This window comes from Mustelus asterias, chromosome 21 (assembly GCF_964213995.1).
Source record: "Mustelus asterias chromosome 21, sMusAst1.hap1.1, whole genome shotgun sequence".
Classification (NCBI taxonomy): Eukaryota; Metazoa; Chordata; class Chondrichthyes; order Carcharhiniformes; family Triakidae; genus Mustelus; species Mustelus asterias.
Genome location: NC_135821.1, coordinates 13,726,927 through 13,798,544, shown reverse-complemented (window position 1 = coordinate 13,798,544; position 71,618 = coordinate 13,726,927). Strand labels below are relative to the sequence as shown.

At 47.5% G+C, this 71,618-nt stretch overlaps 2 protein-coding genes across 2 annotated transcripts; both read left to right on the top strand.

The window, feature by feature from the left end:
- The first annotated feature begins 11,016 nt into the window (after window positions 1-11,016).
- Window positions 11,017-26,999, top strand: cimip4 (ciliary microtubule inner protein 4). The gene is made up of 6 exons (XM_078237140.1): window positions 11,017-11,128; window positions 12,573-12,674; window positions 15,403-15,842; window positions 18,474-18,618; window positions 25,374-25,484; window positions 26,893-26,999. Exons 3-6 carry the CDS (start codon window positions 15,663-15,665, stop codon window positions 26,973-26,975), a joined length of 519 nt encoding a protein of 172 aa, XP_078093266.1. The 5' UTR covers window positions 11,017-11,128; window positions 12,573-12,674; window positions 15,403-15,662; the 3' UTR covers window positions 26,976-26,999.
- Window positions 27,000-37,365: 10,366 nt separating this feature from the next.
- LOC144509083 (BTB/POZ domain-containing protein KCTD5-like) lies at window positions 37,366-68,572 on the top strand. The gene is made up of 6 exons (XM_078237419.1): window positions 37,366-38,104; window positions 50,810-50,918; window positions 56,859-56,950; window positions 59,566-59,661; window positions 61,037-61,162; window positions 67,689-68,572. The coding sequence occupies exons 1-6, from the start codon at window positions 37,955-37,957 to the stop codon at window positions 67,716-67,718; spliced, it is 603 nt and encodes a 200-aa protein (XP_078093545.1). The 5' UTR covers window positions 37,366-37,954; the 3' UTR covers window positions 67,719-68,572.
- Window positions 68,573-71,618: the final 3,046 nt, after the last annotated feature.

Here is a 71,618-nt window from a genome sequence, read left to right as displayed (position 1 = left end):
GGGAAGTTGGGTAGAAATGTTTCCGTAGGAAGTGTATTAAGAGTTGGTGAAAACATTCTGCTCAACATTAGCTCTTTGGCTACGCACCCAAGCCTCATCCTATATAAACCACAGCTGCCAAATAGGAATCAGTTCCTACGCATCTGTCAGCTCTGCCCTCAGTCCCCTATGTCTCAAATTAAAATGTTCACACTCCTGCTTAAATGCATTCATGGTCTCCTCTATCTATCTCTCTCTGATCTCCAGTCCTTCGAATACCCCAACTCCTCTGAATTTATCATTCCTCTGATTATGATCTATTTTGAGCATCCCTCACCCTTTGCCCTATCACCACTGTGGTTAGCGCCTCAGCGCCAGGGATCCAGGTTCGATTCCCAGCTTGGGTCACTATCTGTGCAGAGTCTGCACGTTCTCCCCGTGTCTGTGTGGGTTTCCTCCAGGTGCTCCAGTTACCTCCCACAGTACAGTAAGAAGTCTCACAACACCAGGTTAAAGTCCAACAGGTTTATTTGGTAGCACGAGCTTTCGGAGTGCTGCCCCTTTATCAGGTGAGTGAAGAGTTGGGTTCACAAACCGGGCATATATAAACACAAACTCAATTACAAGATAGTGGTTGGAATGTAACAGGTAATCAAGTCTTTACAGGTGCAGACAATGCGAGTGGACTTTAACCTGGTGTTGTGAGACTTCTTATCGTGCCTACCCCAGTCCAAAGCCGGCATCTCCACATCATGGCTCCCACAGTCCGAAAGACATGCTGGTTAGGTGCATTGGCCGTGCTAAATTCTCCCTCAGTGCACCCGAACAGGCGCCGGAGTGTGGCGACTAGACATTTTCACACTGTGACTACATTGCAGTGTTAATGTAAGCCTACTTGTGACACTAAATTAAAGACTTGGGGTTGTGTCTTTATCTGTCGAGGGTCCAAGCTGTGGGATACTCTCTTTACTTCTTCCTTACCACCTCTATTTGAAGACCCTTTCTTAAAATAACTCAGTTGTGTTTCCTTTGGCTGGGTGTCCTTTTTTTTTCTGTGTCCAGAGACATGTTTAAAGACACTAAATGCGGATTGTTGTGGAACAGCTTGAGGGGGAAGTCCTTTAAAGTAATCTGTCTGAATGGGATGTGCTTTTGGAGACAGTGGTTAGCACTGCTGCCTCACAGCGCCAGGGACCCAGGTTCAATTCCCGGCTTGGGTCACTGTCTGTGTGGAGTTTGCATGTTCTCCCCGTGTGTCTGCGTGGGTTTCCTCCGGGTGTTCCTGTTTCCTCCCACAGTCCAGAGATGTGCGGGTTAGGTTGGTTGGCCATGCTAAAATTGCCCCTAGTGTCAGGGGGATTAGCTGGGTAAATATGTGGGGTTACGGGAATAGGGCCTGGGTGGGATTATGGTTGGTGCAGACTCGATGGGCCGAATGTCCTCCTTCTGCACTGTCGGGATTCTATGATTTGAAGAACGTGGGATGATGAAGAATAGCTGAGCAAATGGGGCGTGCAAGCTTGTGCTGTTAGCTGGTTGGTACTGAATGAAGGGCGCTGTGGTAGGCCAGGTAATGGGGTACAAGTTTGATCAGGATTTCAGCTTCCTGCTACCTTCACCTCAATGTGGTATGTGGTGATTATTGGATGTTGATTGCAAGTGAACTGGATTCAGCTGCTGTGCACCAAATGGTGACGAAGGGTCATCCAAACTCGAAACGTTGGTTCAATTCTCTCTCCACAGATGCTGTCTGACCTGCTGAGACTTTCCAACATTTTCTGTTTTTGTTTCAGATTCCAGCATCCGCGGTATTTTGCTTTTATCAAATGCTACTGTTGGTAATGGCCACTGCAAAGAAGTTCCCTATGTCATAGAGTCATCGAGATTTACAGCATGGAAACAGGCCCTTCAGCTCAACTTGTCCATGCCGTCCCTTTTTTTTAACCACTAAGGGGCGGCACGGTGGCACAGTGGTTAGCACTGCTGCCTCACAGTGCCAGGGACCTGGGTTCGATTCTGGCCTCGGGTCACTGTCTGTGTGGAGTTTGCACGTTCTCCCCGTGTCTGCGTGGGTTTCTTCCGGGTGCTCCGGTTTCCTCCCACAGTCCAAAGATGTGTGGATAAAGTTGACTGGCCATGCTAAATTGCCCCTTGGTGTCAGGGGGACTAGCTAGGGTAAATGCATGGGGTTATGGGGATAGGGCCTGGGTGCGATTGTGGTCGGTGCAGACTCGATGGGCCGAATGGCCTCCTTCTGCACTGTAGGGATTCTATGATTCTAAGCTAGTCCCAATTGCCTGCATTTGGCCCATATCCCTATATACCCATCTTACCCATGTAACTGTCTAAATGCTTTTTAAAAGACAAAATTGTACCTGCCTCTACTACTACCTCTGGCAGCTCGTTCCAGACACTCACCACCCTCTGTGTGAAAGAATTGCCCCTCTGGACCCTTTTGTATCTCTCCCCTCTCACCTTAAACCTATGCCCTCTAGTTTTAGACTCCCCTACCTTTGGGAAAAGATATTGACTAGCTGATCTATGCCTGTCATTATTTTATAGACCTCTGTAAGATCACCCCTAAGCCTCCTATGCTCCAGGAGAAAAAGTCCCACTCTATCCAGCCTCTCCTGAGAACTTAAGCCATCAAGTCCTTGCGGTAGCATCCTAGTAAATCTTTTCTGCACTATGCCAGTTAAGAAACATTGCCCAGTACAAGGTCTAGCTTTTGGGAATGGAGAAATTTAATTAAGGGGGTAGGGCAGAATCAGGCAAGTTTTTTTTTTGGAGGTAAACCTTGATCTGTGTGGATCACCCTGAGCCTAAAAGTCTTGTTACTAATGAAGATAGGAACGCGAGAAGGCCATTCAGTTTCTCCAGCCTTTTCCATTAGATCATGGCTGATCTCTCTCTTAACATCATGGTCCCATAACTCATCTATCAATCTCAATTCTGTAATTGAGCCCAGGCTGAACAGGTTTTTCTTTGGTCAGGAAGTGAATTGGGAAGGGGAGAGGATCTGTGTCTCTGGTTTTCTCAACCCTTAGTGTGGAAAGAGTGCAAGGATATGTCCTCTTTGTCCTGGACTTCCTCTACTGGGAGAAATCCTTTCTACCCTGTCATTTTCTTTCCCTTCACAGCACCTTAAATAAGACGCGCACTTAATCTTCTGTAGTCAGGGCGTGCAAGCCTGGTCTGGGCCACCTGACCTAATTTAATCCTAGTATCATTCTGGTTAATCTATTCTGCGCCATGAATATATCCTACCCCGAGGTGTGACGAGATCTCTGTAGATTAGGCCCTCTGCCGTGACTTGCATTATTTTGTGGATTCAATTTGATTTATTATTATCACATTTATTGGTATACAGTGAAAAGCATTGTTTCTTGCACGCTATACAGATAAAGCATCCCCCTAAGCCTAAAAGTCTTGTTACTAATGAAGATAGGAACACGAGAAGGCCATTCAGTTTCTCCAGCTTGTTCCATTAGGCCATGGCTGATCTCTCTTAACACCATGGTCCCATAACACGGTGCTGCCCATCTCCAAAAGCACGTCCCATTCAGACAGATTACTTTAAGGACTTTCCCCTCAATCTGCCCCGCAACAATCCACGTTTAGTGTCTTTAAACATGTCCCAGGACACAGAAAAAGGACACCCAGCCAAAGGAAGAGTTTTTTTAAGAAAGAGTATTCGTAGAGTACATGGGAAGAAGGAGAGGCTGCAGAATGTAGTGTTACAATCATAGCTAGGGTGTAGAGAAAGATCAGCTTAATATATATAGTAGGTCCATTCGAAAGTCTGATGGCAGCAGGGAAGAAGCTGTTCTTGAGTTGATTGCTAGGTGATCTGAGAGTTTTGTATCTTTTTCCCCAATGGAGGAATGTGGAAGAGAGAATATCCGGGGTGTGTGGAGTCCTTGGTTATGCTGGCTGCTTTTCTGAGGTAGCGGGAAGTGTAGATGGAGTCAATGGATGGGAAGCTGGTTTGTTTGATGGACTGATTTCATAGAATCATAGAAACCCTACAGTGCAGAAACAGGCCATTTGGCCCTTCGAGTCTGCACTGACCACAATCCCACCCAGGCCCTACTCCCATATCCCTACATATTTACCCATTAATCCCTCTAACCTATGCATCTCATGACACTAAGGGGCAATTTTAGCATGGCCAATCAACCTAAGCCGCACATCTTTGGTTTGATTTTGATTCAATTTATTATTGTCACATGTATTAGTATACAGTGAAAAGTATTGTTTCTTGCACGCTATACAGACAAAGCATACCATTCATAGTGAAGGAAAGGAGAGAATGCAGAATGTAGTGTTTTAGTCATAGCTAGGATGTAGAGAAAGATCAACTTAGTGCTAGGTAGGTCCATTCAAAAGTCTGAAGGCAGCAGGGAAGAAGCTGATCTTGAGTCGGTTGGTACAGAAGGTGGCCATTCAGCCCAGCAAATCTACACTGACCACAATCCCACCCAGGCCCTATCCCCATACATTTACCCTAATTAGTCTCCCTGACACTAAGGGGCAATTTAGCATAGCCGATCCACCTAACCCGCACATCTTTGGAGGAAACCCACGCGGACACTGGGAGAATCTGCAAACTCCACACACAGTGACCCAAGCTGGGAATCGAACCCGGGTCTCTGGCGCTGTGAAGCAGCAGTGCTAACCACTGTGCTGCTGTTGAGCTAAAGACATCAAGGGATAGGAGGGTGGGTGGTGGAAATCAGGATATCGAATTTGATGAGCAGCCATGATCAAAATGATTGGCGGAACAGGCTTGAAGGACCGAATGGCCTACTCCTCCTATTTTCTATGTTTTATCACAGGGAGTAATTGAGGTGGATAGCAGAGACACATATGAAAGTTATTCTGCTCAGGTGAAATGAAAAGGGTTGGGCAGAGGCTTGTGTAGAACATAAGCATCAGTCAGGCTGGCTGACCTGTTTCTGTGTTGTGCTGTATATTCGATATAAATCTGTGAAACTTGCATTAATTTTCTCCTGTTTTAAAAGCATGCTTTTCACTTATTTTTTGGAAACCAACAGCAAATCGTAAAAAAGTAACATCTAGTGTACTTTAGAAGTTTTTTAAAATATGGGTAGGCTTGTTTGTATGTGGTGGAAATATAGCCTTTGAATGAGTTGGAGACAGAGAAGGTTGTAGCTGCTACATTTATTGGTAATTAATGTAATGAGAATAAACAAAAGTTGTTCTGCAACATTTATCATAGAAACCCTACAGTACGGAAAGAGGCCATTCGGCCCATTGAGTCTGCACCGACCACAATCCCACCCAGGCCCTACCCCCACATCCCTACATATTTTACCCGCTAATCCCTCTAATCTACGCATCCTAGGACACTAAGGGGCAATTTTAGCATGGGCAATTTTAGCATGGCCAATCAACCTAACCCGCACATCTTTGGACTGGACGACACGGTGGCGCAGTGGTTAGCACTGCCGCCTCACAGCGTCAGGGACCCGGGTTCGAAACCCAGCTTGGGTCACTGTCTGTGCAGAGTCTGCACGTTCTCCCCGTATCTGCGTGGGTTTCCTCCGGGTACTCCGGTTTCCTCCCACAGTGCGAAGGAGGTGCTGGTTAGGGTGCATTGGCCGTGCTAAATTCTCCCTCAGTGTACCCGAACAGGCGCCGGAGTGTGACGACTAGGGGATTTTCACAGTAACTTCATTGCAGTGTTTATGTAAACCTTACTTGTGACTCTAATAAATAAACTTCAAACTTTTTTAAAAAAGACTTTGGGCCGGGATTCTCCCAAAAAAGTTCGAAGTGTTGAATTTTCGGGAAAACGAGTAAATCACACTTTTTTTTCAGTGGGAGTTCAGACTAGAATGTCCCACACTCTGTGCAATGCAGAGGCCACCAGCGTGAATATCATTAGATTTCAGGCCAGCTCAATCGCTGGCCAGCCTGGGGCCCCCTGCAGTGCTGCCCCCCCCCCCATTCCCGGCCAGTTCCCAACACCCCCAGTGATCGCCAATAGGCCCCACCCCGCCCCCTTGGCACTGCCCCATGCCTGATGCGCAGTGCCAAGGTGCCCCCTAGGCATGGGCACTTTGCCCTTTGGGCACAGGCTGGCACTGCCAAGGTGCCCATGCCCAGGGGACACCACCCCCCCGCGCCGCCTGACCCCCTGGGAAGCCCCGATTGCCCCCCTTCCCTCCAGCGAGGTTGTCCCGCTAGTTCCCCAAAAGTGGGCAGCTAGTCTGAACCCCCTGTGGTAAACCACTGTTAGCTTATTACCTGTATATGTGACATGCCTGGACACATCCCTGCCGGCCCTACCCGAGACTCCTCCCCCCCCTGGTCCAGGTATAAAGGCGACTGCTCCCCACCCCCCTGCCTCAGTCTGGACCAGTTCATCGGCATGGGTGTGCTCCAAGTCTTTTGCTAATAAAAGCCTATTTGTTCTTGCATACAAACTAGTCTTTGCTCGATTGATGGCGCATCACCCCCCTGGAGTGAAATACTCCTGGCGGGGTGGGAGATACTATTGGGCCCAGAAACTTCAGTCGGGATTCTATGTACATCAGATATCCTGATCGATCTGGAGAGGCGGGGCCAGAGGAGGAGTGTCCGTGTAACCAGCTTTACAGAAGGGGCTGAGGGCGCGCTCTGAACTAAATCTTTCGAGAGCTGGTTATCGTGGTTAATCTCGACACGAAAGCTGGGCGTATTAATCTTGAAGGGGCACGTCGTACAAGTGTTTTCGAGGCCTCACCCCAGCCGGTAATGCCTTTTCATAGCTTCAGTCGCAGAGGTTCCGCTGAGGCTCGGAAACGTCTGAAAGCTATCTGAATGCAGTTTGCGCTGCTTTACCCTGCTACCCTGAGGGTGACATCTGATCATTAAGGCTGTTTGACAATCCTACTGAGGCTTTGATCTCTCACACATGGAACACCGCAAGTTCCCCTCCAAGCCACTCACCATCCTGACTGAGAAACATATCGGCCGTTCCCTCGCAGTCGCTGGGTCAAAATCCTGGAATTCCCTCCCCAATGGCATTGTGGGTCAACCCGCAGAACATGGACTGCAGCGATTCAAGAAGTGGAGATGCCGGCGTTGGACTGGGGTAAACACAGTAAGAAGTTTAACAACACCAGGTTAAAGTCCAACAGGTTTATTTGATAGCAAAAGCCACACAAGCTTTCGGAGCCCCAAGCCTCACCTGAAGAAGGGGCTTGGGGCTCCGAAAGCTTGTGTGGCTTTTGCTACCAAATAAACCTGTTGGACTTTAACCTGGTGTTGTTAAACTTCTTACTGCGATTCAAGAAGGCAGCTCACCACCACCTTCTCAAGGGGCAACTAGGGATGGGCAATAAATGCTAGCCTGGCCAGCAACGCCCATGCCCCACGAATGAATAAACAAAAAGCTCGGTGGGTGGCAATGATCACAGCTGGTGAGGAAAACCCCATAATGGTGATGCGTGGTTTGTTTCTGTATTTTTTGTTATCCAGGGGTCAAAAGATCTCTTATGGCAATAATCTGGAGTCCTAATCTGCAGTTGATCGCTAATCCTGGATTTATCGTTACACTGCTTTTTTGATTTTGTGATGTTATTTATCATGTTGACCGGAGTGATCTAGTGTATAAGCGCTGAGGTGAATTATCCTTTGAACACCAGGGACACCCATTTATTTACAATGGAATACATCCTGCAAGATGTTCCTTTAATTACTAAGAGACAGATTTGATCCTACTATATCCTCATTATGCCAGGGATACAAGGTGGCATGGAGGGAGGGGGGGGGGGGAGGGGTGCTACCTGCAGTGCTTCTGGACCCATGTCAAAATTGAATCCTAGTGGTTTTATGGGCAGCACGGTGGCACAGTGGTTAGCACTGCTGCCTCACGGTACCAGGGACCCGGATTCAATTCCCAGCCTGGATCACTGTCTGTGCGGAGTCTGCACATGGGTTTCCTCTGGGTGCTCCGGTTTCCTCCCACAGTCTGAAAGACGGGCTGGTTAGGGTGCATTGTCCGTGCTAAATTCTCCCTCAGTGTACCCGAACAGGCGCCGGAGTGTGGCGACTAGGGGATTTTCACAGTAACTTCACTGCAGTGTTAATGTAAGCATTACTTGTGATTAATAAATAAACTTTAATATCCTTAAAGAGCTTGAGTATGTTGGGGAGCCAGCTGGGGAAGTTATTTGGCACTAGGGATGTGCGATATTATCCATTTTGTTTCTTGTAATCCTTGCATTTATAAGAGTGGTTATGTGGTATGTGGTATCCTTTACCCTCAGAATCATAGAATCCCTCTTACTCTTAGAATCCGTGCAGAAGGAGGCCACTCGGCCCATCGCGTCTGCACTGACCACAATCCCACCCAGGCCCTATTTCCGTAACCCCTCATATTTACCCTGCTAATCCCAGGGTAAATATGAGGGGTTACGGAAATAGGGCCTGGGTGCTAATCCCCCTGACACTACGGTTAATTTACCATGGCCAATCAACCTAACCTGCACATCTTTGGACTGTAGGAGGAAACCGGAGCACCCGGGGGAAACCCACGCAGACACGGGGAGAATGTGCAAACTCCACACAGACGGTGACCCGAGGCCGGAATTGAACCCAGGTCCCTGGCGCTGTGAGGCAGCAGTGCTAACCACTGTGCCGCCATGTCATGGCTGACATGAGTAGTGCCACTCTAGGGAGGAGGGTGAGTGGTTTGGTTTAGAGGTTGCGATTATGGCCCGACGTGTCCTTACAGCTGGTGAGGGTAGGCCCCCCTATTGGTGATGCGTGGTTTGTTTCTGTATTTTTGTTATCCTGGGAGTCAAAGAATCTCTGATGGACTCCTGTAAAGGTGCAGACAGAGCAGATATCCTGGGAAAAGACCTTTTTTAGTGTCAGTGCAGCCCCTGATATAGCTGGCGATGGGGGAAGCATGCTTTGGCGCGTGCCCAAACGTGATGCGAGAATCTTTGGCTGAGCAGCCTTTTCTATACCTCTGTCAATATCCTTTAATTCTCCTTGGCTGAAGACGCAATAGCTGTAGCTACTTTTAAACCCCTGGAATCTAAGGTACATGGCTCTGTCTGTAGTATCCTGTAAGCGAGGGTGTGCCCTGTTATATGCCATGTACTCATGGCTTTATCTTGTTATCCTGTTTTCCGTCAATCTCTAAAATGACCTTTCATTGTTACCTTTGGAGACACCATTTGTAATACATGATTCGAACCAACTGCGTTGGTGCTATCGTCCCCTTCTATCTGTATATGCGGGGAAATGTTTATGCTGCACTGTACCATTCCTTGAGGGTCTATTGCGTTTTTTTTTAAAAACTGGAAAAATCTTCAATAAAAATATATATTTTTAAAAAGTGTAGTTTGTACAGGCTTATTCTATCTATAGAATCCCTACAATGTAGAAGGAGGCCATTCGGCCCATCGAGTCTGCACCGACCACAATCCCACCTAGTTCCTGTAACCTAACCCGCACATCTTTGGACTGTGGGAGGAAACCGGAGCATCCGGAGGAAACCCACACAGACATTGGGGCGGCACAGTAGCACAGTGGTTAGCACTGCTGCTTCACAGCTCCAGGGACCTGGGTTCGATTCCCGGCTTGGGTCACTGTCTGTGTGGGTTTCTCCTCGTGTCTGCGTGGGTTTCCTCCGGATGTTCCGGTTTCCTCCCACAGTCCAAAGATATGCGGGTTAGGTTGATAGGCCAGGTTAAAAAAAAAATTGCCCCTTAGAGTCCTGAGATGCGTAGGTTAGCGGGATTAGCGGGTAAATATGTGGGGGTAGGGCCTGGGTGGGATTGTGGTCGGTGCAGACTCGATGGGCCAAATGGCCTCCTTCTGCACTGTAGGGTTTCTATGACCTATGATGATGAAGGTGCAAACTCCACGTAGACAGTCACCCAAATGGTGGCACAGTGGTTAGCACTGCTGCCTCTCAGCCTCAGGAACCCGGGTTCGATTCCCGTCTTGGGTGACTGCCTGTGTTCTTAGAATCATAGAAACCCTACAGTGCAGAAGGAGGCCATTCGGCCCATCGAGTCTGCACCGACCACAACCCCACCCAGGCCCTACCCCAACATGTTTACCCACTAATCCCGCTAACCTACGAATCTCAGGGGCAATTTTTAACCTGGCCAATCAACCTAACCCGCACATCTTTGGACTGTGGGAGGAAACTGGAGCACCCGGAGGAAACCCACGCAGACACAAGGAGAATGTGCAAACTCCACACAGACAATGACCTGAGCCGGGAATCGAACCCAGGACCCCAGGAGCTGTGAAGCAGCAGTGCTAACCACTGTGCTACCGTGCCGCCCCTAAATGTTAGGCATGATCACCCTCTGATGAATTCTTAATTCAGATATTTTTTTAATGAATTCAAATTCCACCATCTGCTGTGGCAGGATTTGAACTTGGGTCCCCACAACATTAGCTGAGTTGCTAGTCTGGTGATTATACCACTAGGCCATCGTCTCTCCAGTTTTGTTGAGTTTGCATGTTCTCCCCATGTCTGCACGGGTTTCCTCCCACAGTTCAAAGATGTGCGGGTTAGGTTGATTGGCCATACTAAATTGCCCCTTCGCATCAGGGAAATCGGAAGGGTAAAAATGTGGGGTTATGGGGATATGACCTAGGTGGGGATTATTGTTAGTGGGGGGATTGATGGGCTGAATGGCCTCTTTCTGCACTGTAGAGATTCTATGAAGGCTGGAATTGAACCTGAGTCCCTGGCATGGTGAGGAAGCAGTGCCAACCACTGTGCCATCCTAATTTGGAATTTGCCCTGTTATATTTGGCATAAGGATGTGCTGGAGTGCAGAGTTGAATTCCACAAACCTTGAATTGGCAGCGTTAATAAATTCCATTGGTTTCCAAGAAGAAATTTCCTCTTTTGTCATTTCCACCCCAGTGATGTTATTCCTTAATGGAATGTTGATCACTTGTTCCCCTGGCAACGTTGGATACTTTCTGTGCCACGTGACTAGCTAATCCGCTGTTGGTTGGTGGGGCTGGTGTAACCAAAGCCCTGATTGGCAACATGCTTCGAAGTTTCGTACAGCCAGGTTAAAATCAGGAGAGGAATCCGCAGGTATATCTGGCTGGGAGTTGCAATGGGGGACCCTGAATGTCCTCAGTTTCAAGGTTAGTTATTTCCCAGACCTAATACAATTTAAAAAAAAAACTTAATCGTGTAGAATGAAATATTTAATATTTTCTTTAATTTTTTCTTTTTCAGTTTCTGGTAAGGGCACACACACTTGCAGGTCGGTAATAACGTTTCCATTATGCTCCCTTGTTGGGCATTTGAGTTGAATTTGCATGTCTCCTGCTGCACTGTCGGGATTCGATGAGCTAGAGGTTTTACAGCGGGACCCCAGCAGAGTGATAGATCGTCTGGGTTTTCAGCGTCTCAAAAGCTTTTGAAAAACGGCTAAAGAAAAGAAGGGGAGGCGGGAGGGTAAAGGAAGGGGAAACATTGCAGTTGAAGAATGTACAATAAATTCACAACACACAAACATTTGAAAGCAAAATCGGAAATTACAAGGGTGGTATCTACAAGGATCCAAAGATGTGTAGGTTCAGTGCATTGGCCATGCTAAATTGCCCCTTAGTGTACAAAGATGTGCAAGTTATGTGGATTGGCCATGTTAAATTGCCCCTTGGTGTCCAAAGACGTGCAGGTTAGGTGCATTGGCCATGCTAAATTGCCCCTTAGTGTCCAAAGATGTGTAGGTTAGGTGGATTGGCCATGCTAAATTGCCCCTTAGTGTACAAAGATGAGCACGTTATGTGGATTGGCCATGTTAAATTGCCCCTTAGTGTCCAAAGATGTGCAGGTTAGGTGGATTGGCCATGCTAAATTGCCCCTTAGTGTTCAAAGATCTGTCGGTGAGGGGGGGATTGGCCATGCTAAATACTCAGGGTTACGGGGGTAGGATGCTCTATCAGAGAGTTGGTGCAGGCTCGATGGGCCAGGTGGCCTCTTTCTGAACTGTAGGGATTTTATGGTTCTAAGGGTCAGTCTGCATCTGGAAAAAGACATGTTATCAAGTTCTAAGGCTATGAACAAGGTGGGGGTGGGTGGTTGGAGGTGATTATCAAGGGCTGGGTAAGAATGGCAGAGTTCCTTCCCTGAAGGGCATTAGTGAACCAGATGGGTTTTTCCAACAATGGTCATCTGTAGATTCTTAATTCCAGATATTATTTATTGGATTCAAATTCCACCATCTGCCGTGGTGGGATTCGAACCCAGGTCCCCGGAATGTTAGTTGAATTTCTGGATTAATAGTCGAGCAATAATACCACTAGGCCATCACCTTCCCCTAGCTATTGGAAAGAAAGGAAAACTTTTTACCATCTAGGGAAGGCAGCACTACAGGGTAAAACATTGGAATCTGATGAATGTTGGGTATGCTTTGTGAGAGTTTGCCTGAATACAATTTGAAATGGCAGTCACCTTGTGGAGTAGCCTCTTGTTTAAGATTTCCCTCAATGGGATGAGGTTAGTAGAGTTATGGAATGCTTAAGAAAGCCCTACAAGTCTTAACTCAAGTTTCTTTTCCATTTAAAAACAAAAATTGCTTTTCTAGATGCACTGATAAAACCTGAAAGTGCAGTGAGCGATGGAGGCCAGAGGTTCCCTGGTCGAACCCTCTTTGGCACAACACTGGATAGCGAAGGTTACTACAAAGGTAAAGAACTACATCAACTGTAAGGCTGCTGTTATTAACTATTATTCTTGTAAAATCAAGGCAAGGTAGATCATGTTGGATTACCATTGAACTGGACCATTTGGATGGCTTTCATCCTGAAATATTTCTTCCATTGCCACGTATACTTGCTCACCCTCACAGCCACCTTCTCTCATGTCTGCATGAATACTGTGGCCAGAAAAGTACGTCAGAGGCTAGGAAGTTTGCAGTGCAGTAGCTCACCTCCTGACTCCCCAAAACCTTTTCATAAGGCACAAGCCAGGAGTGTGATAGAATATTCTGCACTTGCCTGGATGGGTGCGGCTCCAACAGCACTCGAAGCTCAACACCATCCAGGACAAAGCAGCCCTGCTTGATTGGCACCCCAACCACAAACATTCACTCCCTCCACCACCGATGCACAGTGGAAGCCGCGTGTACCATCTCCAAGATGCACTGCAGCAACTCACCAAACTTCCTTCAGCGGCACCTTCCAAACCCATGACTCTCCCTCTGACCTTCGCACTCAATAATAACCTGCTTACCATGGGTGGGGCAGTGAATGTTTCCCCAATCCACTGTGTGAATCATAGAATCCCGACAGTGCAGAAGGAGGCCATTTGGCCCATCGAGTCTGCACCGACAACAATCCCGCCCAGTCCCTATAATCCCACATATTTACCCTGCTAACCCCCTTGACACTAGGGTTAATGGCCAATCAACCTAACCTGCACATCTTTGGAGTGTGGGAGAAAACCGGAGCACCCAGAGGAAACCCCCGGGGGAACGCCAGTGAGACAGTGACCCGAGGCTGGAATTGAACCCGGGTCCCTGGTGTTGTGAGGCAGCAGTGCTAACCACTGTGTCACCTTTCCTGAAGATTTCCTTCCCCAAAGGGTGAGCTCTGACAATGGGTCATCCAGACTCGAAACGTTGGCTCTATTCTCTCTCCACAGATGCTGTCAGACCTGCTGAGATTTTCCAGCACTTTCTGTTTTTGTTTCGGATTCCAGCATCCACAGTATTTTGCCTTTATTTTGGTGAGCCAAATGGGTCTTGACGCCAATAGGTATTCGTTTCATCGTCACCGTTACTGAGAACAGATTTCAGTTCCAGACCAGAATTATTATTTTTTAATTAGTTGAATTTAAGTTAACATTCTTGGGGTTACCATTGACCAGAAACTCAACTGGACTCACCACATAAACACAGTGGCTACAAGAGCAGGTCAGAGGCTGGGAATACTGCGGCGAGTAACTCACCTCCTGACTCCCCAAAGCCTGCCCACCATCTACAAGGCACAAGTCAGGAGTGTGATGGAATACTCCCCACTTGCCTGGATGAGTGCAGCTCCAACAACACTCAAGAAGCTTGACACCATCCAGGACAAAGCAACCCGCTCGATTGGAACCACTCCCTCCACCACCAACGCTCAGTAGCAGCAGTGTGTACCATCTACAAGATGCACTGCAGCAATTCACCAAAGATCCTTAGACAGCACCTTCCAAACCCATGGCCATTTCCATCTAGAAGGACAAGGCCAGCAGATACTTGGGAACACCACCACCTGCAAGTTCCCCTCCAGGCCACTCACCCACCCCTGACTTGGGAAAAATATCTGCCATTCCTTTACTATTGCTGGGTTACATTCCTGGAATTCCCTCCCTAACAGCACAGTGGATGCACCTATGAGACTGCAGCGTTTCAAGACGGCAGCTCACCACCACCTTCTCCTCTAAGTCGCTCACCATCCTGACTTGGAAATATATTGGCTGTTCCTTCACAGTCGCTGGGTCAAAATCCTGGAATTCCCTCCCTAACGGCATTGTGGGTCAACCCACAGCACGTGGACTGCAGCGATTCAAGAAGGCAGCTCACCACCACCTTCTCAAGGGGCAACTAGGGATGGGCAATAAATGCTAGCCTGGCCAGCAACACCTATGTCCCACAAATAAGTAAAAAAAATAAGTTTCACCAGCTGATGTCTCCCCAAGATGGATATAAAAGATCCCCCAACCCATACTTGAAAGAAGAACAGGGGAGTTATTTCTGGTGTACTGGTCAGTACTTATCTCTCAATATAAAAAAGTAGATTATCTGGTCACCATCATTGTGTTGTTTGTGGGATATAGCTGAAAGTGATTGGCTGCCATAATTTCTATTTTACAACAGTGACTACATTTCAAAGAAGTTAGGTGGATTGGCCATGCTAAAAGTCAAAGTAAAAGTTTATTTATTCGTTACAAGTAAGCTTACATTCACACTGTAGTGAAGTTACTGTGAAAATGTCCTAGCCGCCACACTCCGGCATTCGGGTACACTGAGGGAGAATTTAACATGGCCAATGCACCTAACCAGCACGTCTTTGGAGTGTGGGAGGAAATCGGAGCACCCGGAGGAAACCCACGCAGACACGGGGAGAATGTGCAAACTCCACACAGACATTGACCCAAGCCGGGAATCAAACCAGGGTCCCTGGCGCTGTGAGGCAGCAGTGCTAACCACTGTGCCATCGCTAAATTGTCCATTAGGACTAGCAAGGTAAATACGTGGGGTTATGGGGATAGGGCCTGGGTGGGATTGTTGCCGGTACAGCCTCGATGGGCCGAAAGGCCTCCTTCTGCACTGTAGGGATTCTAAGTATTAGTTATGAAGCTCTTTGAGATGTCTGGTTGTGGTTTAAAAAAAAAAGTGCTGTATAAATGCAAGCCCTTTCTCTCAATTACAGGGTTGTCAGGGGGAAAACCAGTTTCTGCTGCGGCCCAGCCAAGCCACCAACCACCGCCTCAGCTGGAAAAACGCCAGGGCCACATTTGCAAGGCTGATTCGGAAAGGGTTATTGGGCGGGGGCAGGGGAGCAGGCCTGATGCTTCGAGAGTCACGAGCTCGACATCAGGAAGAGGCAGCACCTATGACAAGGCTCGCAAGCCGGAGGTGAAGGACTCTCTCGGAACTGTGCCCTTCAGCTACGATGGAAGAATCGGTGAGATGCAGGTGGATGTTGACAGATCCCCTGTTACTCGCACCCCACGGGCGATGACTGGCGTACAGTCGTCATGTGAGACTCTAAAGCAGCTCCCCAATCGAGAAGTGGAGTGTGTAATTCCCAAAAATATTAAGCACAAGTTTGGGAGCCAACTTGTGGAAGAGCTTCTAACAGATGATGAGGTTAGTGTGGAAAGAATACTTGTGGAGCTGGCTCCTGTCCATAAGCACAGTAAGAAGTCTCACAACACCAGGTTAAAGTCCAACAGGTTTATTTGGTAGCAAATACCATAAGCTTTCGGAGCAATGCTCCTTCGTCAGATGGAGTGGATATCTGTTCTCAAACAGGGCACAGACACAGAAATCAAATTACAGAATACTGATTAGAATGCAAATCTCTACAGCCAGCCAGATCTTAAATGTACAGACAATGTGGGTGGAGGGAGCATTCAACACAGGTTAAAGAGATGTGTATTGTCTCCAGACAGAACAGCTTGTGAAATTCTGCAAGTCCAGGAGGCAAGCTGTGGGGGTTACTGATAATGTGACATAAATCCAACATCCCGGTTTAGGCCGTCCTCATGTGTGCGGAACTTGGCTGTCAGTTTCTGCTCAGTCAATATCTTTTCCCAAAGGTAGGGGAGTCTAAAACTAGAGGGCATAGATTTAAGGTGAGAGATACAAAAGTCTCCAGAGGGGCAATTTTTTCACACAGAGGGTGGTGAGTGTCTGGAATGAGCTGCCAGAGGTAGTAGTAGAGGCGGGTACAATTTTGTCTTTCTAAAAGCATTTAGACAGTTACATGGATAAGATGAGTATAGAGGGATATGGGCCAAATGCGGGCAATTGGGATTAGCTCAGGGGTTTAAAAAAAAGGTGGCACGGACAAGTTGGGCCGAAGGGCCTGTTTCCATGCTGTAAACCTCAATGACTCTATGAACCTACACATCTTTGGAGGCTAAGGGCAATTTACCATGGCCAATCCACCTAAGTTTATTTATTAGTGTCACAAGTAGGCTTACATTAACACTGCAATGAAGTTACTGTGAAAATCCCCGAGTTGCTACACTCTGACGCCTGTTCGGGTACACTGAGGGAGAATTTAGTATGGCCAATGCACCTAACCAGCATGTCTTTTGGAATGTGGGAGGAAACCGGAGCACCCGGAGGAAACCCACGCAGACTCCCTACAGACAGTGACCCAGGCCAGGAATCGAACCCGGGTCCTTGGTGATGTGAGGCAGCAGTGCTAACCACTGTGCCACCATGCCAAGCGACATATCTTGGGACACTAAGGGCCAATTTAGCAGGACCAATCAACCTAACCTGCACATCTTTGGACTGTGGGAGGAAACCAGGGAACCCGGAGGAAACCCATACGGACAGTGGCCCGAGGCAGACACGGGGAGAACGTGCAAACTCCATACGGACAGTGGCCCGAGGCCAGAATTGAGCCCGAGTCCCTGGCGCTGTGAGGCAGCAGTGCTAACCACTGTACCACCCATAACAATGTGATTGACTCCAATCTGACCTCTGAATTGGCCCAGCAAGCCCTGGGTTGTATGAAACTGCCACAGAAACGTCAAATGGATGGCAAGGCTCAAGACGGTGGATTAGCACCACCATTTGGGATGGACAATAAGTGCCGGCCCTGCCAGTGAAACTCTCATCCCAACAATGAATTTGAAAAAAATTGTCCAAACTATGGAACCTCTTTCTCTCTGTTTTTGGTCCACTGCCCTTTATTTCACTTCTCTCAAACTTTAATGCCTTTGTCTTACTCCAAGAAGTTATCTATGAAGGAAAGCTTTGCGTTGGAATTCCTAGATCCCAAAGTTAATTGAACGGTGTGGTTTAATACTGGGGAGTCAAGGCAACATCCTTACTCTCGGACTGAATGTTCTGTGTCGTATCTTTTTTAAAATTAATGTCACAGATAGACTTACATTAACACTGCAGTGAGGTTGCTGTGAAAATCCCCTAACCGCCACACTCCGACGCCTGTTTGGGTACACTGAGGGAGAATTTAGCATCGCCAATGTACATCTTTCGAACTGTGGGAGGAAACTGGAGCACCTGGAGGAAACCCACGCAGACACGGGGAGAATGTGCAAACTCCACACAGACAGTGACCCAAGCTGGGAATCGAACCTGGGTCCCTGGCGTTGTGAGGCAGCAGTGCTAATCACTGTGCCAGAGATAGATGATATGCCTGCAGTTGTCTCAATAAGGAGTCTCACAACACCAGGTTGAAGTCCAACAGGTTTATTTGGAATCACGAGCTTTTGGAGCGCTGCTCCTTCATCCTAAAGCTTGTAATTCCAAATAAACCTGTTGGACTTTAACCTGGTGTCGTGAGACTTCTTACTGTGCCCACCCCAGTCCAACGCCGGCATCTCCACACATTGCAGCTGTCTCCCATAAGCTTGCATCCCTCCCTCCAAAGAGAAAATGGGAAAAAGAATGTTATTTGACTTGGGGCGGTACAGTGGCACAGTGGTTAGCACTGCTGCCTCACAGCGCCAGGGACCTGGGTTCGATTCCTGGCTCGGGTCACTGTCTGTGTGGAGTTTGCACATTCTCCCCGTGTCTGCGTGGGTTTCCGCCGGGTGCTCCGGTTTCCTCCCACATTCTGAAAGACGTGCTGGTTAGGGTGCATTGACCCGAACAGGCGCCAGAGTGTGGCAACTAGGGGAATTTCACAGTAACTTCATTGCAATCTTCATGGAAGCCTTGCTTGTGACTAATAAATAAACTTTAAACTTTTATCTGTTCATAAGCCAGCGTGGCGACCTTCCTGCTGTTTCTCTGCAGGTTAATAAGTTCATGAAACAGAAGGAGGTGTCATCCAAGAGTTCGGATTTGGAGGACGCCCAGGTGCCGGCACCGGAGAAGCCCTCTGATCATGTGAACTGGTACGAAAGGATAGGCTATCCTCTCCGATGTAACATCTTCCCAGGTACGTAAATAAAAGCAAATGACTGCGGATGCTGGAATCTGAAACCAGAAGAGAAAATGCTGGAAAATCTCAGCGGGTCTGGCAGCATCTGTGAGGAGAGAAAAGAGCTGACGTTTCGAGTCCAGACAACTCGACTTTGACAAAGGGTCGTCTGGACTTGAAACGTCAGCTCCTTTCTCTCCTGACAGATGCTGCCAGACCTGCCGAGATTTTCCAGCGTTTTCTCTTTTGGTTTCATCTTTCCAAGTACTGCCAGTTCCTGTTCTGACAGAGATTATTCACTGCAAACATTCACTTTGTTACAGGCGAAACATTATTTCCGATCGAGAGAAGTGGGAAATGAGTGTACACCTCCAAAAACGATTTCATAGCCTGTGCAGTAGCATTAGATCTTGAAAGGCACTATATAAGTGCAAAGTTCTTTCTTTATAACTGTTTCCTGATGGTTTATTGATTGCAATTTGTATTTTGATAGAGCACTTTTAAAATGGTCAACGTCCCAAGATGTGCGATTGTTCAAATTTTATTTTTAGTGCCACAAAAGTAGGCTTACATTAACACTGCAATGAAGTTCATAGTATCATAGAATATAGCATCATAGAATCCCTACAATGCAGAAAGAGGCCATTCGGCCCATCGAGTGCATTTTGGAAGAAATAATGTAGGGAGGAGTTATACAATAAATGGCAGAGTCATCAGGAGTATAGAAACACAGAGGGACCGAGGTGTGCAAGTCCACAAATCCTTGAAGGTGGCAACACAGGTGGAGAAGGTGGTGAAGAAGGCATATGGTATGCTTGCCTTTATAGGACGGGGTATAGAGTATAAAAGCTGGAGTCTGATGATGCAGCTGTATAGAACGCTGGTTAGGCCACATTTGGAGTCCTGCGTCCAGTTCTGGTCGCCGCACTACCAGAAGGACGTGGAGGCGTTAGAGAGAGTGCAGAGAAGGTTTACCAGGATGTTGCCTGGTATGGAGGGTCTTAGCTATGAGGAGAGATTGGGTAGACTGGGGTTGTTCTCCTTGGAAAGACGTAGAATGAGGGGAGATCTAATAGAGGTGTACAAGATTATGAAGGGTATAGATAGGGTGAACAGTGGGAAGCTTTTTCCCAGGTCAGAGGTGACGATCACGAGGGGTCACGGGCTCAAGCTGAGAGGGGCGAAGTATAACTCAGATATCAGAGGGACGTTTTTTACACAGAGGGTGGTGGGGGCCTGGAATGCGCTGCCAAGTAGGGTGGTGGAGGCAGGCACGCTGACATCGTTTAAGACTTACCTGGATAGTCACATGAGCAGCCTGGGAATGGAGGGATACAAACGATTGGTCTAGTTGGACCAAGGAGCGGCACAGGCTTGGAGGGCCGAAGGGCCTGTTTCCTGTGCTGTACTGTTCTTTGTTCTTTGTTCTTTGAGTCTGCACCGACCACAATCCCACCCAAGCTCTATTCCCGTAACCCCATATATTTATCCGGCTAATCCCCCTGACGCTAGGGGCAATTTAGCATGGCCAATCAACCTAACCCGCACATCTTTGGACTGTGGGAGGAAACCGGAGCACCCGGAGGAAACCCACGCAGACACGAGGAGAATGTGCAAACTCCACACAGACGGTGACCCAAGGCTGGAATTGAACCCGGATCCCTGGCGCTGTGAGGCAGCAGTGCTAACCACCGTGCTGCCCTAACGGTCATAAGGGAGAACTATGAGATGACTAGGAAGTGTTTTTATATTTGATCTTGAGATGTGGCATCACTGGCTACGCCAGCACTTGTTGCCCATCCGTTCTTTGGGAAGGTGGTGGTGAGCCACCTTCTTGAACGTCTGCCATTCATGTGGTGAGGATTATATTCGCTGGATTTCAGAAGAATGAGAGGGGATCTCATAGAAACCTATTAAATTCTAACAGGATTAAACTGGGTAGATTCAGAAAGAATGTGCCCAATGGTGGGAGTGTCTAGAACTCGGGGTCATAGTTTAAGATAAGGGGACTGAGGTGAGGAGAAATTTCTTCACCCAGAGGGTGGTCAGCGTGTGGACTTTGCTACCACAGGAAGTAGCTGAGGCCAAAACATTGTTTTCAAGAAGGAGTTAGATTTAGCTCTTGGGACGAAAGAGATCAAAGGATATAGGGGGAAGGGGGTATCAGGATATTAAGTTGGATGATCAGCCATGATCATCAGGGTACTGGTGAGGCCGCACCTAGAGTACTGTGTACAATTTTGGTCCCCTTATTTAAGAAAGGATATATTAGCATTAGAGGGGGTACAGAGAAGGTTCACCAGGTTGATTCCGGAGATGAGGGGGTTAGCTTATGAGGAGAGATTGAGTAAACTGGGCCTGTACTCATCAGAGTTTAGAAGGTTGAGGGGAGATCTTATAGAGACATATAAGATAATGAAGGGGCTAGACAGGGTAGAAGCAGCGAGGTTATTTCCACTTACAATGGAAACAAGAACTAAGGGGCATAGCCTCAAAATACGGGGGAGTCAATTTAGAACAGAGTTGAGGAGGAACTTCTTCTCCCAGAGGGTAGTGAATCTTTGAAATTCTCTGCCCAATGAAGCAGTAGAGGCTACCTCGTTAAACGTGTTCAACTCACAGATAGATAGATTTTTAACCATTAAGGGAATTAAGGGTTATGGGGAGCGGGCGGGTAAGTGGAACTGAACCCACTATCAGATCAGCCATGATCTTATTGAATGGCGGAGCAGGCTTGAGGGGCTAGATGGCCTACTCCTGCTCCTAGCTCTTATAATGAAGATGTGTAGGTTAGGTGGATTGGCCATTCTAAATTGCCCCTTAGTGTCCAAAAATGTGTAGGTTTGGTGGATTGGCCATGCTAAATTGCCCCTTATCCAAAGATGTTCAGGTTAAGTGCATTGGCCATGCTAAATTGCCCCCGTAAGTTCTGGGGGGATTTGTGGGGTAAATGGGTGGGATTAGGGGATAGGGTGGGGGCGGCCCAGGGTACGATTCTCTGTCAGAGAGTTGATGCCGACTCGATGGGCTGATTGGCCTCCTTCTGTAAGGATTCAATGATCCTAAGAAACAGGCCATTTGGCCCATCTGGTCTATGCTGGCGTTTGTACTCCACACGTTATGGAGGGCAAAAGCACGACGTTCTCTCCCTCTTGATTACCTATCAATGAAACCTCAAAAGACCTGGCACTTCATGGATGTGTTAAACTCAACTTTATTCCTTGCATGTCGCCAGTCAGTAATGATTTGTTGCCGGGGGCGAAGGACTTGGGTAGGTGGAAGGATTAGAGAAGCCAATGGTTGTAGTTTGAACAGAGAAGGTAAAGGGGGGTGGTTCTGAGGGGCTTTAATAGAGCAAATCGGGAGAAACTGTTTCCATTTGTCTGAGGGTCAGTAACCAGGGGATACAGAATTGGGATAACTGCGAAAAGAAGGCGAGATGGACAGACCTACTTTGTGATCAAGAACGCACTGCCTGAAAGGATGATGGGAATAGGTCCAATGGGAATTTTCAGAAGGGAATTAGGTAAGTGCTGGGAGGAAAATATTGTGCAGGGCTATGGGGGAAGATCAGAGTCATCAGACAAACTGGAAAACTCTTCCAAAGAGCTGCCATAGGCGTAATGGGCCAAATGACCTTCTGTTGGGCATGTATTGATTTATAAAGCTTCTCTTGGAGCAGCACGGTGGCACAGTGGTTGGCACTGCTGCCTCACAGTGCCAGTGACCTGGGTTCGATTCCTGGCTTGGGTCACTGTCTGTGCGGAGTTTGCACGTTCTCCCCGTGTCTGCGTGGGTTTCCTCCGGGTGCTCCGGTTTCCTCCCACAGTCCGAAAGACGTGCTGGTTAGGTGCATTGGCCGTGCTAAATTCTCCCTCAGTGTACCCGAACAGGCACCGGAGTGTGGCGACTAGGGGATTTTCACAGTAACTTCATTGCAGTGTTAATGTAAGCCTACTTGTGACACTAATAAATCAACTTTAAACTCGCTTCCCAAGTCCTAACACTAGAAACAGGAGTAAGCCATTCGGCCCTTCGAGCTTGTTCCGCCATTCATTTTGATCATGGCTGATCATCAAATTCAATATCTAATTTCCCACTTCCCCCGAAATCCCTTGATCCCTTTAGTCCCAAGAGCTAGATCTAATTTCTTCTTGAAATCAGATAATGTTTTGCCTGAACAACTTTCTGTGGGAGTGAATTCCACCCTCTGGGTGAAAAAAATTCTCCTCACCTCAGTCCTAAAAGGTTTACCCCTTAACCTCAAACTATGACCCCTAGTTCTGGTCTCCCCAACCATCAGGAACATTCTTTCTGAATCTACTCTGTCTACTCCTGTTAGAATTTTACAAGTTTCTATGAGATCCCCCCTCACTCTTCTAAACTCCAGTGAATATAATCCTAACCGACTTAGTCTCTCTTCATATGACAGACCTGCCATCCCAGGAATCAGCCTGGTAAACCTTCGCTGTACTCCCTCTATAGCAAGGACATCCTTCCTCAGATAAGGACACCAAAACTGCACACAATACTCCAGGTGTGGCCTCACCAACGCCCTGTACAATTGCAGTAAAGTCCTGCTCCTTCGGTACACAGCACATTTGGATAACATTATGATGATGATGGACAAAGTCTGGACCTGCTATGCTTCAGAATCTCAACTCCATCTTTTCTGTAACTGGGGATGGAAGTTATTGACCAATCTGAACTCAAGTTGTATCTTATTAAAAGGGTACAGGTATCCAATATCCTGCCCATGGCAAATGCAATCTATCTTCCATTCCCTTTGACAGAGCTGTAGTCTGAGTGCATGCCCTATACTATAAAATATAAGTGAACAAGAGTGCGGGAGGGGCAAGGGAACAGGGCCATAATTTGGAATAGGGCCATAATTTACCCATCATGCAAAGGGAATCACTATGCATCGACTTGGGGATGGTAACATAAAGTGGTGTCGTTTCTGAACTAGTGATCCGTAGATCTGGACTAAAGCTCTGGAGGTGTGAGTTCAAATCCGACCACCACGGCTCACCACCACCTTCTCAAGGGCAATTAGGGATGGGCAATAAATGCTGGCCTAGCCCCCATCCCATGAGTGAATAATAACAGCTGGGCAGATGTAGATTCAGTTAACTAAATTGCCCCTTAATGTCAGGGGGATTAGGTAGGGTAAATGCATGGGTTTATGGGGATAGGGCCTGGGTGGGATTGTGGTTGGTGCAGACTCGATGGGCCTAATGGCCTCTTTCTGCACTGTAGGGATTCTATGATAACACATCAGCAATAAATGATCTGTTTTATGTATAATAATCATGAGCAAATTCCATCTGGTTCACTAATGCCCTTTAGGGAAGGAAATCTGCCATTCTTACCTGGTCTGGCCTACATGTGACTCCAGAGCCACAGCAATGTGGTTGACTCTCAACTGCCCTCTGAAATGGCCGAGCGAGACACTGAGGGCAATTGGGGGATGGGCAACAAATGTTGGCCTTGCCACTGTTGCTCACGTCCCAGGAACAATATTTTTAAAAATGGATTGCGAGCTGGAATGCCACGCATTAGATTTCCAAACCACTCAAAGCTTCAGCTCAAATTTGGAATCATAGAAACCCCACAGTGCAGAAAGAGGCCATTCGGCCCAGCAAACCTGCACCAACAACAATCCCACCCAGGCCCTATCCCCACATAACCCCCTGTCTAATCCCCTGACTCTAAGGGGCAATTTAGCATGGCCAATCCCCCCCAACCTGCGCATCTTTGGACACTAAGGGGGCAATTTAGCATGGCTAATCCACCTAAACCGCACTCTTTGCAGACAAAGGGTTAATTTAGCATGGCTAATCCACCTAACCTGCACATCTTTGGATACTAAGGGGCAATTTAGCATGGCCAATCCATCTAAACCGCACAGCTTTGGATACTAAGAGGCAATTTAGCATGGCCAATCACTCCCTAACCTACACATCTTTGGATAGAAACCCTACAGTACAGTAAGAGGCCATTCGGCCCATCGAGTCTGCACCGACCATAATCCCACCCAGGCCCTACCCCCATATCCCTACATATTTTACCCACTAATCCCTCTAATCTACGCATCCCAGGACACTAAGGGGCAATTTTAGCATGGCCAATCAACCTAACCCGCACATCTTTGGACTGTGGGAGGAAACCGGAGCACCCGGAGGAAACCCACGCAGACACGAGGAGAATGTGCAAACTCCACACAGACAGTGACCCAAGTCGGGAATCGAACCCAGGTCCCTGGAGCTGTGAAGCAGCAGTGCTAACCACTGTGCTACCGTGCCGCCCCACGGGGGCAGTCCCTAAGGGGCAATTTAGCATGGCCAGTCCACCTAAACTGCACAGCTTTGGATATTAAGGGGGCAACTTACCATGGCCAATTCACCTAACCTGCACATCTTTGGACTGTGGGAGGAAACCGGAGCACCCGGAGGAAACACTGGGAGAATGTGCAAACTCCATACAGTCAGCCGAGGCCGGAATTGAACCCGGGTCCCTGGCTCTGTGAGGCAGCAGTGCTAACCACAGTGCCACCGTGTTGCCCAATCATTGACGTGTACATTTCTGCAGCTCTCATTTTGGTGGTTGGGACTTTCTTCTCTGTGTATCGAGGCTGATGTCAATTCCAGTGGGGAGATGAATTTCTGATGAGTTACTCTGTAGCTGTGGTAATTTCCGTGTGTGAATGGTAGAGTGAGGTTCTGCCGGCATGTGTGGTCGTCTATTATTGATGCTTTATTTTGGGGTGTCAGGTTCCTCGGGTGAATGGCAGAGTGAGGCACAAGCTACCTACACAAAAGAGGTGCATCACCGCTTTAAACGCGACCCAGAGCACTGGCATGGAAGAACGACAGATCAATTGGGTACAGTATAATTCCTTAACACCGCGGGTCACCCCTGCTCCAGACAAATTCCCAATCTCGTCAATGATCCCTTGTCGTGAGGTCTGACTGGAGTAAAGATGGCGTGCCGGGGGAGGTGCCTCTGGTCGTATCCCTCTCGCCACCACCACCACCACAATCCTCCGCAGTTAACCCACAGTTAGACTTTGTTAGGACAGTCACCACCATCCCTGAACCATAGAATCCCTACAGTGCAGAAGGAGGCCATTGTGTCTCCACCAACTCTCTGAAAGAGCATCTTACCACCCCAATCCCTGTAACCCCACGCATTTAGCATGGCCAATCCACCTAACCTACACATCTTTGGAGACTAAGGGGCAATTTAGCATGGCCAATCCACCTAACCTGCACATCTTTGGAGACTAAGGGGCAATTTAGCATGGCCAATCCACCTAACCTGCACATCTTTGGACACTAAGGGGCAATTTAGCATGGCCAATCCACCTAACCTGCACATCTTTGGAGACTAAGGGGCAATTTAGCATGGCCAATCCACCTAACCTGCACATCTTTGGACACTAAGGGGCAATTTAGCATGGCCAATCCACCTAACCTGCACATCTTTGGACACTAAGGGACAATTTAGCATGGCCAATCCACCTAACCTGCACATCCTTGGACACTAAGGGGCAATTTAGCATGGCCGATCCACCTAATCTACACATCTTAGGACACTACGGGGCAATTTACCATAGCCAATTCACCTAATCTATACATCTGGGGTGGCACAGTGGTTAGCACTGCTGTCTCCCAGCACCAGGGACCTGGGTTCAATTCCAGCCTCAGGTCACTGTCTGCGTGGAGTTTGCACATTCTCCCCATGTCTGCCTGGGTTTCCTCTGGGTTTCCTCCCACAGTCCGAAGATGTGCAGGTTCGGTTGATTGGCCATGCTAAATTAACCCTAGTGTCAGGGGGATTAGCAGGGTAAACATGTGTGGTTACGGGAATAGGACCTGGGTGGGATTGTGGTCAGTGCAGACTCGATGGGCTGAATGGCCTCCTTCTACATTGTAAGGAGTCTATGATCTTAGGACACTAAGGGACAATTTAGCATGGCCAATCTACCTAGCCTACACATCTTTGGAGGGTGGGAGGAAACTGGAGCACCCGGAGGAAACCCACACAGACATGGGGAGAACGTGCGAACTTTATACAGTCACCCAAGGCCGGAATTGAACCCGGGTCCCTGACGCTTTGAGGCGGCAGTGCTAACCACTGTGCCACCGTGCTGCCCTTCCCATGTCGGGATCTTCAATGAGAGATTCTTCATTGCTTTTTTTTTAAATCTTAAAAAACTAAGGTGAAAGAAATGGTTCAATTCTTAGGTTTGCATCCTGACACTTGCAAGGTTGTCTGTCATCTTTTTAGGTCACTGGGTTGAGATGAGCATTGTTCATCGGAAGATGAAGAAAGCATTAGAGCAACTGGAGAAACAGATGGAGAATTCTTAAAACAACTGAGTACATAAAACCATGAAACAAAACTACTCCTCGTTTGTCTGTTTTGTGCAATTTTAAAAAAGAATTTCTCGTGATGCAGTCTGTAAGATAGAGATGCGAGTGAAAGATACAGTTCCGTTTGGCTTGAGTCATTGTTGGGAAGAGGACATGAGCTAGGGTGGCACTGATCCCCAGTTCTCCATTCCTGTACCCACTCGACAGCCAGGAGGTACATGGTTGCTTCCTGGTCCGAGATTCTTATCCAACATCAATCATCCCGGACAAATAAGGGCGCATGTGCAATTGCGCCCTCTAAGCAGAGCAGCAGGATTGCGGGTGAACTTAGGTCCCACCCCCTCCCCTCCCCCTGCTGGTGAGAATCAGATTGCGCATAATTTTTGATACTAAGTGGTGTAAGATTTCATTTGTTTCCTCACTGAAAAAAAACAATTCCAAAACTCTCCTGTTTTCACACTCGCTCGGCACACAGAAAATGTTAAAAAAAGACTTGGTCTTAATTTTATCGACATCAAAAAGATAAAAGTCTGACTAGATTCATCCAGCATCAAACTCAACATAATCTTACTCCAGAATTGAGTTTATCAGCCATGTAAAATTAGACACTGATGACCCAATCGTGTACAAAGAACTATTTTACCAATTCAGTTTGTCTTGTGCAGTGAATCATAGAATCCCCGCAGTACAAAAGGAGACCATTTGGCCCATCGAGTCTGCACCGACCACAATCCCACCCAGGCCCTATTCCCGTAACCCCACATATTTACCCTGCTAATTCCCCTGATGCTGGAGTCAATTTAGCATGGCCAATCTACCTAACCCGCACATCTTTGGACTGTGGGAGGAAGCCGCAGCACCCGGAGGAAACCCACGCAGACACGGGGAGAACGTGCAGACTCCGCACAGACAGTGACACAAGGCCGGAATTGAACCCGGGTCCCTGGCGCTGTGAGGCAGCAGTGCTAACCACTGTGTCACCATGCCATTCATAGAGAATCATAAAATCCCCGCAGTTCAGAAAGAGGCCATTTGGCCCATCCAGCCTGCACTGACTCTCTGACAGAGTGCCTTACCCAGGCCCTCTCCCCAACTTCGTCCTCAGGAAAACTGAAAAGATCCCACGATGCTATTAAAAGATAAGCAAGGGAGTTCAATATTTATCCATTAAAACCATAGAACCTCTACAGTACAGAAGACCAACAGGCCCATCACGTCTGCACCGACTCACCGCAGGCGCCTCCCACCCAGACCCTATTCCCGTAACCCCGCACATTTCCCACGGCCAGTCCACCTAACTTGCACATCTTTGGACACTAAGGGGCATCCACAACTGTTTGTATGAAGAAATTTCATAGAAGCCCGACAGTGCAGAAGGAGGCCATTCGACCCATTAAGTCTACACCTAGGCCCTATTCCTGTAATCCCACCTATTTACCTTGCTAATTCTTGTGACACTAATGGGCAAATTTTAGCATAGCCAATCCACCTAACCAGCACGTCTTTCGGACTGTGGGAGGAAACCGGAGCACCCGGAGGAAACCCACGCAGACACCGGGTGAGTGTGCAGACTCCACACAGACAGTGACTCAAAGCTGGAACCGACCCCGGGTTCGTGGCACTTTAAGGCAACAGTGCTTACCACCGTGCCACCCAAATAGGGGCCAAGGGATCTTTTGCTCCCTCGGCTTAATGACCGCCTCCGGCAGCCACAGTGCCGCCCTCAACCATTCTCTGGTTCACTAATGTTCCTTTTAGTGAAGGGAATCTGCCGTCCTTACCCGGTCTGGCTTACGTGTGACTCCAGAGCCACAGCAATGTGGTTGACTCATAACTGCCCTCTGAAATGGCCTAGCCAGCCACTCAGTTCAAGGGCAATTGGGGATGGGCAACAAATGCCCAGCCAGCGGCACTCACATTCCATGAATAAATAAAATGAATGCCTTATTTGAAAGGTGGCATCTCCAACAGTGCAGCACCCCCTCAGTACTGTTTGGGGCGTGGCACAGTAGTTAACACTGCTGCCTCACAGCGCCAGGAACCCGGGTTCAATTCCCGGCTTAGGTCACTGTTAAAGTTAAAGTTTATTTATTAGTCACAAGTAAGGCTTACATTAACGCTGCAATGAAGTTACTGTGAAATTCCCCTAGTCGCCACACTTCTGCGCCTGTTCAGGTCAATGCACCCTAACCAGCACGTCTTTCAGACTGTGGGAGGAAACTGGAGCATCCGGAGGAAACCCATGCAGACACGGGGAGAACATGCAAACTCCACACAGACAGTGACCCAAGCCGGGAATCGAACCCAAGTCCCTGGCGCTGTGAGGCAGCAGTGCTTGCCACTGTGCCGCCCACTGCCATATGTAGACTCCACACTATGTGTGGAGTCTACACGTTCTCCCCGTGTCTGCGTGGGTTTCCTCTGGGTGCTCCGGTTTCCCCCCACAGCCTGAAAGACGTGCTGGTTAGATACATTGGCCATGCTAAATTCTCCCTCAGTGTACCCGAACAAGTGCCGGAGTGTGGCGACTAGGGGAATTTCACAGTAACTTCATTGCAGTATTAATGTAAGCCTTACTTGTGACTAATAAACTTTACTTTTTTACTTACTAGTTAACTCACAAGCTTCTGCCTCCAAGGCGGGAGTCTGTGACCAACTGGGCCACAGCTGACGGTGAAGGTCACTGTGGGGGCGAAAAGTTGTGACGTTACGTTGACAGTTGGCTTGCGTGGGAGAGACACTGGAGGATTGTTGGGTCATTTTCCTCATTCTGCTGTTTGAAGGTGTCTGGACCTCTGAGCTACTGACCCGCGAACGGCTGTCGAGAAACCTCCAGCGGTACATTGAAGAGCGGCCCAAACTCGCTAAGAACTGGCCTGCCCTCACCTGTGCCCTGGGGCCAGGCGAACGCGCCATGCTACCCCAGCCCCGGCCGCCCAAAGCACTGAAGAAAGCCGCCCCCAAGCCGAGGAAAACCGCCCCCAAGCCGGAGATTGCAGTGGTGACGGAACCCCCAGGAGAAATCGAAACACCAGCTGGGAGAAATATTAAAAAGGACGAGTCATTCTGGGAATTTTATAACCAGCCTCTGCCTCTGCCATAAGCCAAAGATTGCCGGATCCACCCGCTTCGCTGAAGACAGTCTTGCATTTATATACCGCCTGCAGGACATCACAAAGCACTTGGCAGCCAATGAAGTGGATGCGAGTGGAATCGGCTGCCGTCAGTGGTGGTGGAGGCAAACTCAATAGGGTCTTTTAAGAGACTCCTGGATGAGTACATGGGACTTAATAGGATGGAGGGTTATAGATAGGTCTAAAAGGTAGGGATATGTTCGGCACAACTTGTGGGGCCGAAGGGCCTGTTTTGTGCTGTAGTTTTCTATGTTCTATGTTTCTATGTGAAGTCACTTTTGAAGGATAGTCAGTGTTGTAGGAAACAATTTTGTGCACTGCAAGATTCAACATACACCATTCCGAAGACATGGCATTCTGTCACCCTCATTCGGGGGAGGGCGATGGCCGAGTGGTATTATCGCTGGGCTATTAATCCAGAAACTCAGCTAATGTTCTGGGGACCCGGGTTTGAATCCCGCCACGGCAGATGGTGGAATTTGAATTCAATTTTTAAAAATCTGGAATTAAGAATCTCCCGATGACCATGAAACCATTGTCGGAAAAACCCATCTGGTTCACTAATGTTCTTTAGGGAAGGAAATCTGTCGTCCTTACCTGGTCTGGCCTACGTGTGACTCCAGAGCCACAGCAATGTAATCAAAAAGGAAAATCTCAGCAGGTCTGGCAGCATCTGTAAGGAGAGAAAAGACCTGACGTTTCGAGTCCAGATGACCCTTTGTCAAAGCCACAGCAATGTGGCTTAAGTGCCCTCAGGGATGGGCAATAAATGCTGGGCTAGCCAGCGACGCCCACATCCCATGAATGAATAAAAGAAATTCATCCTCAAGAACTTCTTCACAACTGACAACCTTTACTACCACCTGTCCCGATGTGACCTATGCCTATCTGCCCCTTAAACTGTCACCTTGTGCCACGGAATGCGACTGTTCATAGATCATTGAATCCCTACAGTGCAGAAGGAGGCCATTTGGCCCACCGAGTCTGCACCGACAACAATCCCACCCAGGTCCTATCCATGTAACCCCATGTATTTATCCTGCAAGTCCCCCTGACACTAAGGGGCAATTTAGCATGGCCAATTCACCTAACCCACACATCTTTGGATAGCGGGAGGAAACCGGAGCACCCGGAGGAAACCCACGCAGACACGGGGAGAATGTGCAGACTCCACATAGACAGTGACGCGGGGCTGGAAATGAACCCGGGTCCCTAGTGCTGTGAGACTACTGCCAACCACCATGCCACTGCTAGCCCACACCGATTGGCCACTCTGTCTACCTGTCCCCCACCAGCAGAGCCAACAAGATGCTTTTGAGAGCTCTCCCTCAGTGTGTCTCGCCCACAGCCCCCTAGGATGCAGTTGCCGCATCTGTCCGTCCAATTTAAAGGATCACATGGACAGATGATCTCTGTAGAAGCTTTCCGGTGGCACAATCTGCTCTTTCATCCACTAAAACCCTTCCCCAGTCTGGACAATCAACTCTGGGTTGTTACAAATGGTTGCTGTTAAGAAATGTCCACCTTGTTTGTGATCCGTGGTAACATAGAAACACAGAAGATAGGAGCAGGAGGAGGCCATTTGGCCCTTCGAGCCTGCTCCGTCATTCATTACGATCATGGCTGATCATCCAACTCAATAGCCTAATCCTGCTTTCTCCCCATAACCTTTGATCCCATTCGCCCCAAGTGCTATATCCAGCCGCCTCTTGAATACAATCAGTGTTTTGGCATCAACTACTTCCTGTGGTAATGAATTCCACAGGCTCACCACTCTTTGGGTGAAGAAATGTCTCCTCACCTCCGTCCTAAATGGTCAACCCTGAATCCTCAGACTGTGACCCCTGGTTCTGGACTCCCCCACCATCGGGAACATCCTCCCTGCCTCTACCCTGTCTAATCCTGTTAGAATTTTATAAGTCTCTATGAGATTCCCCCCCCTCATTCGTCTGAACTCCAGCGAAAACAATCCTAACCTAGTCAATCCTCATACATCAGTCCCGCCATCCCTGGAATCAGCCTGGTAAACCTTCGCTGCACTCCCTCGAGAGCAAGAACATCCTTCCTCAGAAAAGGAGACCAAAACTGCACACAATACTCTAGGTGTGGCCTCACCAAGGCCCTGTATAACTGCAACAATACATCCTCGCTCCTGTACTCGAAACCTCTCGCAATGAAGGCCAACATACCATTTGCCTTCTTTACCACCTGCTGCACCTGCATGCTTACCTTCAGTGACTGGTGCAGAAGGACACCCAGGTCCCGCTGCACACTCCCCTCTCCCAATATACAGCCATGGACAGTAACGGACTCAAGTTTGTTGTTTTTTTTCAATGCCAAGCTGTGTTCCTGGCTGCCTTGTGAAATTGAAGTTCTGTCCATCGCAGCTTCTATCAAACACTTCAGCCCTTAGTTAGCAATTCATGTTAGCATTCATTTCTAGAGGGCTAGAATACAAGAGCAGGGATGTGCTGCTGAGGCTGTATCAGGCTCTGCTCAGACCCCATTTGGAATATTGTGAGCAGTTTTGGGCCCCGTATCTAAGGAAGGATGTGCTGGCCTTGGAAAGGGTCCAGAGGAGGTTCATAAGAATGATCCCTGGAATGAAGAACTTGTCATATGAGGAATGGTTGAAGACTCTAGGTCTGTACTCATTGGGAGTTTAGAAGGATGAGGGGGGATCTAATTGAAACTTACAAAATACTGAGAGGCCTAGATTGAGTGGATGTGGAGAGGATGTTGCCACTAATGGGAGAGACGAGAACTCGAGGGCACAACCTCAGAGTGAACGGACACTCCTTTAAAACTGAGATAAGGAGGAATTTCTTCAGCCAGAGGATGGTGAATCTGTGGAATTCATTGCCACAGAAGGCTGTGGAGGGCAGGTCATTGAGTGTCTTTAAGACAGAGATAGATAGGTTCTTGATCAATAAGGGGATCAAGGGTTTACAGGGAGAAGCCTGGAAAATGGGGATGAGAATCATATCAGCTATCTTTGAATGGCAGAGCAGACTCGTTTGGCTGTTCAACCCATGTTGAATTTTCCCCATCAGTCTGGCTTGTTCTTGCATACCCCTTGCTGCCAACTGAGTTATGTATGGTGTCTACAGTTCCAATGGTGTCAGAAGTATCAGTTACTGAGCCCATGTAAGCTCCTTTGATGGATCCCAGAGTCCTGTCTCAATCACTGCCTTTGGGACGAATCACTGAGCTTTCCCCCTCCCCGACATGGTGACATTGCTATCTGATCCAGGGTCACTGCCTTTATCTCCTACTCCTTGCCGCCTCCCTCCCTGGCTTCTGATCCTATTTGCACCGGCTTGAATCACACCTAGCCCTGTTCCCTCAATGCCTGGTTTAAGATGGTCCATTTGCCAGAGAGGTACCCGCAGTCCACCTCGAGACTTTTATACTCCTTGGTTGTTGGAGGTAGTTGAGTGCTGAATAAACCCTGGTGGCTAGAGGGGAGGCCTTTTCCATGAAATGTATTTTTGATTCATTCATGGGACATGGACATTGCTGGCTGGGCCAGCATTTATTGCCCATCCCTGGTTGCCCGAGGGTAGTTGAAAGTCAACCACATTGCTGTGGCTTTGGAGTTACATGTAGGCCAGACCGGGTCAAGACAGCAGATTTCCTTCCCTAAAGGGACATTAGTGTTCCAGATGGGTTTTTCTGACAATTGACAGTGACGATATAGTGGTTAGCACTGCTACCTCACAGTGCCGGGGACCCGGGTTTGATTCCCAGCTTGGGTGACTATCTGTGTGGAGTCTACACGTTCGTCCTGTATCTGCCTGGGTTTCCTCCGGGTGCTCCGGTTTCCTCCCACAGTCTGAAAGACGTGCTGGTTAGGTGTATTGGCCATGCTAAATTCTCCCTCAGTGTACTAGGAATCTCTATCTCAGGAATGAGATAGAGAATCTGGTGAACTGGAGCGATGACAATAATCTCTCCCTCAATGTCAACAAAACAAAGGTATAGTCGTCGACTTCAGGAAGTGTAGTGGAGAACATGCCCCTGTCTACATCAATGGGAACAAAGTAGAAATGGTCGAGAGCTTCAAGTTTTTAGGTGTCCAGATCACGAACAACCTGTCCTGGTCCCCCCATGCTGACACTATAGTTAAGAAAGCCCACCAATGCCTCTACTTTTTCAGAAGACTAAGGAAATTTGGTATGTCAGCTACGGCTCTCACCAACTTTTACAGATGCACCATGGAAAGCATTCTTTCTGGTTGTATCACAGCTTGGTATGGCTCCTGCTCTGCCCAAGATCGCAAGAAACTACAAAGGGTCGTGAATGAAGACCAGTCCATCACGCAAACCAGCCTCCCATCCATTGACTCTGTCTACACTTCCCGCTGCCTCGGAAAAGCAGCCAGTACAATTAAGGACCCCACACACCCTGGACGTACTGTCTTCCATCTTCTTCCGTCGGGAAAAAGATACAACAGTCTGAGGTCACGTACCAACCGACCTAAGAACAGCTTCTTCCCTGCTGCCATCAGACTTTTGAATGGACCTCCCTCGCACTAAGTTGATCTTTCTCTGCACCCTAGCTATGACTGTAACACTACATTGTGCATTCTCTCCTTTCCTTCTCTACGAATGGTATGCTTTGTCTGTATAGCGCGCAAGAAACAATAGTTTTCACTGTATAGTCATACATGTGTCAATAATAAATCAAATCAAATCAAATCAAACCAAACCCGAACAGGCGCCAGAGTGTGGCGACTCGGATATCTTCAGAGTAACTTCATTGCAATGTTAATACAAGCCTACTTGTGATACTAATAAATAATCTTTAAACAATGGTTTCATGGTCATCAGTAACTTCTCAATTCCAGACATTTTTTATTGAGTTCAAATGTATTTGTCTACCCAGTATGCACACCATTTGCTGTGATTCCTATGCATGAGTTTGGACTCAGCCTTTTGCAAAGATGTTTATGTTTCTCACATTTATGATGTTGCTTTCTTTGGCCAACTATGTTTACTTGAGTGCATTTAAAGGACATTGCTTACGTGTATCCATCTTAGACTTTCTTTGGGCATCATACATGATGGGTTTGTGATTTACAGATGAGAGCAAGAGAAAGAAAGAGGTCACGCTACTATAGGTAGCCTTCTGGGGCCTGGGAGCTCCCTTATCTGTGTGGCCATCTTGTCTTATTGAATTATTTTTCCCCACAAAAGGAAAAAATAATTCCAAATGGTCATATACTGGAGTTCCATTTTGAGACCATGTAGTCATAGAATCCCTACAGTGAAGAAGGAGGCCATTTGGCCCATCAAATCTGTACTGACAACAATCCCACCCAGGCCCATCCCCGCAACCCCACACATCTACCCTGCTAATCCCTCTGACACTAAGGGTCAATTTATACATAGACATAGAATCATACAGTGCAGAAAGAGGCCATGCGGCCCATCGAGTCTGCATCGACCACAATCCCACCCAGGTCCTATCCAATAACCCCATACATTTAACCTAGCTAATCCCCCTGAAACCTGGGTAAATTTAGCATGGCCAATCCACCTAACCCGCACATCTTTGGACTGTGGGAGGAAACTGAAGCACCCGGAGGAAACCCACGCAGACACAGGGAGAACGTGCAGACTCTGCACAGACAGTGACCCGAGGCCAGAATTGAACCTGGGTCCCTGGCGCTGTGAGGCAGCAGTGCTGACCACTGTGCCGCCATGTCGCCCAAAACTAAATATGTACTATTCATACATTCCCGAGGCCCATATCGACACCATTTGCCATGGTGGAATTCATACCCAGGTCCCCAGAACATTAGCTGAGTTTCTGGATTAATAGTCTAGCAATAATACCACTAGGCCATCGCCTCCCTCAGATGTACAAGACCGGTTCGGATAAATTTTACTGTTATTATTTTTTGAGTCGCACGGCTTTGTGGCTGCATTAAAGTTTCGACATTTTCACCTTGTAACCATTGTCTTGTCTTAATCACTGCTGCGGGAGAAATCCCGCGATCCTGTTTTGTGCCAATTTGAAAGTAATTTGATTTGATTTGATTTATTATTATCACATGTATTAGTATACAGTGAAAAGTATTGTTTCTTGCGTGCTATACAGACAAAGCATACCGTACATAGAGAAGGAAAGGAGAGGGTGCAGAATGTAGTGTTACAGTCATAGCTAGGGTGTAGAGAAAGGTCAACTTAATGAGGTAGGTCCATTCAAAAGTCTGTCGGCAGCAGGGAAGAAGCTGTTCTTGAGTTGGTATGTGACCTCAGAGTTTTGGATTTTTTTCCCCACAGGAGAACGTGGAAAAGAGAATATCTGGGATGCGTGGGGTTCTTAATTATGCTGGCTGCTTTTCCGAGGCATCAGGAAGTGTAGATAGAGTCAGTTGATTGGAATCTGGTTTGCGTGATGGACTGGGTTTCATTCACGACCTTTTGTAGTTCCTTGCGGTCTTGGACAGAGCAGGAGCCGTACCAAGCTATGATACGACCAGAAAGAATGCTTTCTATGGTGCATCTGTAAAAGTATTTTCCCTTCTTTGATTTTTTTTACAAGCAAACTAACCAAATATTAGCAAGTGCCTGTTCTTAATGTCCACTGTTTGGAGGTTGTTATACTGAGTAATGGAATGAAAATGCTCATTAACAAGAGAATAAAAAAGAAGTTAACAAGGAAGCCTGACAGTCAAACCGCCAGGTGAGTTCATGTATGTATCTGGCCTGGCAGTTTGTGGTAGCTGGCCTGGGGCCAGAGCTATTCGGGGTTTGATTCTTTCAGTTCTTATTAATTATATTCAGTTATTCAGTTCAGTATTAATTATAATTGGATGTAAATCAGAGCAAAATACTACGGTTGCTGGAATCGGAAAGAAAAACAGAAATTGCTGAGATTTTCTGTTTTTGTATAATAGGATCTATATTTTCATGTGAAGGTAGATTATTGAATGAGAGAGGAAAGGAATGGAAAGATATGAAAGAATATAAATATAAAAGAATGAAGGAGGGAAAGGGCTCTTGTGACCCTTTATATTATTATTGGCGTTTGCAGCAACTCCAGCATGAACCCACTACAAGGAAGGCCAAAGCCTGCAGGCCCCAGGAACCTCCTGTTGACTACAACTCCCAGCCTGCCTTTCGGGCGGCTGCCTACAACTCCCAGAGAGCAGTGCATAATCTGGGCCGCTGGGGGGCGCTCGAAGAGGTGCCGACAACACGGTTATCGCCTGCGCCTGGTGGAGGAGGCGGGACCTGGTTTGCGCCTGCGTGTTGCGGAGGAGGGTGATCGGGGTTCATGCCTGCGCGGTGCAAAAGGAGCGGGGACTCGGGTTCGCACCTGCGCATTGTGGGGGAGGAAACGGGCGGATTATGCGCCTGCGCATTGCAGAGGAGGCGGGACTCCATTTGCGCCTGAGTATTACTGGGGGAGGGGGGGAGGGGGAGGGTCACGTTTCGCGCCTGCGTCTTGCAAAAGAGGCGCGTTTCGTTGCGCACATGCGCAGGACGTGAAGGGTGGTTCCCGTTTCGCGCCTGCGTGTTGCAGAGAAGGCGGGAGCTGATCTGCGCCTGCGTGTTGCAGAGGAGGCGGGAGTTGATCTGCGCCGGCGCGTTGCGGGTTCCCGTTTCGCGCCTGCGTGTTGCAGAGGAGCCGAGAGTCGGTCTGCGCCTGCGCGTTGCAGAGGAGGCGGTGGTTGATCTGCGCCGGCGCTTTGCGGGTTCCCGTTTCGCGCCTGCGTGTTGCAGAGGATCTGAGAGTGGGTCCGCGCCTGCGTGTTGCGGAGGAGGCGGGAGTTGATGTGCGCCTGCGCGTTGTGTGGACGGGAGGCAGGGCGGCAGATGGCAGCTAAAGATGGCGGAGGGGAAGGAGCCGAATAACAAGTGGGTTCGGCTCAATGTCGGCGGCACTCACTTCCTGACCACCAGGCAGACCCTGTGCCGTGAGGAGAAGTCGTTCCTGTACCGCCTGTGCCAGGAGGAGAGGGAGCTGCTGTCGGACCGGGTGAGTGCGCGGCGGGAGGGGGTTAGGCTGGGGGAGTGAGGGGCAGCAGCACAAAGGGCCATGAACAACCCCGGGGGAGGGATCCTGGCATCAACTCACCACTGAAACAGGGGTATCAGTGTCAAAAATAATCTCTGCATTTATATATTAAAGTTTATTTATTAGTGTCACGAGTAAGGCTTACATTAACACTGCAATGAAGTTACTGTGAAAACCCCCCAGTCGCCACACTCTGGCGCCTGTTCGGGTATGCTGAGGGAGAATTTAGCACGGCCGAATGGACCTAGCTCGCACTAAGTTGACCTTTCTTTACACCCTAGCGTTGACTAACACATTCTGCACTCTCTCCTTTCCTTCTCTATGAATGGTATGCTTTGTCTGTATAGCGCGCAAGAAACAACACTTTCCACTGTGTACCAATACATGTGACAATTCAAAATTGATGCACCTAACCTGCACATCTTTGGACTGTGGGAGGAAACCCACACAGACACTGGGAGAACGTGCAGACTCCACACAGACAGTGACCCAAGCCGGGAATCAAACCCGGGTCCCTGGCACTGTGAGGCAGTAATATTAACCACTGTGCTACTGTGCCTTTCAGCATCAAAGGAATTCCCAGTGTTTCCCAGTCAGTGAGTGCCAACAGAAAAATACAGGTAGGGACAGATCACGTGAATATTATGTTACATCCAGTTATCAGATGGGCTGATTTCAACTAATGTGGTAGAATTTACAATAATCACAAGAGATAGAGTATTCGAGAAACTGAAGGGGCTAAATATGGACAAGTCACCAGGACCCGATGATCTGCACCCAAGATTTTAATTGAAGTGGCTGCAGAGATTGTGGACCCATTTTGTAGCTTGCTAAATTCCGGGAGGGTTCCAGAAGATTAGAAAATGGCCAATGCGACGCCTTTGCTCAAAAAGGGAGAAAGGCAGGGAACTTTAGGCCAGTTAGTAAAATGCTGGCGTCAATAATCAAAGAGGAGATAGCTAATTATTTCAGAAAGCTGAATATAATCAAATGTAGTCAACTTGGTTTTATGAAGGGTACGTTTGACAAATTTGCCGAATTCTTTAAGGATAAAATAGATAGAGGGGAACCTGTAGATGTAGTGTATTTAGACTTCCAAAAGACATTTCACAAGGTGCTGCATAAGAGGCCCCCATGGAATTGGAGGAAGTGTGTTAGCATGGATTGAAAACTGCATGTCCAGATAGAAAACAGAGAGTTGAAATAAAAGTAAGCCTAGTCGGTAGGGACATGTTCGGCGCAACATGTGGGCCGAAGGGCCTGTTTGTGCTGTAGCTTTTCTATGTTCTATGTTTTCAGCGTGGAAAGGTGTAACTAGTGCAGTATCGCAGGGATTAGTTCTTGGCCTGCAATCGTTCACTATTTACATTAATGACCTGGAGGAAGGAACAGAGTGTAACATTTCCAAATTTTGCCGACGGTATGAAGCTAGGTGGAAGGGCAGGTTGTGAAGAGGATATTGTGATTCTGCAAGATAGATTGGGTGACTGGGCAAAAACCTGGCAAATGGAATTTAATGTGGGGAAGTGTGAGGTCATGCACTTTGGTAGCAGGAATCAACAGGCAGATTATCTAAATGGAGAGAGACTGCAGGTGAGTGAAGTACAAAGGGATCTAGGTGTTCTAATGCATGAATCACTGAAAGCTAGCAAACAGGTCCAACAAGTAGTTAAGAAGGCCTGGTGACAGGGTAGATGGTGAGATGTTTTCACTGGTGGGAGAGTTTTGAACAAGGGGACACAGCGACAAGATAAAGGGACGGTCGTTTAAAACTGAGGTGCGTAGAAATTTCTTCTTGGAGAGGGTGGTGAATCTCTGGAATTCTCTGCCCCAGAGGGTGGTTGAGGCTGGATCATTAGAAGTATTTAAAGTGGAGTTGGATAAATATTTAGATCGAGGAATAGACGTCTATGGAGAAACAGCACAAAAAAGGAGCAGAGACCGACATCATACAATATCGTCATAGAATCCCTACAGTGCAGAAGGAGGCCATTCGGCCCATCGGGTCTGCATCGACCACAATCCCACCCAGGCCCTATCCCCATAACCGCACTTATTTATCCTGCTAATCCCCCTGACACTAAGGGTGAATTTAACATGGCCAATCAGCCTAACCCGCACATCTTTGGACATAGATCAGCCATGATCGTATTGAATGGCGGGGCAGGCTTGTAGGGCCTGGTGGCCGCCTCCTGCTTCTAGTTTTTGTGAAATACTTTCTTGCAGCTTAGTCATATTGTAATATAGGCAGCACAGCAGTCAGATTGTGCACAGTAAGCTCCCAGTACAGCAATGAGATAATGAACAAATAATCTGGGTTTTCTTTTGGTGTTATATGTTGGTCAGGACACCCAGAAGAGTTCCTCTGCTTTTTGATATAGTGACATGAGATATTTCAGATCACTTCTAAAGGAATCAAGTTTAAAATCTTGGTTGTGTTTCTGTAGTGTAGTGGTTATCACATTCGCCTCACACACAAAGGGTCATCGGTTCGAAACTGGGCAGGAACATTTCCCAACAGATGCAAGCTCCCAAGCGACAGGGCAGCATTTTATTTTATTCATTAGTGGGACATGGGCGTCGCTGGCTGGTCAACATTTATTGCCCATCCCTAGTTACCCTTAGAGGGCAGTTGAGAGTCAACCACATTGCTGTGGCTCTGGAGTCACATGTAGGCCAGACCGGGTAAGGACGGCAGATTTCCTTTCTGAAAGGACGTTAGTGAACCAGATGGGTTTTTCCGACAATGGCTTCATGGTCATCAGTAGATTGCAGATTTTTTCTTTTAATTGAATTCAAATTCCACCATCTGCCGTGGCGGGATTCGAACCCGGGTCCCCAGAACCTTAGCTGAGTTTCTGGATTAATATTCTAGTGATAACACCACTTGGCCATCACCTCCCCTTGTTTCCTCCGTACTGCACTGGAGGGTCAGCCTTGATGTTTGTGCTCGAGTCCAGGAGTGGCACGTGAATCCACAACCACCTGAAGCAGATCCTGGAGCTTAATTTAATACAGTTGATGTAGAGAATGTGAGGATCAGAACAAAATACTCTGGATACTGAAATTGGAAAAGAAACAGCAGGCCAGGCAGCATCTTTGGAGAAAGCAGAGTTAGTGTTATTTAAATGGAGAAAGATTGCAGAAAGCTGCAACACAAAGGGACTTGTGCGCGAAATACAGAAAGCTAGCACGCAGGTACAGCGGGTAATCGGGAAGGCTAATGGAATGTTGGCCCTTATTTCAAGGGGGTTGGAGTATAAGAGTAGGGATGTCTTGCTGCAATTTTACAGGGTACTGGTGAGGCCATATTTGGAGCACTGTGAGCAGTTTTGGTCTCCTTATTTAAGGAAAGACATTTTTATCAATTTCTGTCTTGAAGACGCTCAACGTCTCGGCCTCCACAGCCCTCTGTGGCAATGAATTCCACAGACTCACCACTCTCTGGCTGAAGAAATTTCTCCTCATCTCTGTTCTAAAGTGACTCCCTTTTATTCTAAGGCTGTGCCCCCGCGTCCTAGTCTCCCCTGTTAATGGAAACAACTTCCCTACGTCCATCCTATCTAAGCCGTTCATTATCTTGTAAGTTTCTATCAGATCTCCCCTCAACCTCCTAAACTCCAATGAATATAATCCCACGATCCTCAGACGTTCATCGTATGTCAGGCCTACCATTCCTGGGATCATCCGTGTGAATCTCCGCTGGACCCGCTCCAGTGCCAGTATGTCCTTCCTGAGGTGTGGGGCCCAAAATTGCTCACAGTACTCCAAATTACTTCATTGGAGGCAGTTCAGAGAAGGTTCACTCACTTGATCCTTGGAAGGTGGATTTGTCTCAGAGGAAATGAGGGACTCATTGGAATTTAGAAGAATGAGAGGTGACTTCATTGAAACATCTAGGATTCTTAAGGGGCTTGACATGGTAAATGCTGAGAGGGTGTTCCCCCTCATGAGAGAGTCTAGGATCAGAGGGCACAGTCTCAGGATAAAGGGTCAATTTAAGACTGAGATGAGGAAGAATTTCTTCTGAGGGTGGAGAGTCATAGAGGTTTACAGCATGGAAACAGGCCCTTCGGCCCAGCTTGTCCATGCCACCCCTTTGTAGTTTGTATCAAGTCTTGGGAACTCCTTGCCACAGAGAGCTGGGTGGTGGTGGTGTGTGGGGGCGGGGGGGGGGGGGCAGACTCCTTGCGCATATTTACGGCTGAGATGAATAGATTTTTATCAGTAGGGAAATCAAGGGTTATGGGGAAAGGGCAGGAAAGTGGACGTGAAGAATGTGGGATCAGCCATTATTCCATTGAATGGCAGAGTCGGCTTGAGGGGCCGAACGGCCACCTCCTGTTCCTATTTCTTATGATCTTGTGGTCACAGCGGTTAGCACTGCTGCCTCACAGCACCAGGGACCTGGGTTCGAATTCTGGCTTGGGTCACTGTCTGTGCAGACTAGGGGATTTTTCACAGTAACTTCATTGCAGTCTTAATGTAACCTACTTGTGACACTAATAAATAAACTTTAACTTTCAGGTTGATGACTTTTGTCAGAATTGGAAAACATTAGTGATACAATCATTCTTAAGCAAGTAGAGTCGGGGGGGTGGGGGAAAGGGGCAGGAAGAGAACCATGATCTATGATGGGGTGGGGGGGAGGCAGGAGTGATTAAATGACAAAAAGGAGGATGGTGCATGACACATTAGATCGTAATAGGACAAATAAAGAGGAGGAGGTGTGAATGGTTACAGCAGAATTTGCAGGAGCGGGGACAGGGGGGGAAGTCTGGTAAGCAGCAGAAGGCCCTCGTGCTTAGGAATGCAGTGGAGAAAGGTAGGAACACCCTAGGGTGTGAAGTCTTGATACAGTCAGCGCAAGGGAGAATTGCACAGACTCGGGAGGGGCTCTCGGAACAGCAGCGAGAGAGTGTTGCAGATATTGTATAATAACAATGGGACTTTGGAGAGATTGCTACTAGTCAGTGAACAAAAGAATCTCTATAATCATGGATCAGTCCTCATTTAGACTATCAGGCGAGTCTACACAAAGACTGACTGTCAGGGCAATATCAGCATGCAGTGCGATCCCGAAACATCGTCTCAGGATACGGGGGTCAACCTTTTTGGACAGAGATGAGGAGAAATTTCTTCACCCAGAGAGTGCCTGAGCCTGTGGAATTCACTACCACAGAAAGCAGTTGAGGCCAAAGCGTGGTGTGATTTCAAGAAAGAGTTAGACGTAGCTCTTAGACCATAAGACATAGGAGCAGAATTAGGCCACTCGGCCCATCGAATCTGCTCCGCCATTCAATCACGGCTGATATTTTTCTCGTTTCTTGGGGGCAAAGGGAATCAAAGGGGAAGGCGGGATCAGGCATGATCATAATGAATGGTGGAGTAAGCTTGAAGAGTCGAATGGCCTACTCCTGCTCCGATTTTACAGTGAAAACTTGGAAGGCTACATATGCATAATAGGAGGTAGTGATCAAATCCAGTTGGTGTGAACTAAAAATGCAAACGTACAGCATTTGGAAAGAGAAGAGGCAGAGTTGTGGCATTTTTAGTGCACACCCTTCATCAGAGCTAATGTAAGGTTGAAGTTTAAGGGTCCATTTGTTGACCTTAACCACAGGCATTGCGATATTCCTTAAAATGGCCACCGCAATTATGATCTCAAACTTCGGTATGAGTCTTGAACGTAAAATTTAAGTTTTAATCTGAACATTAATCTCAGTCAGTTTAGACCAGGCAACTAGTGGATAAAGTAACCGATGCCATCTTGATGGTCTGGGCTACGTTTCTGAATGGCGCCCGGGACCCGGGTTCAATTCCGGTCTCGGGTTCAATTCCGGTCTCGGGTGAACTGACTGTGTGGAGTTTGCACGTTCTCCCCCTGTCTGCATGGGTTCCCCCCCTCTGGTTTACTCCCACACCCCAAAAACATGCAGGTTAGGTTGATTGGCCATGTTAAATTGCCCCTTGGTGTCAGGGGGATTAGCAGGGTAAATATGTGGGGTTACGGGGATAGGGCCTGGGTGGGGTTGTTGGCGCAGGCTGCAGAGAGTCGATGATTCTAAACATTCTGTAATTTAGCTGATTTGAAGGAATCCAGCAAGTCTCGGATGAATTGTTACAGCACAGAGGAGGCCATTCAGCCCACCGTGTCTGCACTGGTTCTCTGACCAGTTCATTGGTGTCATTCTCCCACCTCCTCCCCCCTCAACGTAACCACCCTGCACCCTCTTCCTTTCTAGACAACAGTCCAATTCCCTTTTGAATGCTTTGCTCGAATCTCCACCACATCCCAGCCCTTCGCCACTCGCTGAGTGAAAAAAGATTTTCGTCACGTCGCTTTTGCTTCTTCAGCCAGCTGCTTTATATCTTTGTGAAGGGATTGAGAAAGAGAAGCACGAGTGGGAACGGTTTCTCTCTGTCGCCTCTGTCCCGAACCCTCGCGATTTTGAATACCTCGATCAAATCTGAAGTGGATCCTTGTGTCTTCCAAGAGACACAGGAGTTGAGTGCACTGGGTTGTTTTTGTGGGTAACTGAAAAGTTATTCATATGGATCAGAAAGGGCTGGGAAAACTGCTGAATAATGGAGCAGTAAAGGGTCTTTTCTAAGCTTCAGGAAGATCTGAGGACAGTAACTGAGAGGGTTCCTCTTTGGCTCTGAAGATAGGCAGATGGAATTGAGATTGTGCAAAAGAAAAATACAGCAGACACTGGAAAACAAAACACCAGCAATTCTCAGCAGATCTGGCAGCAACTGAGGAGAGAGGAACAGCATTAACGTTCCAGATCTGTGACCTTCCAGAGCTCAGATTATTCTTTCAGCCTGTGTTTAATTTTTTAAATTAAAATTAATTTTATTTATTAGTGTCACAAGTAGGCTGACATTAACACCGCAATGAAGTTACTGTGAAAATCCCCATGTCGCCTCACTCCAGCCCCTGTTCGGGTACACTGAGGGAGAATTTAGCGCAGCTGATGCACCTAGCCAGCACATCTTTTGGACTGTGGGAGGTAACTGGAGGAAACCCACACGGACATGGGGAGAATGTGCAGACTCCATACAGACAGTGACCCAAGGCTGGGAATCGAACCTGGGTCCCTGGCGCTGCGTGGCAGCGGTGCTAACCACTGTGCCACCGTGCCGAGGGTTTCGTTGAAGCGGCACTCTTGAAGATGGCGACAGGCTGGAATCCAATTCAATAGATGCCTTCTGGATTGCGAAATGTCCGTAGGCTGTTTAAAAAATTGCAGCAGCCCAGGTTGACAATTCCTAAACTAAACGTGACAGATTTCTCATGGGCAAGGCTATCGAGAGTCATGGATCCTGGTCATTGGAGTACAATACAGATCAATTGTGATTTAATAGAACAAAGAACAGTACAGCACAGGAAACAGGCCCTTCGGCCCTCCAAGCCTGTGCCGCTCCTTGGTCCAACTAGACCAATCGTTTGTATCCCTCCATTCCCAGGCTGCTCATGTGACTATCCAGGTAAGTCTTAAACGATGTCAGCGTGCCTGCCTCCACCACCCTACTTGGCAGCGCATTCCAGGCCCCCACCACCCTCTGTGTAAAAAACATCCCTCTGATGTCTGAGTTATACTTCGCCCCTCTCACCTTGAGCCCGTGACCCCTCGTGAACGTCACTTCTGATCTGGGAAAAAGCTTCCCACCGTTCACCCTATCTATCCCCTTCATAATCTTGTACACCTCTATTAGATCTCCCCTCATTCTCCGTCTTTCCAGGGAGAGCAACCCCAGTTTACCCAATCTCTCCTCATAGCTAAGACCCTCCATACCAGGCAACATCCTGGTAAACCTTCTCTGCACTCTCTCGAACGCCTCCACGTCCTTCTGGTAGTGCGGCGACCAGAACTGGACGCAGGACTCCAAATGTGGCCTAACCAGCGTTCTATACAGCTGCATCATCAGACTCCAGCTTTTATACTCTATACCCCGTCCTATAAAGGCAAGCATACCATATGCCTTCTTCACCACCTTCTCCACCTGTGTTGCCACCTTCAAGGATTTGTGGACTTGCACACCTAGGTCCCTCTGTGTTTCTATACTCCTGATGACTCTGCCATTTATTGTATAACTCCTCCCTACATTATTTCTTCCAAAATGCATCACTTCGCATTTATCCGGATTAAACTCCATCTGCCACCTCTCTGCCCAATTTTCCAGCCTATCTATATCCTGCTGTATTGCCCAACAATGCTCTTCGCTATCCGCAAGTCCAGCCATCTTCGTGTCATCCGCAAACTTGCTGATTACACCAGTTACACCTTCTTCCAAATCATTTATATATATCACAAATAGCAGAGGCCCCAGTACAGAGCCCTGCGGAACACCACTGGTCACAGACCTCCAGCCGGAAAAAGACCCTTCGACCACTACCCTCTGTCTCCTATGGCCAAGCCAGTTCTCCACCCATCTAGCCACTTCTCCTTGTATCCCATGAGCCTTAACCTTCTTAACCAACCTGCCATGTGGGACTTTGTCAAATGCCTTACTGAAATCCATATAGACGACATCCACGGCCCTTCCTTCATCAACCGTTTTTGTCACTTCCTCAAAAAACTCCACCAAATTTGTAAGGCACGACCTCCCTCTTACAAAACCATGCTGTCTGTCACTAATGAGATTGTTTCGTTCTAAATGCGCATACATCCTGTCTCTAAGAATCCTCTCCAACAACTTCCCTCCCACGGACGTCAAGCTCACCGGCCTATAATTTCCTGGGTTATCCCTGCTACCCTTCTTAAACAACGGGACCATATTCGCTATCCTCCAATCCTCAGGGACCTCACCCGTGTCCAAAGAAGCGACAAAGATTTCCGTCAGAGGCCCAGCAATTTAATTGAAGAGTGGAATAGATTTGAGGGGCTGAATGGTCTTCCGCTTGTGTTCACCTGACACCTATACACGCTCGGGCACTAATCTCTGGAGAGCAACTCGGCACAGGAACCCTGGAGTTATTGTTTTCTTCTTTCCCTTCCTGCCTTGAGAATCCAGCGCCTCTTGCTGCCTAAGCAATTAAAGTAATTGCTTTCCTGTACAGGAACTGTAATTCCAAGAATCTAATATTAACCTACTATTATATTGACCCATCTCTAAAGATCAACTTGGTCTTGAATCTCTCTCTCCGTTTCCCATTTGCTTTCTTAACCGAGTCCAGGTTTAACAGTGGGATTTTCGTTGTCTCCACCACCCCGACTCTGCCTTACTGCTTTGTGCATTACAGCGGGTGGTTGGTGAATGCCTTCTTGCCAGTGTGTGTGTGTGTGTGAGAAGGTGTCAGTAGTCCAAGCTGTTGTCTGGATTTGTGACAAGGGCAGCTTATTTGGAATGCCGGTGTAGTGATCGCTGCCTCAGCCCGTCTGTGGCTGAATCTCTCACCCGTGCTCCGGACACGGCCAGTACTGGCTGGCCCTCTATCTGGCATGCACCGTAAATTTCACTTGATCTGGAACTCTAGTTGCCTGTGTCGAATCTCGTTCAGCCATCGTGCCTGTGCTGTCTGACCACCGCAGGCTCCCGACCCTGCAGTGATTTGAATTGATAACTTTTCCCCAGTATCCGAATCCCTCCAGGGTCTTTCCCTTCCTTCTCTCTCTAACCATCTTCAGCTTTTCACGCAGGCACCTTTAGCTTCCCGGCCTCCGAGCCTCGGAATTCCATTCTTCAAGCTCGCTTTTTTAAAAAAATCATTGAATCCCTGCAGTGCAGAAGGGGCCATTCAACCCATCAAGTCTGCACTGACTCTGTGACAGCATCTTACCCAGGCCCACCCTTGTGTCCTATCCTTGTAACTGCACTTATCTACCCTGTTAATTCCCCTAACCTGCACATCTTTGAACACTAAGGGGCAATTTAGCATGGCCAATCCACCCAACCTGCTCATCTTTCAGACTGTGGGAGGAAACTGGAGGAAACTCATGCAGACACAGGGGAGAAGGTGCAAGCTCCACACACACAGTGACCCGCGGCCGGAATTGAACCCGGGTCCCTGGTGCTGTGAGGCAGCTGTGCTAACTACCGTGCCGCCCATTAAGCCTTCTTTTGACCAAGCTCTTGGTTGCCTGCCCCAAATGTTTCCTTGCGTGGCTCAGTGTCATATTTTGTCTAATTACCTTCCTATGAAATGCTTTGGGATGGTGTTCTGTGTTAACGGTGTTCCGTACGTGCAGGTTGTTGTTGGGGAAATCTGTGCCACAGTGCCCGCTGTGGGAACTGACGAGCATCTCAGGTGTGCTGCCAAAAACAGCTCAAGAATCAAAACATCTGGGGGTGTTGACATTCCATGTGTGGTGTTTTTAATGATGTGAATTTAGCATGACTGCAGCAAACCAACACAACTCCACAATGACTTCTGGGATTGAGTGTCTAAAAGAGCCAGAGTACTTGATCTGGCTATCCAAAAAGAAATCCCTTCTGTCCTCATTTCATCAATTCGCTGACCGTTGCTGGGATATAACTCCACTGGACTGGAGAATTGTCAGGGTCTGGAGAACTCAGCCTGAAAGACCTCATAGAATCCCGACAGTGCAGAAAGAGGTCGTTCGGCCCATCAAGTCTGCACCGACCACAATCCCACCCAGGCCCTTAACCCAAAACCCCACGCATTGACCATAGTTAGTCCCCCTGACACTAAGAGGCAATTTAGCACGGCCAATCCACCTAACCCGCACATCTTTGTACTGTGGGAGGAAACTGGAGCACCCGGAGGAAACCCATGCGGACGTGCAGGTTAGACGCCCCTTAGTGACCCAAGATGTGTAGGTTAAATGGATTGGCCATGCTAAATTGATCCTTAGTGTCCCAAGATGTGTAGGTTAGGGGGGTTAATGAGGTAAATACACGGAAATGGGGTTGGCCTGCGTAAGATGCTCTATTGGAGAATCAGTGCAGACTCAATGGGCCGAATAGCTTCCTTCTAGGGATTATATGTTATTCTAAGTATTATATTTTTAAGAACGCAGTTAAAATATAACAAAAAGAATTAACATAGCTTTTACCAATTACAAGACTTGAACGTACCACTGTATAACTCCTAACAGCTAGCTATCTCTGTTGTTCCAAGTTAAACACAATCCCACAGACACACCACCACCTTTAGTGTGCTCACTTGATTCCCCCCTAGTGCCAGGGGGGTTAGCAGGGTAAATATGTGGGGTGATGGGGATAGGGCCTGGGTGGGATTGTTGTTGGTGCCGGCTCGATGGGCTGAATGGCCTCCTTCTGCATTGTCGGGATTCTATTCTGTGATTCTTTTTTTAAAAAAAGCTTCTAGTAAATACCATGTTCAGAATAATTTATCATCTCACCAACATTAGAAACAATAATGTTCACGATAATAAAACCTGTTCCTTGAACCAGAGGCATTATCTATAACCACAGTATTACTCTACCACTTAAAGCATGTTGATGTTTTCATTAAAATAATCATTTGAAATCATGAAATGCAGCATCGCGATTCGATTTTAACTCGGAGTAAACACCATGATTCAAAGACATTGGAGGAGAGCAGGGAAGTGAGCTTACTTGGCTAATTCTAGCATCACATCAGTCCTGGCACGACGGGCTGAAGGGCCACCTCCTGTGCTGTGTGATTCTAAACTGAAGACCGTCCTCTTACCATAGTGGGAAGAAATTATTTCACTCAAATACAAAATGCATTTGGCAAGTTCCAGGCTTGAAGTTTTGTTACACTTTCGGATAAAGATATGGACAGATGAGCAAATAATTTTGCCTGCCTGACTTTATTTTATTAGTATCACAGGTAGGCTTACATTAACACTGCAATGAAGTTACTGTGAAAATCCCCTAGTCGCCACACTCCGCCTCCTGTTCGGGTACACTGAGGGAGAATTTAGCATGGCCAATGCACCTAACCAGCACGTCTTTGGACTGTGGGAGGAAACCGGAGCACCCGGAGGAAACCCACACAGACATGGGGAGAATGTGCAAACTCCGCACAGACCCCAGCTGGGAGTCGAGCCCGGGTCCCTGGCGCTGTGAGGCAGCAGCGCTAACCAATGAAGAGTCTTGAGAAGTTAATCCCTTAGCGGGCAGTCTTGGCAGATTGACTCTGCTTTTGAATGTGTCCATGTTCCAAGGGCTGAACTGGTGGAATGTGGCTCCTTATATCGTTTGTTCAGGTAGAACGTTAGTGTGGAAGGAGGCCATTTGGTTCATTGTGCCTGTGCTGGCTCTTAGTTTGCAAGAGATATCCAATTTGCACTTCCTCCTTTGTCCAAATGGTATATGTCCGTGGCTCTTTACATCGGAAACGGATGTAATCCCTTGAATCTCAGCGCATGTGTTTTACCATTAATCACCGGTCTGATGAGGAATTGGTGAGTCTGTGGTGTATTACCTTTTCTGGCCACATGTGAGACATGGTGCATTGTTGTGCGCTGCCCTTGTTGCTTTTTTGTCTAGATATTGATGTTAGTACAATAGATATACCTACCTTCACAGTTGGGAACCTCTGATGTACCTTCCATGTCTATGTGACCAAGATAACTTCAGTGGAATTGTGCAAAGATTGTGCTCTTGCTACCTGGCAGAGCAGATTAATATGCCCCCCTTCCCCCTCCTTTGAGTAGTCTTGAGTGTGTCTTCAAAAGATGGTAAACCAATGACTTTGTCCCTCAGGATGAGACGGGAGCGTATCTGATTGACCGCGATCCCACCTACTTCGGGCCGATATTGAACTATCTCCGACATGGCAAGCTTGTCATCAACAAGGAGCTAGCTGAAGAAGGTAAGGGGGTTAGTTAGCCTTGCAAACCTTGGGAACATGGAAGCAGGAATCATGGAAGCAGCTTGTACTTATTATGATCGGAGCAGTAGCCTAACTCCACTTTGCCTCCATATCCTATTAAACCCTTGGTTGGCAAAAGTCTATTGATCTCAGATTTAAAATATTAATTGAGATTGCTTCGACTGCTTTTTGAGGGTGTGTTCTCCACTCTTTTCGTGCCCGTTGTGGGGGAAAAAGTGTTCCCAAAATCATAGAATCCTTACAGTGCAGAAAAAGACCATTCGGCCATCGAGTCTGCAGTGACTCAACGAACAGGCCCTATCCCATAGCCCCACATATTTACCCCATTAATCTCCCTAACCTACAGATCTTGGGACACTAAGGGGCAATTTAGTATGGCCAAGCCACCTAATCTACACATCTTGGGTCACTAAGGGGCAATTTATCATGGCCAATCCATCTAACCTGCACATCTTTGGAGTGTGGAAGGAAACTGGAGCACTCTGAGGAAACCCATACAGATATGGGGAGAATGTGCAGTCTCCACGCGGACAATCACCCAAGGCTGGAATTGAATCCGGGTCCCTGGCGCTGTGAGGCAGCAGTGCTAACCACTGCGCCGCCACTGCTTTCCTGAGATTTTAAGGTTCTGTCCACTCGCCCTGGACTTCCTCACCAGCAGAGAAAATTTCCTTCCATGCACCGCATTGATTCCTTTCCAAGTCATAAAAATATCAAATCTCCTCCTCTTGTTTCATAGAACAAAAGCCTAGTTTATGTGACCGCCTCTCTTCATGTGGTGGTTGGTGTCTGGGTAATATTCTCATCAACCTGTGCTGTGCTCCTTTACAAGGCTGGTATATCCTTTCTAAGATGGAGTGGCCGAGTCCAGTTACCTGTACAAAAATCCAGCCATCTCAGTTTATTTTTATTTTCCCCAACGGTCACTGAGCCAAAAGCTTGAAAATTTGCTCGTTTGCTGGTTCTGATTTTCCTTCTCAAACTGGAGATTAACGGAACACGTGGATCAGATACACATGAAATAAAACAGTTTTAGTTCTTTTAACCATGATGAAATAATGTATTTTTTAAGAGTGACTACCGTTTCAATGTTGAACTATTGATGAGCAGGCAGGTTGCTTTCAAGAAGCTTTATCCTGACTTTTTCACATCTCTTGGTAAAATTGTTATCTTTAGCATCAGACTAATACTCAACAGCAGAAGGATTCCACTAAAACGATTTGCCTCAGTTGGGGGAGAAAAGCAAAGAACTTGGGTGGCACAATGGTTAGCACTGCTGCCTCACCACGTCAGGGACCTGGGTTCGATTTCAGCCTTGGGTCTCTCTCTGTGTGGAGTTTGCACATTCTCCCCGTGTCTGCGGGGGTTTCATCCAGGTGCTCCGATTTCCTCCCGCAGTCCCAACGATGTGTAAGTTAGGTGGATTGGTCATGGTACATTGCTCCTTAGTGTCCAAAGATGTATAGGTTAGGTGGATTGGCCATGCGAAATTGCCCATTGGTGTCCAAAGATGTGCAGGTTAGGTGGATTGGCAATGCTAAATTGCCCCTTTAGTGTCCAAAGATGTGCAGGTTAGGTGGATTAGCCATGTTAAATTGCCCCTTAGTGTCCAAAGATGTGTAGTTTAGGTGGATTGGCCATGCTAAATTGTCCCTTAATGTCCCAAGATGTGTAGGTTAGGGGGATTAGCAGGGTACATGTGAGGATAGGGTGAGGGGTGGGCTCGGTTAAGAGAGGTGGACACACCTGATGGGCCAAATGGCTTCCTTCTGCATTGTAGGGATTCTATGAAATTGGGTGCAGAAGTTTCACACGACATTTTGAGGAGTGCATTCCGGGGTAAGTCATTGCAACAGAATTGAAGAAACAATTGGAAGGGTGTGGATGTGACAGAGTCAGGGATTGAGTGACATAATGGCAGTGTTACAGGACGAGTAATCCAGAGGCCAAAGCTAATGCTGTGCTTATGGGCTCAAACCCCAGAGGCTGGTGGAATTTAAATTCAAATCATAAAATCTGGAGTGGAAAGCTTGTCTCAGCAACGGTGACCATGACAACGATCATCGATTGTTAGAAAAACCCATCTGGTTTCATTAATGCCCTGCAGGGAAGGAAATCTGCTTTCCTTACCTGGTCAGATGTATAAGTGACTCACGTTAAATGTGGTTGACTCTGAATTGCTCTCTGGAATGGCCTGGCAAGCTACTCGGCAATCGGGGTGGGTGGGCAAAAATGCCAGCCTTGTCTGTGATGCCCATATGAAAGAATAAATAAAAAATACAAGAAAATGGGTGGGTGGCTTTGATCCTTGTTGGCCTGCACTCCTTTCCAGGGTTCAAATATCTTGCGTCCATTTGTAAATTTTATTTCTGCTTGTAATTCCCTTTCTTTAGCAGCGTTTTTACAAAGTGAAACATTCTGACCATTTAAAGACTAGTAAAAACCTTTGAAAAGAAGCATCTATATGGCACAGTAGGTGGCACAGTGGTTAGTGCTGCTGCCTCACAGCGCCAGGGACCTGCGTTCGATTCCTGGCTTGGGTCACTGTCTGTGTGGAGTCTGCACGTTCTCCCCGTTCTCCTAACTGTGTACCACCAGTCCTGTTCCCTCGTAGCCTGGTTTAAGATGGTCCATTTGCCAGAGAGGTCCCCCAGCCCACCTCGAGACTTCATACTACTTGATTGTTGGAGGTAGTCGAGTGCTAAATAAACCCTGGAGGGTAGTTCTTTTCCATGAAATGTTTTCTTTATTCATTCATGGAACATGGGCATCGCTGGCTGGCCAGCATTTATTGCCCATCCCTAGTCACCCGAGGGCAGTTGAGAGTCAACCACATTGCTTTGGCCCTGGAGTTAGATGTAGGCCGGATCAGGTAAGGACGGCAGATTTCCTTCCCTAAAGGACATTAGTGAACCAGATGGTTTTTTCTGACAATGATGGCATAGTGGTTCGCACTGCTGCCTCAGAATGCCAGGGACCTGGGTTTGATTCCCGGCTTGGGTGGCTGGCTGTGCGGAGTCTGCACGTTCTCCCCGTGTCTGTGTGGGTTTCCTCCGGGTGCTCCGGTTTTCTCCCACAGTCCAAAAATAGACATGCTGGTTTGGTGCATTGGCCATCCTAGATTCTCCCTCAGTGTAACCCGAACAGGCGCCGGAGTGTGGCGACTTGGAGATTTTCACAGTAACTTCATTGCAGTGTGAATGTAAGCCTGCTTGTGACTAATAAATAAACCTGAAAAGGGGAACTTGCAGGTGGTGATGTTTCTGTACATCTGCCCTTGCCGTTCTATGTGGTTGAGGTTGTGGGTTTGGATGGTGTTGAAGGCACCTTGGTGAGTTGCTGCAGTGCATCTTGTAGATGGTAGACGCTGCAACTACTGCGTGTCAGTGATGGAGGGAAGGAAGGTTTAAGGTGGTGGATGGAATGTCTCCTGAATGGGCTGAATAATGGGTGTGTGAGTTCAGTCTAAAAGCTTGTTCGACAATGCCTCTTTCCAGGGCCCAAACATGGCAAGAATACGACAGGAATGCCCTGATGATTGAAAGATTAAATGCTTTGGCAAAAAAAGGGTGTCTCTTCCAGCAATACTCTCTGCCCTATCCAGAAATGTATTCTTTCATAGGATGTGGGCATTACTGGCAAGGCTGGCATTTGTTGCCCATCCTTTATTGCCCTTCTTGGGGCATTTCAGAGGGCCGTTAATAGTCATCCACATTGCCGTGGCTCTGGAGCCGCATGTAGGCCAGACCGGGTAAGGATGGCCAATTTCCTTCCCCAAAGAACATTAGTGACCCAGATGGGTTTTTGCAACAATCGATGATGGTTGTCAGGGTCGCCATTACTGACACCAGCTCTATATTCCAGATTTATTAAGTAATTGAATTTTAGATTCCACCAGCTGCCGTGGTGGGATCTGAATCCGTGACCATTAGCCTGGGCCTCTGGATTACTAATTCATTGATATCACCACCACACCACCGTCTCCCCAAGATAAAGTAAGGAGGAAGCTGGTGTGGTGTGTGAATACTGGCATGGACCAGTTGGGCTGAATGGCCAGCTTCTGTGTATCCTGTCAACCTTATGTAATTTCAGCTTTTTTCCCCCCCCTATCCTTCCCAGATAGCCTAGTTGTAGAACTGGATGCGTGACCTTGTAGACTTTGTGTTACATTTCAGTATTCTCTCCCTTTCTCTGGCAAATGGTATCTTGGGTCAGTGACTATCCATCACCTGCAGGCCTCTGGAGAGTTTCCTTATTGAGATCACACTTCTTCACTTGACATACCTACCTACACTTTCCAGAAGGGCCCAATATATGGTCGTCAGAAGCAGAAATCCTGGTTGTTAATATCTCTTCACTAATGGGCAGTTTCTTAAATTATTTTAAAGTTTATTTATTAGTGCCACAGGTAGGCTTCCATTAACACTGAAATGAAGTTACTGTGAAAATCCCCTCGTCGCCACACTCCGGCGCCTTTCTGGTAACACTGAGGGAGAATTTAGCACGGCCAATGCACCTAACCAGCTAATGCACCACGTCTTTCGGATTGTGGGAGGAAACCGGAGCACCCGGAGGAAACCCACGCAGACGCGGGGAGAATGCGCAGACTCCGCACAGACAGTGACCCAAGCCGGGAATCGAACCCGGGTCCCTGGAGCTGTGAGGCAGCAGTGTTAACCTCTGTGCCACCGTGCCGCCCCAGTTGAGATTAGTTACTGCCCAGGAACTCTGAGTCATTGGTGAACTAGTTGGATTTTGATGAAGGATGGTGATAGTTTCATATTCACTATGACTGAAACTAGTCCAAAGATGTGCGGGTTAGGTGTTTTGGCCATGCTAAATTGCCCCTTAGTGTCAGGGAGACTATCTAGGGTAAATGCATGGGGTTACAGGAATGGGGCCTAAGTGGGATTGTGGTCAGTGCAGACTTGATGGGCCGAATGGCCTCCTTCTGCACTATGGGATTCTATGATTCTTGCTTTCAATTCCAGGTCTGTGGATTGAATTTTAAATTCCACCAGCCACCGTGGTGAGATTTGAACCCACGGCGCCCACATCAACTAATAATAGTCATCTTTAATTAAAGAGTATCATTTTGTCCTGGTTAAAAGCAAAATCTACTTTGTTTCATATATAACCAATGCAGGTCAACCGTGGTTTTTTTTCAGGAGTATAGTCCTAGATTTCTCCCTGTGACGCATGGCACCTGTGCTTGAGAAGGCAGATCCCCACCCTGGACTGTGACCACCCGTCTCAACTGTTCATTAGAAAGGTACCTGTCACTCGAGTGGGACTCTCTCTCTCCTCTTTTCTTGCTAAGGATATCTCAACACTTGTTGCTCCAAAAGCACGTTGGTGTCATTCAGCAGCTGTAACACAGTCTGTGCTGCTTTTTCAGTACAACTCAAGTCTTCTGTACGGTGTTGCTCTTCTGTGAGCACTGGTAGTTCCCCTCAGCCTACGTTCTGATGAAAGATCATCAACTTGAACATTCTCTCTCAACAGTTGCTGCCAGACCTGAGCATTTTTCATTTCGATTCGTAATATCTCCTCATCTGCTCGGTGTGACGTTTCGTTCTGATATTCCAAAGCACTCCACAAGGGTTACATTAAGGGCACTTAATGTATAGACCCTCATTAAGGGTCTACATTAAGGGCACTCTTAGTTTTGGGTACGGTTAGCTACTGTTATATGAAGACAGTTCAGATTTTGCTCTTGGTTAATAGCAGCAGAATGAGTGAGAGGGTCAGGTTTGTAAACTGCAGGAAGAGACTCCAAGTTAAGTATGCCAAGGTTTCAAAAAGGATAGATTCAGGTTTTCTTGAGTCTCGTTGATAGTTCTGCCAGGGCGGCAGTGGAAGGTGCTGACGCTGACTTGTGTGGAATGTCACAGCGGCTGTGATGTTTCTCTGTTGCAGGGGTCCTAGAAGAAGCGGAGTTTTACAACATAGCACCTCTCATCAAATTAGTGAAGGAGAAGATCAAGGAGAGAGACTGTAAACCTGCACAGGTAAGGACAGTGTGCTGTAGGGTGGGGACGAAGCAAGGAAGAAACGAAACGTTGCATACTTTTTCCTACTCTGCCTCTCAAAGTTATGATGAGGAGATGCCAGCATTGGACGGGGATTTTTTTTAACATCTTGTAAGATTACACTTAGCACATCATATGTACAAGTTTCAAGTATCATTTCAAACATTGTACAAGTTCAGAGGTATCCCAGAGTAGGAAGTCTCACGACGCCAGGCTAAAGTCCAATGGGTTTATTTGGAATCACGAGCTTTTGGAGTGCTGCTCCTTCATCATCTGAAGGAGCAGTGCTCTGAAAGCTCATGATTCCAAATAAACCTGTTGGATTTTAACCTGGTGTGGTGAGGTATCTCAAAGTTAGTCTACAGTTACGTGCTCCCTTCCCTCAAGCCGTTCTTCGAATGCGAACTGATCGGTTGAGTTTTGACCAGGTTATTCAACTGGGTGAGGAAGCACAACTCTGCGCTCAACTTATACCCGGTGTTTTCCCTTGCGGATGTCAGTAAATAGTCACAGGAACCCCTCTGTCTTCAATTTCCTTTTTCCCCCTACCTCCCTGGGCACAGTGGTTAGCCCTGCTGCCTCGCAGAGCCAGTGAGCCGGGTTTGATTCCCAGCTTGGGTGACGGTCAGTGTGGAGTCTGCACATTCTCCCTGTGTCTGCGTGGGTTTCCTCCGGGTGCCCCGGTTTCCTCCCACAGTCCGAAATACGTGCTGGTTAGGTGCTAAATTCTCCCTCAGTGTACCCGAACAGGTGCCGGAGTGTGGCAACTTGGGGATTTTCACTCTAACTTCATTGCAGTGTTAATGTAAGCCCGCTTGTGCAATAAATAAACTTTAAATAAGTAATCTTTAGTGGAGTGGCACTAATGCCATTCAACGCTGTGGCACGCGCTGCTAAATTGGCACAGATTGGGGTTGAACCATAAACCTTCCTGGACTGATTCCCCACCAGCTGGTACGGTTACCAACTGAGCCATGAGTAGAGCACCGATTCTGGATCCTTGGCTGGTGCAGCGACAGACAGCTGATGGTAACAATACCCAAGAGTTAAATAGAGACACTGACATTCGGAAAAAAACAGGCTACGCTGTGAGTCAGCAGGGTTTGCTTAATTTGCTGGTATTAAATTCCTCCCCCTGCTATTTTAAAGTCAGAGTTGACAGCTTGAATTAAAAGTTAGGCACAAGTATACTGCTCATCCAGCTCACATAATGTTTGGCTGCTGATGTGGCCTATTTGGGCCCACAGCTGAAGAGCTCCCCAAATAAATATAATTTGTAAAGGTTGTAATTCAGAGGGCAGTCCTAGAGCAATACAGCGCTAGGAATCAAGGCCCTTCGGCCCAACTGGTCCATGTCGACCACGGTGCCTTCCCAGCTAGTCCCAATTGCCCGCGTTTGGCCCTTACCCCTCTAATCCTTTCCCATCCATGTTCTTATCCAGATGCTTTATAAATGCTGCTTTTGTACCTGCCTCAACCCTTTTCTCTGGCAGCTCATTCCACACACGCACCACCCTCTGCGTGAAGAAGTTGTCCCTCGGGCCCCTTTTTAAATCTTTCCCCTCGCACCTTAAACCTAAAAGAAAGGAAGCAGGGACAATCCAGGAAGCTGCAGGCCGGTGAGCCCAACCGACGCCAGCGGCGGAAAAGCCCCAGGTGAACACACCTCGCATTTGTAATGACCGACTCCTTGTAGGACAGCTGGCTTGTAATACGTCGAGAGCTAACACCTGGAGTGCGGTGTTAGATAACCTGCACTCACTGGATATGGAAGATAAGGCTGAGCTGATGCCTTTGTTAGAACAATCAGGAATTTCTTGTTGGCTCAAGTGTTCATCCATTCTGATTCAACAGCTTAATTGGAATTCTGGGGCGTAGTGTAATAGCAAGGGAGAATTAAATCTCTTAATTGTTGTGCAGACCTGTTTGTGGGAATGTAGCAGTAGTGCAGCTAAGCTACGATGAAACGAAAAGTGAGACGGCCAAAAGCGGGGTCAGAATTTCGTGGCATTTTAATTTAAACCCAACTATCAGAGAAATTTAAATCCTTTTAATGCACGGGTTGACATTCCTTCAAATTGCCTGTGTGTAAAATTAGACTAGGAGCGCATGCAAAACAATTCGCTTACGCATTCCGATTTGTGTAGCAATTTGCATGGAAAACTGGTTCAGTGCCCTTGAAATTCAGTGCACGTATTTATCAGAAATCAGTCATATAAAGAAATTACTGAGGCATTGGCGAGTCCCACATGTGCTACATATTCTGCGGAAGGGCTGCTTTCTTCAATTAAGACAGTGCTGTAATTGTTTTTGTCGGTAACTAATCTCCCCGAAAGAACAAGAATGATTTCCCATCTGCATGAGAGAAACTGCTCCTTTTGAATCCACACCGAGAAGTTCGGGCATTTGGCCAAGGAATTTATTGCACTCTTGTGAAATTGGTTGAGGCAGGCAAGCGAAACAATGGTGTTGCAATGCGAGTTTATTTATAATTATATATTTGAGATGATTGCAACGGTGTGGGCCCAATAAAGCGAATTGTGGGGGTTTCAATGAAAGAGGCTAACCACAGACGGTGTTCTCCCTTTCCATAGATTTCCACAAAACATGTTTACCGAGTCCTGCAGTGTCAGGAGGAAGAGCTGACCCAGATGGTTTCCACCATGTCCGATGGCTGGAAGTTTGAACAGGTGAGGCTGGGCAAGTCTGCCCACGGTTTAGTGTCAGGAATTCCTGATAGAAGAGCACAATAACACCACGCCATAACATAATCACCAAGCACGGTGGCACAGTGGTTAGCACTGCTGCCTCACAGCGCCAGCGACCCAGGTTCGATTCCGGCCTCGGGTCACCGTCTGTGTGGAGTTTGCACGTTCTCCCCGTGACTGCGTGGGTTTCCTCCGGGTGCTCCCGTTTCCTCCCACATTCCAAAGATGGGTGGGTTAGGTTGATTGGCCGCCCTAAATTGACCCTAGTGTCAGGGGGATTAATAGGGTAAATGTGTGGGGTTACGGGAATGGGGCCTGGGTGAGATTGTGGTCGGTACAGACTTGATGGGCCAAATGGCCTCCTTCTGCACTGTAGGGATTCTAGGATTCAAAGAGAATCCCTGTGAGATTTAGCACAGGGCAAGATAGCTGGGAGACTGGTGGAATTGGGTGGTTAGCACTGCTGCCTCACGGTGCCAGGGACCTGGGTTCAATTCTGGCCTCAGGTGACTGTCTGTGTGGAGTTTGCACATTTCCCCCCCGTGTCTGCGTGGGTTTCCTCCGAGTCCAAAGATGTGCGGATTAGGTGGTTTGGCCATGATAAATTGCCCTTTAGTGTTAGGAGGATTAGCAGGTTAAATACATGGGGTTACGGAGACAGGGCCTGGGTGATTCTATTCTATTAATTCACTGATAGGGTTAGTGGGTGTTGCAGGAAGGGTCAACATTAAAGATCAGATTGGAGTGGATGACAGAAAACAGATCGAAACATTTGGTAACAAATTTGGTAAATGATAGAATTCCGACAGTCAGAAGAGGCCAATCCGCCCATTGAGTCTGCACCGAATGTCTGACGAAGTATCTTACCCAGGCCCCCTCCCCTGCCCTATCCCTGTAACCCCATACATTTACCATAGCCAATCTATCTAACCAACACATCTTGGGGCACTACATGGCAGTTTAGCATGGCCAATTCACCTAACCTATAGATCATTGGACTGGAGTTGGATCTATTTGCTCAAGGACTGGGTAAGCATTGGTTGTTCATGTTGCACCTTCTCTACATTTCAATATGTAGACCTCTTCATCCACATTCATAGACTATGGCCCCTTGTGCACTCTCCTGCAGTTTGCATCCTGGCAGCTGTCTGGGTGCCGGTCCACCCTCCCTAAACCTGTCAGTCACCCACTTCCCTCCTGTTTTACAACCCTCCTTAAAATGACCAAAGCTCAGTTTCCTCCTGTTAATGCCCACCCCTTTGGCTCAGCGTCTGTTTTGAGGGAGTCCCTCAGGGTTTTTATAGGGTTTCTTTCACATCAGTGGGTTCTGTCTAAATGTTCCTCCTTGTCGTTACAGTTGGTCAGCATCGGATCTTCATACAACTATGGAAACGAAGACCAGGCAGAATTTCTGTGCGTTGTTTCCAAGGAACTGCACAACACCACCAACGGGATAAGCTGTGAACCAAGCCGGAAAGCAAAGGTGAGGTAGAAGCATGGTGAGAGAGACTCGGGCTGGGTAGAGGGAGGTCATGCTTGGTGACCTGCAACTGTTTACATTGCCTTGTCTCCAAATTAAATTGTTGTTGCTAAAATGGACTGGTAGCCTAATGCAGCGGTGGCCTGGGTAATCCTTTATATACGGTGGTGGATTGTGATCTGATTTTCAAGTTACTCAGTCGCTTTCTCAGTGCAGTCTGGTGCTACTGGATGGAGACTCGCTGTGTGAATCTCAAAGTGAAAGTTGTTACACAGCACGGTGGCGCAGTGGTTAGCGCTGTTGCCTCCCATCGCCAGGGACCCGGCCTCGGGTGACTTTGTGGAGTTTGTACGTTCTCCCCATGTGGGTTTCCTTCCACAATCCAAAGATGTGTAGGTTAGGTGGATTGGCCATGCTAAATTGCACCTTAGTGTCAGGGGGATTAGCAGGGTAAATATATGGGGTTATGGGGATAGGGCTTGGGTGGGATTGTTGTTGGTGCAGGCTCAGTGGGTCGAATGGCCTCTTCTGCACTGTAGGGATTCAATGATTCTACGAAAGTGTTTTTGTCTGTCTATTTGCAAGTGGGTGACCCTCTTGGGTTGTGCAGACTCGACAGTGCCATGTGCCAGGCACTGCTGGCATCTCGGTGCTCTACCCTAAGGTGTCACTGTTGAGCTGTGTGCTGTGACACCGCAGAGTAAAAAGAAACATCTAGCAGGAAACATTGCAGTCCAAAAGAGTATTTTAATACAATGCAAATCTTATCCTGAAATGCAAAATGGGGATAGAGTGGCAAAGTGAAGTTGATGTAGAAACTCTGCCCTGATCTCAGCGATTGGAAAAGCTGGCTAGAGGAATTGTCTGCTCCTTTTCCTTATTCCCTCTGTTAGTCAGTGAAAAGTACACTTTTTAAAGCCCTCCTTTGATCAGCCCCAAATAACTGGGGCTACTCTTCCCCATACCATTTCCAAGGCTGCATATTAAGTCATGGCAGCTCTACATTGAGTTTTGGCCTCTTAGTTCTCCATTCACGGAATCCAACAGAGTTTATTTAATTCATAGGAATTAGGAGCGAGAGTCGGTAATTCAGCCCTTGGAGCCCGCTCCGCCATTCTATATGACCATGGCTGATCTCTATCTCATCCTAACTCCGCTTCCCTGCCTTTTCCCCATGGCCCTTTATCCCGCTTTTGATCAAATATTTATCTATCTCTTTCTTGAATCCATTCATTCTGCATCCTCTGCACTCTGGGGCAGTGAGTTCTGGGGCAGTGAGTTCATAGATTCACAATCCTCTGAGAGAAGTAGATCTCCTTATCTCTGTCTTGAACCTCCCCCCCCCCTCTTACTCTACAACTATGTCCTCTTGTCCTAGACTGTTCTACAAAGGGGAACATTTGGTTAACATTTACTTTATCAATCCCGTTGAGTATTTTATATACTTCAATCAAATCCCCCCTCATTCTTCTGTACTCCAGCGAGTACAAGCCCAGGTTACTCAATCGCCCCCCACACAACAGCCCCATCAAACCTGAAACCAATCTTGTGAACCTCTTCGTAACTGCCTCCAGTGCCACCACTACCTTCCTCAAAGAAGGTGACCAAAACTGCACACACTCCTCCAAGTGTGGTCTCACCAATGCCTTATACAACACTTCTCCACTTCTATACTCCAGACCCTTTGCAATAAATGCCAAGATTTCATTTGCCTTCCTTATAACATTCTGCACGTCCTACCCACTTTCTGAGACTCGTGCACAAGGACACCCACACAAAGATCCCTCTGCACAGATGTATTTTGAGTCTGTTTCCCATTTATATAGTAATTTGCCCTTTTATTTTTCTGCCCAAGATGGATAACCTCGCATTTATCCAAACTCCCATCTGCCGGATTCTGGCCCATTCCCCTAATTCGTCAATATCCATTTGTAAACTTTTAATCTCCTCATCACAGCCTGCTTTTCCACCTATTTTCGTGTTGTCAGCAAATTTTGCTATGTTACACTCTGTCCCTGCTTGTAGATCATTGATATAGATTGTAAATAGTTGTGGTCCAAGAACTGAACCCTGCGGGATCCCGCTAGTTACAGATCGCCAACTGGAGAAGGATCCATTTATCCCGACCCTCTGCTTTCTATCAGTCAGCCAACCCTCAAACCAAGCCACTACTCTACCCCCAAGCCCTTAGGATCGGACTTTCTGGATCAGTCTCTTGTGTGACACTTTATCAAATACCTTCTGGAAGTCAAGATAGATCACATCCACAGGATCCCCGTTATCTACCTTGCTGGTTGCATCCTCAAAGAACTCTAGCAGGTTTGTCAAACAAGACTTGCCCTTCACAAAACTGTGCTGACACTGGTTAAATAAGCTTTGTTTTTCCGGATGCTCAGTTAACACCTCCAATGATTTATTCCAGCAACTTTCCCACCACGGAGGTCAAGCTGACTGGTCTATAGTTTCCCACTTTGTTCCTCTCCTTTCTTGAATAAGGGCTTCACATTAGCATGTTTCCAGTCCACCAGTGCCTTTCTGGAATTCAGAGAATTTTGGAATATTATAGCTAATGCATCCACCATTTCTGCTGTCACCTCCTTTTACACCCTAGGGTGTAGACCATCAGGTCCCGGGGACTTATCTACTTTTAAACCCTTCAGTTTTGAGTACCGTCTCCCTGGTTATACTAATTTCACCAAGTTACACTGTATTGACTGCAGTTTTTGGGACAGAATCTTCGTGGGACATGGGCGTCACTGGCTGGCCAGCATTTATTGCCCATCCCTAGTTGCCCTTGAGAAGGTGGCGGTGAGCTGCCTTCTTGAATCGCTGCAGTCCATGTTCTGTGGGTTGACCCACAATGCCGTTAGGGAGGGAATTCCAGGATTTTGACCCAGTGACTGAGAAGGAACGATGATATATTTCCAAGTCAGGATGGTGAGTGGCTCAGAGGGGAACTTGCAGGTGGTGGTGTTCCCATGTATCTGCTGCCCTTGTCCTTCTAGATGGAAGTGGTCATGGGTTTGGAAGGTGCTGTCTAAGGATCTTTGGTGAATTGCTGCAGTGCATCTTGTAGATGGTACACACTGCTGCTACTGAGCATCGGTGGTGGAGGGAGTGAATGTTGTGGATGTGGTACCATTCAAGTGGGCTGCTTTGTCCTGGATGGTGTTGAGCTTCTTGTGTTGTTGGAGCCACAGCCACACAGGCAAGTGGGGAGTATTCCATCACACTCCTGACTCGTGCCTTGTAGATGGTGGACAGACTTTGGGGAGGCGAGTTACTCGCCGCAGTATTCCTAGCCTCTGACCTGCGAAACACTGAGCTACTTGGTAAATTGTGCACGCGCTGATTAAAACGTTTTAAAAAGTGTCAAAATTGCTGTTTCTTGATCTTTAGCCACTTTTCTGTTTAACATTTGACCCCTTGTGCATGCTGCATGCTGGATAAAGAGCGAGGAAGAGGAAGCTGATTGTGATATGAATGACGGGGACTAAAATGTAATTCACGTACACGGTGGTGAGAACCGGCAGCCATTTAGAATAGTTGGTGGTGGGATCGTGTTAGCATTTGTGTTACAAGAATTACAAAAGCAGCTTTGAAAGAAGACCTGGTCTAGCCTCAGGGTGAATGAGATCCATTGTCTGCTTTTATGTCGCTTCTTCTGTGCGTCTGTGTGTGTCACTTTAGGTTGCGGCACTCGCCACATGTATGTGCACAGACAGACGGACATCTGTGTGCATTCACATGGAGCTTTGCTTGTATGCTTTGAGTGTGTACATGTATGTATATACGCGAATGAGACACTCTCTGTCTTGGATGTTTTCCCCAAATAACCACCTCCAAAGCTTTTTCTTTGTCCAGTTCAGTGGGATCCACCACTCTTATCATAGAATCTCTGCAATGCAGAAGGAGGCCATTCGGTCCATCACAGAGTCATAGAGGTTTACAACATGAAAACAGGCCCTTTGGCCCAACTTGTCAATGCCCCTTTCTTTAACCACCCAAGCTAGTCCCAATTGCCCGCGTTTGGCCCATATCCCTCTACACACATCCTAGCCATGTAACTGTCTAAATGCTTTTTAAAAGACAAAATTGTACCCGCCTCTACTACTACCTCTGGCAGCTCGTTCCAGACACTCACCGCCCTCTGTGGAAAACATTGCCCCTCTGAACCCTTTTGTATCTCTCTTCTCCCACCTTAAACCTATGCCCTATATTTTAGACTCCCCTACCTTTGGGAAAAGATGTTGACTATCTAACTGATCTATGCCCCTCATTATTTTATAGACCTTTACAAGATCACCCCTCAGCCTTCTATGCTCCAGGAAAAAAAGTCCCAGTCTATGAAACCTCTCCTTATAACTCGAAATATCAAGTCCCGGTAACATCTTAGTAAATCTTCTCTGCACTCTTTCTAGTTTAATAATATCTTTCCTATAATAGGGTGACCAGAACTGTACACAGTATTCCAAGTGTGGCCTTACCAATGTCTTGTGCAACTTCAACAAGACACCTCAACTCCTGTATTCAATGTTCTGACCAATGAAACCAAGCATGCCGAATGCCGCCTTCACCACCCTGTCCACCTGTGATTCTACTTTTCAAGGAGCTATGAACATGTACCCCTAGATCCCTTTGTTCTATAACTCTCCCCAACACCCTGCCATTAACTGAGTAAGTCCTGCCCTGGTTCGATCTACCAAAATGCATCACCTCGCACTTATCTAAATTAAACTCAATCTGCCATTCGTCAGCCCACAGGCCCAATTGATCGAGATCCTGTTGCAATTCTAGATAACCTTCACTGTCCACTATGCTACCAATCTTGGTGTCGTTTTCAAACTTACTAACCATGACTCCTAAATTCTCATCCAAATCATTAATATAAATGACAAATAACAGTGGACCCAACACTGATCCTTGAGGCACACCGCTGATCACAGTCCTCCAGTTTAAAAAAAACAACCCTCTACAACCACCAGTTTAAAAAAGCAACCTTCTTCTGTCATCCAGCAAATTTTGTATCCAATTGGCTACCTCACCCTGGATCCCGTGAGATTTAACCTTATGCAACAACCTACCATGCGGTATCCTGTCAAAGGTCTTGTTAAAGTCCATGTAGACAATGTCTGCTGCACTGCTGCCATCTACCTTCCTTGCGTGCGTGCATGCTCTCGCCCATGTATACAAAACCATTTGTATATGGGCGCTTTCCTGCAATATTATCCCTTGTGCTTTACAACTTTCCTCCGTCCGTGTGGGTGTCTGTGTGTGCGCATGCAGCCTGTGTGCTTTTATTGGTTTTGACTTGTTTTCATCCACCTCTGTATTTTTGTGGTACAATTCCTCCTGCCATTTTGCCTTTCATTCTCTTCACTCCCTCCTACGCGTGGCTCTCGTTGTCCATCTTCCTGCCTGTGGGCACATGTAGAATGTGGTATGAATGGTTGGCACATTTGTGTCTGTTTAGTGAGCCAGGCAGTGCAGCTGGAATGGGTGCTCTGCGGGTGACTGGTACTCTTAGTGCATGCTTTAAATGTTTTTACAAAAAAAATTATATAATGTTCCTTAGTTATCGACCTAGCGAACGGCTTAACTTCATAGAATTTTATTTTCTACTAATAAGTGGATGCGAAAGATGATGGTTGCAGCCTTGTACTCTTGTCACTTGAAAGTGGCTGTGAAATCCAGCTCTGCAGACAGGTTCTGGTGAAAGGGGAGTGGGCTAAATCAATTTGGGATTCTTTGGCCGACTTTTCTATGACGAGTATTCAAGCACAAACTGTTGGGATATTCCTTTAAACCGCAATTTGCCTAAAAACATTGAATTCTCAGCCTGTGCTGGGTTCTGGATCTGCAGTGCCAAATGGGATGTTAGTTAAAAAACAGAGAAAAGTTGGAAAAATTAGTAACAGAAGGAGGCGAGTGGAAAATTTAGAACAGGAAGCCACTCGGCCCATTGCATCTGTACCAGCAGAAAGAACAAATCGGCCTTTTCTGTTGGGCCATAGCCCTGTGGGTTAAAACACTTCCGAAATATGTGTGGGTTAGGTGGATTAGCCATGCTAAATTTACCCTAGTCTCGGGGATTCGCAGGGTAATTATGTGGGGTTACGGGGATAGGGCCTGGGTGGGATTGTGGTCGGTGCAGACTCGATGGGCCGAATGGCCTCCTCCTGCACTGTAGGGTTTCTATGACTTCAGCATATCCTTTCTTTAGTGCAGGTGGGTACAGAGTGCCTCTGCCAGAAAGCAGTGAGCATGGTAATTTAAAAGAGAGAGTTATCCGCCCACCTCCCCCTTTTCCCCTAGCACTGGGAGTGATCTCCGAGTCTAAAAAGGGGAGGGAAAAATATTGGAGAGAAGTCACTGAGGCGTTAGACCCATTGCTTCAACTTGGTTCCTTTACTGACCACCTGATTAATAAGCAAAGGCTGTGAACCAAACTGTTAATGTTTATTTTAAAGATTTTTATTGGGGATCTGCGATTGTAACCCTTTGTTTTTCCCTCATTTCCTTCCCACAGCTTTTACAAGCAAAAGGCTCGACGATGTGAGAGGATGCGTTCGAGCCGTCTTTCCCTTCCCTTTTTTTTATATATAAACGATGCGTATGCCACTCTGCGGACAATGTGGAACTCTGCAGCATATCACAACACCAAAAGCCATAGCAGGACACACACGCAAACCGTTTCTGCGAATTCCATGTCTTTTTAAAAATCCTCCTTTTTTGATGTTAAACGCGGATTTCCCGTCCCTCTTCGCGCTTGAGAGGATGGGTGTGGGTTCGTTCGATCTTTGGCAGCCGCAGTATTTGTAGCCTTCCTTTGGGGGAGTACGCATTGTTGTTGGCTACAGGAGGCTGGAGATTTCTTACACAGAGGACATTGTGGTACTTTTTTTTTGTACCGAAGGCATTTCAGATGCTGGCAGGATAATGGCAGCTAATTTATTTTTTTTTCTAAAAAGGGGAATCATTTGTGGTGATAACACTATTGGACTTCGCCGCGTCGGGCAAAACTTTGGGCACCTCAGCCGCCATTTTGAGGTCAGCGATGCATGTTCTCAATGTAGACACCATAGAGCAAGTGAATATTAACAGGATGCCAGTGTTCTCCCCGGTTTTGTTTACAGATGGTCGGGGCCAAAGCTTTGAGGAGTTGTGGTGCTGGGACTGGGGAGCGTACTTGAAAACGTTAACTTTTTAAATGAAAAAAATTTTTTGGTACATTTTAGCTTTAGCTACAAACAGAAGGTGAGATTAATCTATAGTGAACACTTTTTTAAAAATAGTTTTGAGGTGGCTTGGCTGAGGGTTTAGATTGAGCTACCGGCTATTTAGATGTGACGATAGCATCGATAATACAAGTTATGTGGATAAATATTGTGTGGAAATACATTTTTACTCGTTGGTCCTGTAATTTTTTAATGGCGATTTTAAGGAAATAGGATCCCCACAATGCAGGGGGAGGCCAATCGGCCCATCGAGTCTGCACCGACTCACCGACAGAGCATCTTACCCAGGCCCAGACCCCTTGCCCTATCCCCGTAAACCCACACATTTAACCTGCTAATCCACCTAACCTACAGCATGCTTGAGGGACATACTTGGGTAGGTCTTATGAGGAAAGATTGAGGGAGCTAGGGCTGTTCTCTCTGGAGCGGAGGAGGCTGAGGGGAGACTTAATAGAGGTTTATAAAATGAAGAAGGGGATAGATAGAGTGAACGTTCAAAGACTATTTCCTCGGGTGGATGGAGCTATTACAAGGGGGCATAACTATAGGGTTCATGGTGGGAGATATAGGAAGGATATCAGAGGTAGGTTCTTTACGCAGAGAGTGGTTGGGGTGTGGAATGGACTGCCTGCAGTGATAGTGGAGTCAGACACTTTAGGAACATTTAAGCGGTTATTGGATAGGCACATGGAGCACACCAGGATGATAGGGAGTGGGATAGCTTGATCTTGGTTTCAGATAAAGTTCGGCACAACATCGTGGGCCAAAGGGCCTGTTCTGTGCTGTACTGTTCTATGACAATTTAGCCAGGCCAATCCCTCTAACCTACACATCTTTGGACACTTAAGGGACAATTTAGCATGGCCAGTCCACCTAACTTGCACATCTTTGGACACTTAAGGGACAATTTAGCATGGCCAATCCACCTAACCTACACATCTTTGGACATTAGTTTTAGTTTATTCTATGAGTGTCACAACTAGGCTTATATTAACACTGCAATGAAGTTACTGTGAAAATCCCCGAGTCGCCACACCATGGAGCCTGTCTGGGTACACCTGAGGGAGAGTTTAGCACGGCCAATGCACCTAACCTGCATGTCTTTTGGACTTTGGGAGGAAACCGGAGCACCCGGAGGAAACCCACGCAGACACGGGGAGAATGTGCAGACTCCGCAGTGACCCAAAATGGGAATCGAACCTGGCGCTGTGAGGCAGCAGTGCTAACCGCTGTGCCACCGAACCGCCCTTGGGTGCAATTCAGAATGGCCAATCCACCTAACCCGCACATCTTTGAACTGTGGGAGGAAACCGGAGCACCCGGAGGAAAATGTAGGGCTTTGTGTTTCTCCCACGTCAGAAAGTTAAATACAAATTGCCCCTCCATTCCCCCCGAGCCTCTGTTCACTCCTATCATGCTTCAAACTGAGGTTGGAAACAATATTAACGCGTGCGATAATTTTCTTCTGGGTGCTATTTGGAGCAGTGCCCTGGAGGTGCGGCCTTAATTCCTGGAGAATCCAGGACAATCCTCCTCCAGGCGGAAACCTTCACCAAGATGACGTGCATTCCCCCACCCCCAGAAATATTGACCTAACTTAACTCGGGAAGCAGATTGTTTGCTCTGTAAAGAAATGGGAACGGTGTGCATTCAGGAATATTATTGTGAATTTGAAATTCACCCCAATATGATTTGGGGGGAAAAGCCAACCTGCTTCTCTGCAAGTGAAAGCCACAGGAAGCGTTCCACCCTGTTGTTTGTAAACCTGCTGGGAATCGTACAATGGATGTGTTCAAGTTTATTTTATTAGGCTTACATTAACACTGCATTGGAGTTAGTGTGAAAATCCCCCAGTCGCCACACTCCGGCGCCTGTTCGGGTTACACTGAGGGAGAATTTAGCACGGCCAATGCACCCTAACCTGCGCGTCTTTCGGACTGTGGGAGGAAACCGGAGCACCCGGAGGAAACCCACGCAGAAAGGAGGAGAACGTGCAGACTCCACACAGTGACCCAAGTCGAGAATCGAACCCAGAACCCCGGTGCTGTGAGGCAGCAGTGCCTCCGTGATGAGCACTGGGGGGGGGGGGGGGGAGGAGGAGAAAAAGCATGGGTGCTAAAGCATCCAATAACATGAAAATCTTCCAGCACTGGCAGTAGCAAAGGGGCTGTCGGAGAAGTGGTGAGTATGTTCTGGGTGCAGATGAGTTTGAAATTGATAAGCACAAGGCCAATACTGTAATGACTTCATCAAAGTGTTACCAAAGCAGGACGTTCGCAAGATGCCTGCCCCATCCAAGCCCCCTAAAAGAGAGCGGAATTGTAATTCAAATACTTTAGTATGAATGAGATGGAAGCCTTAAATAACCTGGAAGGTCTTGGATCAAATCACAGAATCCCTGCAGTGCAGAAGGAGGCCATTTGCCCCATCGAGCCTGCACAATCCCACCCTATCCCCATAACCCCACTTATTTATCCTGCCAGTCCCCCTAACACTAAGCGGCAATTTAGCATGGCCAATCCACCCAACCCGCACATCTTTGGCGTGTGGGAGGAAACTGGAGCACCCGGAGGATATCATAGAATCATTCAGTGCCGAAGGAGGCCATTTGGCCCATTGAGTCTGCACTGAACACAATCCCATCCAGGCCCTATCCCCGTATCCCATGTATTTACTCTAGCTAGTCCCCCGACACAAAGGGGCAATTTGGCATTACCAATCCATCTAACCTGCACATCTTTGGAGTGTGGGAGGAAACCAGAGCACCCGGAGGAAACCCACGCAGACACGGGGAGAATGTGCAGACTCCACTCAGACAGTGACCCGAGGCCAGGAATCGAACCCACGTCCCTGGCACTGAGAGGCAGCAGTGCTAACCATTGTGCCACCGTGCATTCCATGGGGCAGATCATAGTTTTTCTCGAGAGGTGAGGAAAGAGACCTATGATGCACTGACTATTATTACAAAGGAGACTGGTGTAATCTGACTCCAGAAAGTGCTTGTATAATAGAAACAGGCTAATGGGGTGCCCAAGTTCAGAGAGGGTGACAAAACCAAGTTTAAAGTTTATTAGTGTCACAGGTAAGCTTACATCGACACTGCAATGAAGTTACTGTGAAAATCTCCTAGAGTCAATGTTTCGAATTGAACCCTGGTGCCGTGAGGAAGCAGTGCTAACCACTGTGCTACCGTGCTGCTCTGACAAAGGGTCAACCTGACT

Excerpts from the sequence above, each read along its gene's own strand:
- LOC144509083 (XM_078237419.1), top strand. The coding sequence starts at position 37,955 with ATGGCGGAGGGGAAGGAGCCGAATAACAAGTGGGTTCGGCTCAATGTC. Across the intron at positions 38,105-50,809 it reads GGGAGCTGCTGTCGGACCGG|GATGAGACGGGAGCGTATCT; the intron begins GTGAGTGCGCGG and ends TTTGTCCCTCAG. Across the intron at positions 56,951-59,565 it reads GAGACTGTAAACCTGCACAG|ATTTCCACAAAACATGTTTA; the intron begins GTAAGGACAGTG and ends CCCTTTCCATAG.
- cimip4 (XM_078237140.1), top strand. The coding sequence starts at position 15,663 with ATGCAGGTGGATGTTGACAGATCCCCTGTTACTCGCACCCCACGGGCG. Across the intron at positions 15,843-18,473 it reads AGCTTCTAACAGATGATGAG|GTTAATAAGTTCATGAAACA; the intron begins GTTAGTGTGGAA and ends GTTTCTCTGCAG. Across the intron at positions 25,485-26,892 it reads AAGAACGACAGATCAATTGG|GTCACTGGGTTGAGATGAGC; the intron begins GTACAGTATAAT and ends TCATCTTTTTAG.